General features: G+C 41.6%; 1 protein-coding gene across 1 annotated transcript; it reads left to right on the top strand.

Moving 5' to 3' along the window:
- The first annotated feature begins 10,462 nt into the window (after positions 1-10,462).
- KDR (kinase insert domain receptor) lies at positions 10,463-52,777 on the top strand. Its single transcript, XM_081087981.1, has 30 exons — positions 10,463-10,677; positions 14,201-14,294; positions 16,462-16,658; positions 19,498-19,628; positions 19,866-20,034; positions 20,631-20,770; positions 21,375-21,552; positions 23,147-23,261; positions 23,352-23,515; positions 25,095-25,251; positions 26,174-26,297; positions 26,805-26,913; positions 27,571-27,891; positions 30,028-30,174; positions 30,514-30,645; positions 32,945-33,051; positions 33,473-33,608; positions 33,977-34,081; positions 35,461-35,574; positions 36,130-36,218; positions 36,824-36,977; positions 38,889-38,986; positions 41,230-41,352; positions 41,508-41,619; positions 41,866-41,965; positions 42,376-42,481; positions 43,543-43,694; positions 48,529-48,628; positions 49,131-49,216; positions 50,933-52,777. The coding sequence occupies exons 1-30, from the start codon at positions 10,611-10,613 to the stop codon at positions 51,153-51,155; spliced, it is 4,050 nt and encodes a 1,349-aa protein (XP_080944107.1). The 5' UTR covers positions 10,463-10,610; the 3' UTR covers positions 51,156-52,777.
- Positions 52,778-72,089: the final 19,312 nt, after the last annotated feature.

Consider the following 72,089-nt stretch of genomic DNA (forward strand, 5'->3'; position numbering starts at 1 on the left):
GACAAGAAGTAGCTTTTTAGAGACTGTTTTGACCAGGAAGTGCATTTTATTGAGAGATGAACCAGCATCCGAGTCTGATCTAGAGGGTAGCTTTGGATTCATCCAGCTCTGGCTCAAATTCTGGCTCCACCCCATACAAGCTACAGGGTATTGGCCAAGTTACTTAAACTCTCTGAGCCTTAGTTTCTACATCTATTAAATGTGAGGATAATAATAGTACCTACTTTATAGATTGGTGGTGAAGATTAAGGGAGTCAGCACATGTAAAATGCTTACAACAGTGCTGGACACATGGTAACTCAATAAATGTTAGTTATTGTGATGGTAATACCAGTGGATGAAGGGGAAGTATGTCAAAGGAAGAATAACAATAAAAAACCCCACAAACTTGTCTTCAATTAACTGGAAGTTTAGAAAAAACAATTATGAAAACTATACTAAACCTGCTCTCTATTTCATGATATAATGAGGAAGAGAGACATATGTATCCAAATATATCTGATGTAAAGCAGGTTATCATCTACACCACAACAGATATTGGATAATGGGTTGTTGGAGTGTGAGGAATATAGTGGTCATCAGTTGGTTGTCTCTGTAATATCTGGTTTCCCTTATTTTCTACAAAAACCTTCAGATTTTTCTTTGAGAAATAGTGCCTTCCTCGTTGTAATGATGGGTTTTGATGTTATCCACCACACTCTTCGTTTCAGAAGTGGACTCTGATTAATCTTAACCTATTGGCATCATTCCCACCTGCTATATGGTCTTAATGTTTGTGTCTCCACCAAAGCCATATGTTGAAATCAAAGGTGATGGTCTTGGGCGGTGGAGCCTTTGGAAAAGGATTAGGTCATGAGGGCAAAAGGCCTCATGAATGGGGTTAGTGCTTTTATAAAAGAGACCCCACAGAGCTCCTAGTCCCTTCTGCCACGTGAGGATGCAGAAGTCTGCAGAAGAGGGCCCGAGCCTGACCGCTGGCACCCTCATCACAGGCTCCTAAGCTCCAGAAATGTGATAAATACACTTCTGTTGATTATCAGTCACCCAGTCTGTAGTACCTTATGATAGCAGCTGGAACAGACTAAGACACTGCCCCTGGTAATTGACGTAGGAATGAGCAAATGAGATGAAAAATGTGTGCTGAAGACAAAGAATCTTCCTCATTATTCCTCAAGAGCTTCTGGCAAAAATTTTTCTTTTTCTGAGGACAGTGTGGTATGAGGATGTACAGCCATTTGTTTTGTACTATGAGGAGAGCCTGAGGGCCGAGTTGAGAAAATCACAGAGAAAAATAGCAGGATGACACAATGATACTCTGACAAAACTAGCTGAGGCCAGCCCATAACTTACAGCAACACGATCTTGCGCATTTAAGCCAGCTTGAGTTGGTTTTTCAGTTGCTTAGAACCCAAGGAACCCTGACTATTTATCAGTGAGAGAGTAATTCAGATGGGCAGGGCAGGAGTGATAGGGAGGGAGGATACATCCTGGGGCCTGGTTTTAAAGGAAGGCCAGCCTCCTATAGGCAGATAGTGGAACAAAGTACATCCTGAACAAGAAGAACACATTGAGCATAAGCCTGAGACAAGAGAGTATAAAGTATTTTCTGTCAGTGGACAGTGGACCCTATATGGCTGGAATGTCGAGTTTGTATATGGAATACTGGAAGGTAAGCTGGAAAAACAGGAAATGGGCAAAGAAGAAAGCCTTTGAACACTGGCCTTAGGATTTGGGGCTTTATGCTGTGTGCAAATGCCAACTGTCAAAGATAAAAAATATATGAACCTTGTGTTTCAGAAAGATAACTTTGGCAGCAGAGTGATGGATGGACTGGAATATTCTAGGACAAAGGCAACATGGTCATGAATCAGGGCAGACTAGTAAATGGAAATAGGGAATGGATATGAGAGATGTAAATAATGTATACAAGATTGGATTTGAAAGGAAGGGAAAAGGCAGGGGAATAACACTGCAAGGTATGGAGCATAACTATCTAGCACAGCGGTTCTCAACCTGTGGGTCGCGACCCCTTTGGGGGTCGAACGACCCTTTCACAGGGGTCGCCTAAGACCATCGGAAAACACATATAATTACATATTGTTTTTGTGATTAATCACTATGCTTTAATTATGTTCAATTTGTAACAATGAAAATATATCCTGCATATCAGATATTTACATTACAATTCATAACAGTAACAAAATTACAGTTATGAAGTAGCAACGAAAATAATTTTATGGTTGGGGGTCACCACATGAGGAACTGTATTAAAGGGTTGCGGGAGGCATTAGGAAGATTGAGAACCACTGATCCAGAGGACTCTGCTTGAGAAGGCTGAAGGAGCCAGTGTAGGAAGGAAGAGACAGAGTTCAGTTTTGGACACTATGCACGTAAGAGATTGGTGGAACATACACATGGAGATGTCCAGGAAGGGCTGGAGATTAGAGTCTGGAGCTAAGGTAGGAAATCAGAACTGGAAAGCACAATTCTGCAAGTTATACCAACAAAGAAGATAGTTGAAGACACAAAGGGAAATGAGATCCCTGAGAAAGCCATGGAAGAAGACAAGGGATGATGACCAAGAATGGATTTAGAGATTCCCTGTGTCTAGGATTGAGCCACTGAAGTGCATTCTCTGGATAGATAGGCTGTACTGTCAAGCAGAGACCGAACTTCGAGTGGGGTTGGACAATGGGCTGGATGTTATGGAGACCCTGGGCAAGGTCAAGACTGAGAAGAAGTTATTGTACTTTTGGATAAAAGGTGAGGGATGACTTCTCTTTCAAGAAATTTTCTGATAAAGGAAAGGTAAAAGTAACAGACAACTAAGTAGCTTTAGGGAGAAGCAGGGACAAGGCTTCTTATGATAAGGAAGCGTGTTTTTTGTATACAATCCAAAGACCAATTTTATTGTTTAATATTTTCGATGTGTTGCTTTGTTACTGGACTCATTTTCTCCACATCTGGAACTTCTATTTATATTATGTGGTCAAATGCATGAAATGACTCCCTTCTGGCTTTTCATCTGTCTATAACCAGCCTGACCAATTTTTGGATGATTGTCAGTTAGATCTGAAATTGTATTTTTTTATTTTATTTATAAATTTCTCTCTGTGTGAGGTGTTCCTTAGTGAGTTGTTTCATTTGGCTTTATTATGTGCACCAAGGTAGTGAAGTATTAGAAATGAACGTGCAGAAACACTCCCAGAGAGAGTTTTTATTTGTGCCCCAGGGGTCTACTCACCAATGTTTTGGAAACTCTGGAGACTAAATTTATATACAAAAGACATAAAAGTTTTCCGTTGTCATTGACTAGCAATGCTGGCGAAGTAATATTACTAGAACACACTACCTTTATTCTGGAAAAATGTGGACAACACTGCAAACTAATACACCTGGGATGGAAGTGTATACATATCCTTCTGTGAGGGATGAGTGACTTGTAACGACTTGATTGGAAAAAAGAGCATTTTTATTTTTTCATTATTTGGTTCTGGAAAATTTGATAAGCTTTTAAGAGGGGAGATGGTATTAATTCATTAGAAAATGGTTACAATCTGCAAAAGGCACAGATGTGAAGTTCATTCAAGTCATACATTTATTATACAGTCCATGCAAATCTTATAAATGGTCTTTTTCTTTTTCTTCATTACTCAAAATCAAAAACAAAACTCCCATCACCACTGCTTAATATATTAAGAACTTCTCCACTCTGTTTGTGTATATATTGCTGTTGTATGGTTCTATTTATTCCAACAAGTTGCTCTCTATAAAGATAATTGTGATGGATACCCAAGAGGCATGTGATTTGGGGTGAGGGGTGGGGGAGAGTGAAGCAGAAGGAAAGAGCAGAAGAAAGGGAAATGACAAAAAGTGTTTGAAATTCATCAAAACATTGAGAGGTGAGTATGCACAGAGATTGTGTTAGGCACTGAGAACACAAAATAATTTTGATCTAATTACTACTTTTGAGGGAGAATCATTTATATAAACGCATGACTATATTATTGTCTATCATCTATCATATAAGTGTTTTGTGTATATAGAAAGAGGAAAGTTATTTCCCTGTTCTGTGAATAACAAAATAGCCCCTATTAATTTTTCTAGTAGCAAGTATAAATTTAGTACAGTTATGGATGTATTTATTAAATGACTATTATTTAAATGTCAATATGAAAATGATTATCTAAAGTACATGATACATGGATAGCACATATATTTTTATCCCTACAGTATCTTTGACAATAGGTCCATTTAATTAGACATATCATGATAAGTCTATAGGGTACAAAATACATTTTGCTAAGTAAGTATCATCAGCATGCATTTCACCACTCTTACTGTAACTTAACAACCACCTTCTAAACCAGTCGTGGGCAAACTACGGCCCACGGGCCGGATCCGGCCCATTTGAAATGAATAAAACTATTGAAAAAAAAGACCGTACCCTTTTATGTAATGATGTTTACTTTGAATTTATATTAGTTCACACAAACACTCCACCCATGCTTTTGTTCCAGCCCTCTGGTCCAGTTTAAGAACCCATTGTGGCCCTCAGGTCAAAAAGTTTGCCCACCCCTGTAAAAACCCAACTGTCCACACAGGTAAGATTTAATCTCTGTCTCTTTCTTCTTAAAGAGTATCAACTGAAGATAGCTGAATAAATAACTAAAATATATCACTTGGGAAGGGCATTAAATTAGTTATTGTAGAATGAATACAAATTTTTCAGGAGAATAAAGGACAAAAAAAAAATCCATGGCAGAAAAGAAATCCCCCAATGCACAAATGATTATGTGTATTAAAGCCATGGCTTTAAGATCAGTGGTTCAGGGGTCGGGTAGAAGGGGAGGGTCTAGTTACGTTGGATTCTTGGGGTGGGGGAAGGGGAGAACTAATGGCCTACATTTGTCCGGGAGAGATTCTCCTAAGTGACTTGGCCCTCCATCCACCCAGGAAAATGAAGGAGATTATCGCAGGGAGGCTGAGGAAGCCAGTGGCTCAATTCACTCAGCCTCATCCCTTGAAAAAGATCAGTTTCAGCAAGGACGGGTTTGTCTTGGATGTTTTGTACCTCTCTCTGTTAAGTCCTGATTCCACCACTTTCTAAATCTCCTCTTGTCCCACCCACCCCTCATGAGAATAATTATAGTATCTTCTTCATTGAGTCGCTGTGAACATTAAAATAAGGTAACCCAAGGAAAGTACCTGGCACATAAAATCTACTTCTTCTTCTTATTTTAAAAAGCAGAGAGTGTCTTGATTAATATCATGTCATTAACTAATGGTGAGAAAACTACATATTGTTTTAAAACAGATAAAACAACTTTTTTTTTGCACGACTTTTAGGAAGACAAAGGACCATTTATTAAAATTAAGAGTAATTTCTTGTCCTTACTCTCTTTTACCCTCACGGGATGCTATAGAATGGAGGGAAGAAGTGAAGCATTCAGAACAGTGTCTGCTCAATGAGTGGTGGCTGCTTTCATTATTTTCTGACATTCTTCTCAGGTGCTGTGTGAATTATTTAAATTTCCTGCATGCTTTCCACATTTAAAACTTGTTCTATTTATCCGTATGTAAGATATAACAAGAAACTACATGGGAGAGCTTGGGAGGGCATAAAGGCATACATATCTATAGTAACTGAGATTTTTCCTTTGCAGGTAGAAGTAATGAAGTTCTGTCTCATCTGTTTCACCAAAAAGATGGGGAGTTTGTTTTATTTTAATTTAATTATTTCTTGGCAGGGGGTTATATTTATTAGAATGTAAGACTTTAAGAATAAAACCAAAGCCTTAGCCAGTTTGGCTCAGTGGATAGAGCATTGGCCTGTGGACCACAGGTCCTGGGTTAGATTCTAGTCAAGGATACCTACCTCTTTGCAGGCTCCTCTCCTGCCTGGGCTCTGGTTGGGGCTCTTGCAGGAGGAACCAATCAATATGTTTTTCTCACATCGATATTTCTCTGTCTTTCCTCTCCCACTCTCCCTAAAATCAATGGAAAAATATCCTTGGGTGAGGATTAAAAAAAAAAAAAAGAATGAAACCAAATTCTGATAGATGTGTCAAAGGCAAGTGTGGCTTCTTGGTGACATAGCCTTCTTTACCTTGAACATACAAATACATTTTAAGTTAAAAATATGTCACATAGAGAGTAAAGCAAACGTGGGTGTGTAAGGAAGTAGGATAATGAGGGAGAAAGGGTATGCTCATAATCTCTTAACGCATGATAGTCATGAGTACACACCAGCTATGAAATCTAGTCCACCTCTGGCAAGGTAGTCACAGCTTCTGGTAAACATTGGAAACAAATTAAGTGAATAAACACAAGAAAGGAGAAAGTGTCAGACAAAAATGTAATCAACAAATGGCACTATCTGAAAATATAACAGCAGCTAGAAGACAGAGTTGATATTGATTTGGACTTTTTATTTGTAAAAGTAACACTTTCTTGCATTGACAAAATATTTTAGAAATATACAAAGTCAAAAGTGCAAGTTTCCATCCACCTGCCTCTCTGCTTTGACCATTTCGCAGAGGTAACGCCAAGACACTGACAATGGAAAAGTCAGTGGCAACACTTTGGTTAGACTTTCTTAAAACACAAAACTTTTTTTTATCATGGAAAAACATGTAAAAGTAGAGAGGATAGCAAAATGAATCCTATGTACCCATCATTCACCTTCCACAATTATTAACCTTTTGCTCATCTTCATATTTACTTTTTAAGATATGAAATCCAAAATACTAGTGATGGAACCAAATTACACAGAGTGTAATGTATGCAGTTTGCTTTGGTGATATGAACAATGTATATTGTGTGCATAAAACCCAAAGAAGTAGCTGGAGATACAGTAGTTGTGATGAAGTTAAATTTGTCCTGAATGGAGCTATTGTGAAGACTGCTCATTTATGCTCTCATTGTTTTCGCCGTGGTAACTTTAGTCCTAGTGCCTGGCACATAGGAGGTGCTCAAAGACTGTTGAATGAATGAGCCTTATTTGCAGTTTGGATCATGGCAGCATGATGGAGACCGTGCATTGTAATGCCTAACGTTTGCAGAATACTTCCTAATGGGTATGGGATGCTGACTATGTGCTGGGCATCTGTGCTTTCCAGATGTTAGGTCCTAGTCTAAGTGCCTTACATCATTTAATTGTTGCAAAACCCTACACAAAGATACTATCTATTATCATTTAAAAAATACTTAACTAATAAGTTACTCAAGACCACATGGACAGTAAGGGGTAAATCTGAGAGTCAAGCCCAGACAGTGTAGCCCCAGAGTCTGTGAACCTAGCACTATTCCTTGTTGTTTCGCCACAAATGTGTCTGAATACCATTTATGGGCACTTTGATAGGTGGTTGTCGTACCTGCACTGACCAATTAACTCATAAGATCACTCCTCTGCAGTGGTGCCCAATAATGGAAGGGTGTTGCACATGGAATAGACATTTAAAAACAGTAAATAACATACTTTGCCATCTTTCATGAATGCAAGGCATTTCTGAGTGTTGTGTGGGAGGGAATGTGGTAGACTGATTTCACTGAGACCCTGCCAAATTCTGGTCTTGCGGCCATCAAAGGCGCATCATTTCCTTCCAAGACTTCTAAAGGGGCTATTACCATGGCCTGCAGGTTCTGGTTTGCATTCAGAGGAGACACTATCTTCTTAAGTGAGATGTGGAAAAGGAAGTGTCATGCATTGTAAATAAGGCAGAGAGGGAAGAACTGTTTGGAGATAGAGATGGGGAAAAACTGCCTTCTGCAACTCATGTTTCATCTCCTCCCCCTTATCCAACTTTGCCAGAGCCCATCCTGTTTTCTTTGCTGAGTTTACTAGCAGGAAGCAAGGAGTTTCTCTAGGGATACTCCTGCCTCTAACAAATAACTCCAAGGTTAACTATTAGTCCATGCATATGATGGGGCACCATGGCACTATTAAAAAGAACAAGATGGAGCCCTGAGGATTGATGTAGAATGATCTCCAAGTTATATTTTAAAGTGAAAAAGCCAACGCTCAAACAGTATTAATACCCAGGCTACTCTTTGTGCATGGAGGAGGGTGATATAACTGTAGTGACACGTGCATAGAATTTGCTTGGGGAAAAAAGGAAGGTAGAAATGCTTGCCTCTGCCAAAGGAAGGGTTTCTCATTTATGGATAATAAAGAACATTATAAACTGATGAACAATAATAGATACAGAGGCAGAGCAGCATCGAACAGGCTGTCAAACTACAGCGGGAAGGCTGGGGAGGGTTGCGGCGGGGGTGGGGGTAAGAGATCAACCAAAGGACTTGTATGCATGCATATAAGCATAACCAATGGATACAAGATACTGGGGGTAGGGGAGGCCGGGGGAAGGTCAATGGGGAAAAAAAGGAAACATATGTACTACTCTTTGTAATACTTTAAGCAATAAAATAAAATAAAATAAAAAACCCATTTCACATTAAAATATTTTTAAACCAAATACATGCATTATGTTTCAGAATTAAAGTATTTCAATTGTTGCCCTAGCGGCCCCATGGTCGGCAAACTGCGTCTTGCAAGCCACATGCGGCTCTTTGGCCCCTTGAGTGTGGCTCTTCCTAAGCCTTAGGAGTGCCCTAATTAAGTTAATAACAATGTACCGAACTATATAGTTTAAGTTTAAAAAATTTGGCTCTCAAAAGAAATTTCAATCGTTGTACTGTTGATATTTGGCTCTGTTGACTAATGAGTCTGCCGACCACTGCCTAGCCAATTTGGCTCAGTGAATAGAGCGTTGGCCTGCAGACTGAAGGGTCCTGGGTTCGATTCTGGTCACAGTCACATGCCCGGGTTGTGGGCTTGATCCCCAGTAGGAGCGTGCAGGAGGCAGCCAATCAATGATTCTCTCTCATCACTGATGTTTCTCTCTCTCCCTCCCTCTCTGAAATCAATAAAAATATATTTTAAAAAAGGTATTTCAATTGTTAACCTGGTGTAAGTACAGAAAAAATTCTTTAAAATACTGGTAGTATAACAAAAGCAGCAGTTTACATTAATTGTGTATTTCAGGAGGAAGGGTTTGGACTAGATGTAGAAGTAATTTTTCCTCTTCATTTTCCTTTAGGATGGTCCTTTAAGTTGTCATTGAAAAGCACCTGAGAAGTAGGAGACAGGAATCTGGAAGATCCCCACTGAATGATGTTAGGAGATATCTGATATCATCCCCCCCCCCCCCCATGTGGGGAGAAACGGAGGGAAAAGAAGAAATAAATGTGTTCAGAAAGAAATCAGAGTTCTCCTCCCAAGCTCCACAAAGAGCCCACATATGTGGAGAGAGTTGTGGGGTTTGGTGCAGTGTTCTGGGTGCCCAGGGTCTGGGAGCTTCGGCTTCACTGCTTCTCCAGGGTATCTTGGCTGGAAGCTGTGCTCTGTAAAGGGGCCTGGCCTAAGGCCCAAGAGGAGGCACGCTAGGGGCCCCTGTGAGGAGCACCGAGAGCCCCACTGGCCGGCCGGGTGACCCTCACTCCCACTCCCGCGGTGGGTGTGCCAAAGCCCTGGGTACCTCCAGCTCTCTGGAGGCCTGAGGTAGGTTTTCGGTGAAAGCCAGATTGCAGGGGGGGGGGGGGAGGGGGGCATGTGTCTCAAATTTAAATGCGTTTGGGTGCTTGACAGGTAACTTTAAAACACATGAAGCCGCCAGGTAGAAGAGAAAATACCGGGAACTTTGGAGAACTGGGGGAGGGCATACTGTGACTATTTCAGATTCAGATTTGTAAACTACAGCTGTGCTGGCAGAGCAGCACACCGTACCGGCTGGAGTCCAGGCCAGTTTGCGATCCCCGGAGCCCCGGCCAGTTGGCGATCCTGCGTTTCAGCTGAGGACCCGGCTCTCCCCAGTTGCTTTAACCTGCTGCTGATCCCCAACCTGTCTCCCAGCCACTGAGGCTCGCGTGGCACGGAGGACCTTCCCAAACTTTGGCGCGCATCCTGAGGGCGCAGTGCCCCTCGCTGAGCTCCCAGTACTGCTCCCCAGCACCTCGGCGGTCCAGCAGCCGACTGAACCTCCGAGTGGCTCAGAACCTGTCAGCGGCCACATTTTATTTCTGCCAGAAACTGGGTTGTTGCGGCTGAGACGTCGGGGGACTCGGGCCAGGCGGGGTTCCGGGCCAAGTGAGAGATAGGGAGACGTAATGGGCGTTGGGAGCCGGGGACCCAGGAGCGGTACCGGGCTGAGGGGCGGGGCCGGCACAGGGCGGGGGGAGCCCTGCCCCGGGTCCCGCCCCGCCTCGCCCCGCCCCCGCGCTCTAGAGTTTCTGCCACAGGCTTTCTCTCGGCACTAGGTCCCGGGACCCCGGAGCGCAGGCCGTGCATCGTCGGGTTTCCTCTGCCCGCGCGCACAGCACCCGCGCGCTGCAGCAAGTCCGGAGTTGTCCCGCAGCCGGGACATCCTCTGCTACCGGCGCCCGCGGACGACCCTGCAGCCGAGGCCGGAGCCGAGGCACCCTCGCCCTGCGCACCCCGGGGTCCTGCCCTGCAGCGCGCGGTCCACCTCCACGCCCTCTTGGCGGGGCGGGCCGGGGGAGACAGGACCGGCGCCCCAATTCTGGGCACTGCGCCCGGCGCGGGGTGCGGGATGGAGAGCAAGGCGCTGCTGGCCGTCGCGCTGTGGCTCTGCGTGGAGACTCGGGCTGCCTTTGTGGGTAAGGAGCCCGCTCCCCAGGAGGAAGGCTGAGAGGCCGGGTGCGGGCGGGGAGATGGGGATGCGGAGAGGACGCGGAGGCCAGACCTCCCTGGGACCTTAGAGCTGGAGCGTTGAAAGTGACCGGACGCTTTATGTTCCTTCATTGACCAACGAGGCTCAGCGACGGGCCCACGATTCCCTAGCAAGTTGGTGGGCTCCTGAGCCCGGTTCCTTTTCCACGACTCTGGCCTCGGACAGGGGCCTCGGCTGGAGGGAGGAGGGGTGGGAAGGCGCCCGAGGCTGGCCGGCAGGAGATGCTCCCGCAGGCGCAGGCGGGGAAAGCGGTGGAAGGAGGGCCCCTGCTCGCACCATCCTCGCTCCCGCGCAGGGAAGGGGCCTTGCAGGGAGCACCTTGCGCTCAGCTCTGCCTCTCAAAGAGTCAAGCGGTGACGGGGGCTGCTCTTCCCTTTTGGCTCGAACTCGCTCACACACTCACTGTATGAGATGGGGGGGGGGGGGCAGGGAGGGGGGGCATTTTTCCCGTCTTGGTGCAGGACGCCGTTTTCCCCGCAGAGAGAAGGGAGGAAATTGGGGCTTGGACTCGGGACTTTGACAGGTTCCCAAAGTGTCTTCAAGTAACAGTCACTTCCTATGAAAAACAATTTCAGATCTTTTAAAGCGCTTTGGTCCTTGCGGTAAGCGCATGGTCACTAGTTCACGTTCTGCAAACTGGCTCTAGGGGACTTGATACCTAGATTACGCACACTCTCGCTCTCCCTGCCACCAAATATTTAGCTCCTTCCAGATTAGGAACACATATACTCTTGATGCAATAAATTCTCTTGCTTTTTTTCTTTCTTTCTTTCTCTCCCCACCCCTTGCCTCTATCTGTTTTCTGTAGCCACAGCTTACTGATTTCCAGATTTGCACTCTTTGGAGGGTGAGAAAGGGGACAGGGTGGAGAAAGGGGGTTGGGTGGCTGTGGAGAGAGATAACAAATAATTCAGGAAAAAATTCCTTATATAAAAAGAAAAGACTCAGGTTTTTGTTTTTTTAAAAGACATATAAAGTAACAGATCATTTGTCTATAGTTATTGATTTTTTAAAATGATTTGGTTCATCAGGGCCAGCTCCGCCATGGACACTCATATGTCCATGACAAGCCCTCCCTCTCCCCCTTTATTGGGAGAGAATGAAGGTCTGGAACATGTGGTTTGTTCTGTATCTCACAAAGAAGTGAGTTCCTTTTAAGCCTGGGGTGTTTCATAGTGTAGCAGTAGTCAACTGGTAATCGGGTTGCCCTGAATACAATGATGAGGTTGCCCTTTCAGAGTGTGTGAGTTGCTTAATTGGATTGGACTATAATTGGTGCCATCAAGTTCTAGAGACAGAGGCACTGTTGTTTTTCCTTCCTGTCTCTGGAAGGGTAACAGTGCACAAATTAATTAATTTTGGCTATGGGATTTGAACATAGAAGGGCTTTTTATTGAGCAGTAGCATATGTACTGCTTATAGTTATTTCTTTAGAACTTTCTGAAGAGTAGAACTCAAAATTGCCAATGAAGATGAATGAAGCTTAATAGAGAAAAAAATTGAGTGTTGGTCTACAGATATGAGTTGAACGTTATCATTACTGATAGCCTGGTTGCATAGTTTTTTGTTGTTGTTGTTGATGTGTCCCTAGGAAAGTATAGTGTTGTTTTGGCTTCCCATGAAAAGTACTTTAAAAATGTTTTTAACACAGGGAAGTACATCTAGCGTGTGAGATAATCTGTTGAAATAATTAATGAAGATCTTCAAGAATCTCTCATTTTGGTGGTGGGGTGAGCAGAGCTTAGTCTTTACTACCATTGTGTTTTCTCTCATATGCATGAGCCTAAATAACGGGCTCTTTTCCATTTGGATAATTGTGCAAATTATATTAAGTTACTGTTTTTGATATGTTTCTCAACCTAGTGTTTATTTATCCAAGTAAATTGTTTTCATTTTCCTTCTTAGACAAAGTGGGACTCCATTATTAGAAGGTTTTTCTTTTACTTTTAAACATTTTGCTTTATTGTTTGTCTTTCATAGTGTAAAGTGCTGTGCAAATTAACTGAACATGACCATCCAAGACCAACAGTTGTCCAAGAGTGACCATGTATGATTGAGTCACCTCATGTGCTTATTAAAATGCAGACTTGTAGGGCCAGGGACATTCTGACACAATGTAAAGTTCAACAAGCATTGTCTGAAACACAAGTTGGTACCAATGCCAAGTAGTTTATAAGATTTGTTGATATAAGTTGATTTTCAGATTTTTAAAGCTTTTTAAAATTATTTTTTAAGTATGTTACTTGTCAACAAATCTACAGTTATGTTAGCAACCTATTTTGCACATTTGGGTGAGTGTGTGAAAACATGTGTGATCAGTTGCTCATTTTGCCTGCAGCTATTCACATTGGGATCCATAGATTCAATGCATTGGATATTTGCACTGAATATTTGCTCATACTCTGTTTGCTCACACTCTCTCATATTTGCTTATACCCTCTTATTTGCCCAACGAGGTCAATGCCAGTTTAGGCCTAGAGGTCATTTGTACTTAGTTGATGTGAGTTAACAATCATATTAAGCTTGGGTACTTAGCAAGCATTGATCTCTTGTTAAGGTGGTGTTTTGAAGATCTGGATATTAGTTAAGACCATAGCATCATGGTCAGTTTTTTTTTTTTTCTGATACTCTTCCAAAATCTGGTAGCTGTTTGCATGTAGTTGACAGAGAACTCAGTTTTCTTACTGTGGAGTAACCTAACCCATGGTGAGGAATATATCCTATGGTATTTTTAAGTAAAGTCAGATTTCTTGTGTTCCAAACTCGGTTTCAGGAGGAACTCAGAACTTTGATTGTTAAGTTGAGATTCCCCAATTGCAATTCATTAACATTACACTTTTTCTAGTCCTATTCTCTGAGGAAAAGTATATTAATAGGCATATTATGTGACATTTTACTCAGTTTCTCTCAACTGGTTTTAATGTAGTCTTTCAACTTTGGCAGTTTAGTTACCAGAAATCTGACAAAGGAAAGTGAGACAAGGTCATGGATATTCCTACCCCCTTCAGGGTACAGATGAACTATATAGAAATCTCTCTAAGCAGTATTTGTTAATCAGCAATTTAGTTGAATGTGTGCATCCTATGTTTTATAAGAAATGTCAGTGGGTCCTTTCCTCAGGGAGTGAGATCATCAGATGAAGGTTCATTGGGTTTCAATGCCCCATATCCTTTTGTAAGACCTTGAAGTTGGCAATGCAGGAAAACAGGAACTCCACCCTAGCTCTATGAATTGCAGAACTGTTGTGTTGGTTTATGACCATCTGCCCATTCTTCCTGTTATGACACAGCTTGTGAACTTTTACTGGGAATGGTGAAAAGTAAATTCACAGTTTAATGAATTGCTGAAGAGGTCTTTTAAAGTTATGGAGTATGCATTGTTTATGGAAGGTGTTTCCTATTGGGCCTGACTCAGTGGCAACTACATTCATTAATTTAATTTGTTTCTAGGTTTGCCTAGTGTTTCTCTTGACCCACCCAGGCTCAGCATACAAAAAGACATCCTTACAATTATGGCTAATACAACTCTTCAGATTACTTGCAGGTAAGGATTGATTTTAGATATGTAGATAAGTATTTCCTGTATTAAGTAACTCATTATTGAGCAAAAAATAATTTCCATACAGCATAATTGTAATAGATTTATAGTGATTGTTTATAAGTAGTGAGGTTTCTAAGAAATGACATAATTATGAAAAAATGAGAAAGGTTTTCTCCCAAAAATTCTTCATTATTTTGCTGGCATATTTTCTGTTGCCCTCTGCCAACACATTCCCCCCAATAACTAGTATAGAACCAGGCATTATATAGTTGACACTCAATAAATATTGAATGAATAAATGAAGTTGAGGACTTACCCTTAAGGGATAGGGTTGAAGAAGTTTTGGGCCATATTTATAACACAGCTTGTGAGTGGCTCTTGGGCATCTTTTTAGCTCTTTTCAAGAACTTTATGTCATGATAAAATTCTGACTGTGGTTGCAATTTAATATTCAGCCATTAATATTACTGAGTACCTACTCTGCATAGGTAATGAACTTCATACTCTGGCTCAATATTCTGGAATGCCTCTCTTCTCACTTGCTAGCAAGAAGCCATACTATTATTGAGTTTTGTTAACCAGGAAAACAGGCCTCTATGACAAGAAGAAGAGGCCTTTAATTTTTGCCTTTTAGCCACTAACCCAGGAGGACAAGGAGAAGGCCCTGGGGTTCAATGTAGTGATTATGCAGAAGCTTGTGAAGAACAGTTTTGGCAGAATGATGGGTAGAGGCAATGTTGCCCTCTGAGAAGAGTGCTGGAGGTCCACCAACAACCTTGGGCAACTTATTGCCATTGTTTATGATTGCTGAATACCAAGTGTTCAACACAGTGACACGGATCTATTTTAAATTGCAGAGTGTAAAGGATACCCTAGTCCGTTATCAAGGGTAGGTCATCGATACCTGGGGGGAAAAATTACATTAACAGGTGCTGTTTCTCTAACTTTGCTATTTCAATACACATTTCTCACTAGATTTGCCTCTTACCCTCAGCAACAAAGAATATTTAAAATCCTCAAAAAAAATCATACTCCTTTTTAAAATTCCTAATAAACATTTCTTATGTTCTGAGAAAGCTATGAAGTTCCATGAATGTAACTGCAACTTCATGAAATTTCAAGTTCTTTGAAACAAGGATCAGTATGTAAACGTCTTCTTGACATTGACTATCCTCCTTGGAACTTTGTAGAGAAATGCTGCAATAAAAGTAATCTATGTTTTGCCGGGCTGCTGTGGCTCAGTGGTTGAGTGTTGACCTATCAGCCAAGAGGTCACAGTTTGATTCCCAGTCAGGGCACATGCCCCGGTTACAGGCTCCATCTCCATTAGAGGGCGTGCAGGAGGCAGCCGATCAATGATTCTCTCTCATCATTGATGTTAGCTCCTTCTCCCTCTCCCTTCCTCTCTCTGACATCAATAAAAACATGTTTTTAAAAAAGTAATCTATATCTTAATGTACTCCTTACAGGTCCTGCGAGGCTCTTAGACAGTTGACCCCTCCCTAACCTCACTTCTTACTCTCCTGCTCGCTCACTCTTATCTGGCCATTCTGGCTTCCTTATTATTCCCTTAACACTCCAGATATGTACCCACTCCAAGGTCTTTACATTTGTGTGCCCTCTGCCTAGAATACTGTTTCTTCTGATATTCATTTAGCCCACTTCATCAAGACTCTTCCCTCCAGAACTCTTCACTCTTTTCTTCGTATCATCTATATTTTGTTTGTAGTACTTTTCACCACTGTGTAAAGAATACATTTTAATTTTTTAAAAAATGTCTGCTATTTTGAGGTTTATTTACTTTTTTATTGCCTGTCTCCTCCAATGTGACTGAGATTCCATAATGGCATTGATTTTTGTCTGATTTTTTGTCTGATTTTCACGGCTGTATCTCCAGTTGGACGTATAGCACATACTTAATAAATATTTGTTGAATGAGTAAATTAATAAAAAAACTCAGGAATCCCTATAATTGATTTCTGAAGCTGAGTCTATGGCTTTTTTTTGGTTATTTGTTGAAATCACCTATCTTTGTCGGTAGAAGTCTGTGTGACTGTTGAGAAGTCTATATAAGTTTGAGAACCGGAACTTCTGTTGGTTTGTTTTTATTTAGAAACAGCTTTATAATGTGGCAGTTCACATTAATACTTCCCTGGAATTAATTTTTCAGGGGACAGAGGGACTTGGACTGGCTCTGGCCCAACAATCAGAGTGGCTCTGAGAAAAGAGTAGAAGTGACCGACTGCAGTGACGGCTTTTTCTGTAAGACGCTCACAATTCCAAAAGTGATCGGAAATGATACTGGAGCCTACAAGTGCTTCTACCAGGACACTGATGTGGCCTCGATTGTTTATGTCTACGTTCAAGGTAAGTGGTTAAAAGGAGTTCATTTCCCACATTGATTTGCCAGCTATAAGACACAATAGGCGCAAGAAAGAATCAGAGTACAACAAAAGGCTCGCCCTAAAGGCTCTTGGCCAACAGGAATATACAAAATTCTTCTCTCCCAAGGCTTCCTCTGAGCATAAGACTCATTGATTTGTTCTGGAGCTTGGGGCTCGGTTACATCACTTTCTCCAGTTAGTTTCGTTCTGACCTTTGTTTCTAAGGGAAATCTGTGTTCACAATTGGCTATGGAGGTTTATAAAAAGCCTTCTGATGTTTGAGAGAAAAAAACACACACCAGAAATACTTGAAAAGGAAGATTCAGTGTGAATTATGGAATGGTTTCTGTGGAGAGATAGGTTATCTACAGCAGTAAGAGATTTCCCCAAGAATGCACAGGGAAACAGCCAAGGAATCTGGCGCTCTTTTGTTCATAGGAACTTTTCCCTCTTAAACTTTATAGTAAATTATTCCCATACTTTGGTGCAAATGGAGATGCTGCCTCAAAGGGTCTTTGAGGACAGTGTTTCTCTCCTTTGTGTGGTCTGATATGGTGGGTGATATGCTACATCATTCTAGATTGACACCATGGTGGCCAATTAACACCCATGCAGGATAAAATACAATGTTACATGTATTCAGTATTTATAATATGAATTCTTTCTTTGCATTTCAAAACTCTTCTACTACCTGAATTTCCCTGTGAAAACCTGACTTAACTAATGAGATACTTATCATATAATTTGGAAGAATGTAAATATTATATAGTATTTTGCTTGGACGTACTAATTTTTTTTCAGTGTAGATGACTTTTATAGACATTTTATTTATACATTTGTACATCTCTTTAAATACCAGAGGACTTGAGGTAGGTGAAGATGGCATCAACTTTTTTTCCAGAAGCATCTTTTATAGCACAAGAATTTTGTCAGCTTGAAAAACGTATTTAGAATATATACACTTGCATTTTCATAATGCAGTTTAGTCGGTGCAATGGAAAAGTGGAGAACACATCAAAATAACATGTCCTCCTGGATTGTATAGTATTTGAGAATTATTTTTTTGTCCAGGTTAAGCATGACCCAAGGTAGAATTCTGTGCCTCCTTTCTGCAGAATGTGAAAGAGACAAAGCTCAGATCTTTGAGAATTTCTGGCTCCTTTTGATCCGGCAGTCTTGGGAGACCAGGCTTTCTCAGAAGATTGCGAGGATTTCCTGCTTTCAGCCTGTCTGGAAATAGACTACACGATGAACCTCTCCCATAATATCTCCTTATTTCCTTCTCCCTGGAGTCAGGAAACCTGGAGACATGTGAAAACGCATTTCATGAGTTTCAGTAAATATTTTATTTTGAGAGGATGGGTGGTTGTTTGGGTTTCTTTTGTTTATTTCCCTTTTCATGGGATATTGAAATACAATTGATTTACCGAATAGCTTTAGTCTGACGTCAAGGGGTTAATTTAGTTTCCAAAGGCTTCTGTAAGCAAGCTCTATAACATTTCCTACCATATGGATGAATGGTAGGCAATGTTAAGAAGTAGCAAGCCCTAGCACTGTTTATTTGTATGTTGCTCATCTTTTGTATATCATCAAATTCGGCTTCCTGTTGACGAGGTAAGCTGTTCGAGATCGTGGTCATGAAGCTTAACAATGGGAAAGAAAATGCTGGACAGCCCTTTAATGTCCCCTCTGGTCTCCACCTTACTTCCCTAGTCTTCTGACCCCATTCCCTCCAGCAATGGATGGAGCCAGGAAGTGGGCCCCGGCCTGGCAAGATAATGGCTATGGCATGTGGTGGGCTGGATTGGCTGCCTTTCTGTGCTTTCCAGCTGGGAAGGAAATCTGATTTCTGCTGTTGAGAGAATTAGTTGCCTTTGTCCCCTTTGGTTTAATTAACTCTTTCTTCCCTTGGACCAACCATCTTGAAGAGCTTTGACAATGCTAAGTCAGGTGTGTGGGGCATAGCAGCTTGAACGATTATCTTTCCGAGGGTTCAGGCATGATTTCACTCCACATCAACTCTATCTCAGGGGAACAGAGGAGTTTCCCACCAGCGTATGAACATTGTATGAACAATGTTTGAACGGCATTAAAATCTCTTTTATTTTCTTCTCACTCTTTGCTATGGCGGCTTTTCAAGTTTTGTCATTGAAGATATTAATGACTGCTGAATCTTAAACTAGATGCAATAATTATTAAACATTATTTTATAAAGAATCTCGCACTGAGTCTTCACAATTTTAAAATACCCATATAAAACAATTCAAAAATTATTAATTATTTCTTGCTTATTTTAAACTTCCTTTGGGATCTGTTCATTTATTTTCATGGCATTTACATTATTTGCCTAAAGAAAGAGAGCATGAATTTTTTTTTAACATCAATAAAACTCAGTAGGTAAAGTGTAAAGATTTAAATTTACTTTAAAATTTATATATGAAAAATGTAATGTATATGAAAAATCTATATGTGAATATGAAAATGCATATGAAAAGTGAAGAAGTATGCTCATTCCTTTTGAAAACATTGTAATGATTGGTCTATTTAAATGTGGAGCCTATAAAATATATTATTCTTATTGATGATCCTTGTGAAAGGAGTCAATTCCATTCTGTGATTTTTCTTTCAGATTTTTCACACACACACACACACACACACCCCCTTCTTGCAGAATACCCTTGGAGCCAGATATGTACCAGCAGATTGACCTGTGGATTCCTTCCCCTAGTGTGAATGTCAATTCCAATCCTTCTCAGAACCTGAAAGATAACCAACTTTTCCAGTAAATTCCATTAAGTAAACAGAATTAAATTTTCTTTTAGATTACAGATCTCCATTTATTGCTTCTGTTAGCGACCAACATGGAGTTGTGTACATCATGGAGAACAAAAACAAAACTGTGGTGATTCCATGTCTTGGGTCCGTTTCAAACCTCAATGTGTCACTTTGTGCAGTAAGTTACATCTTCAGTCTTCTCTTCTGTTGTCATAATCTTAAACTACTAAGATGGGTAGCTTGTTTATACTATAACATCAAGAATGATATTTAAAGATCTTATAGGAAGGGTCAAAATGACAATAAAGAAAACCAATTTGTATTCTTAAATTGTCAATTTTTTAGTGATCATTTTACATGATTTTGCTTTTGGATAACACTTGATTAAATATTTGATATTTCTCTTTCTACCCAGAGATATCCAGAAAAGAGGTTTGTTCCTGATGGTAATAGAATTTCCTGGGACAGTAAGAAAGGCTTTACTATTCCCAGCTACATGATCAGCTATGCAGGCATGGTCTTCTGTGAAGCAAAAATTAATGATGAAAGTTACCAGTCTATTATGTACATAGTTGTGGTTGTAGGTAAGAGAATAGTTTCTTTCTATATCATTATTGTCACACACAAAGATTGGCTTCCTGTATTAACATCCTGGAGATTTAGGTATAGAGTGAAAGACAGGGATTTGAAAAATATATTAACTCAAGACACAGTATTGGGCAACTCATTAATATCTACTCTTTTTAAAAAAAAATCAAATAAACCCATGTGCAATCAAGGTTTTCTCTTTTCTTGCCAAGACCAAGGATGAAAAAGAATACTATTAACTGAAGCATATTTTATGGAAAATTTAATGTTCAGAGCATTGCTTGGCATCTATTATTTTAATTATACCTATTTTATGGAAAGTTCAGCAATTTACTAAAGCTGGCCCCATTGGCCATTTACTTAAATTTTACTACTTTTCTCTCCACTGGGCTCCAACATCTTTGAGATCCCTGAACGTTTGCTTTGTAAATCTCTACTGGCCATTTTTCTGAGAGCTCCCAAATATTGGTGAAACCCTCAGGGAAAGATGATGTGACACATGTTAATGTTGCATCATTTGGGGGAAAGCTTGTGCCAACTCATAGATTTGTTTTCCCTCTCACTTTCTGTTTTTTCAATTTACTTGCTCCAGGGTCAAAGATTTATGATGTAGTTCTGAGCCCCGCTCACAAAGTCGAGCTGTCTGTTGGAGAGAAGCTTGTTTTAAATTGTACAGCAAGAACTGAACTAAATGTGGGGATTGACTTCAACTGGGAATACCCTTCTTTGAAGGTAACACTAACAATTTAAAGCCAGCTCTCTAAATACTTTGCTAATCAGCTCCAATAGCATTGGCTGGAGAGAGATAGGGACCTCTCTAGCCAGATAAAATGTAAATATCTTCACACACACACACACTTTAAGAGAATTGCAGAACAGACAACATTAATGGAAAAGAAGATGCAATGCCAAGAATTCTCTGTCCCACTCTGCTACCATCAGGCTCTGAAGATTAGTTTTCTCTGGATGATCCCATCTTCCCAGGTTGCTTTATTTCTCTGTTCTGCAAAGTCTTTGATCTGTTTTCCCTTTAAGAGAATTTCTCTCTTCAAGAGGTGGCATGAGACACACTTCTCCTTAAACAGTGATCCTATTTGCCTGTTTCTGCAGTTCATACCCATCTCATTCCCACTATGTGAGGTTTTAAAAATCCTTTTTCATTCGGTTCCACTTATTTCTCCTGAAACCAAATATATTTGTTGTCTACATATATTAAAAGTTCTGAAATCTCTATTATTAGCATTAAGTAATGTCCACCAAGAGCCAAGACTTGATGTTCTGGGTATCTAGAATCTACTGGGTAATGTTATCCTGGACTTAGCAAACTGTTTTACAGCATCAGCATAAGAAACTTGTGAACCGGGACCTAAAAACCCAGTCTGGGAGTGACATGAAGAAATTTCTGAGCACCTTGACTATAGATGGTGTAACCCGGAGTGACCAAGGGTGGTACACCTGTGAGGCTTCCAGTGGGCTGATGGCCAAGAGGAACAGCACATTCGTCACGGTCCACGGTAAGCTAAGATCTCCTTTGGAATTACGCTGTGCTTTGGAATGTGACATAATTTAAATAAATTCAGATCAGGTAGTGAACCTTATTTTGATCATTCAGAAGATACTAGACGCCTGATGCACGAAATTCGTGCAAGAGTAGGACTTCCTTCCCCTGGCTGCTGGCACCAGCTTCCCTCTGGCACCCGGGACCCGGGCTTCCCTCACAGCCCCAGCTTCATCTGGAAGGTCGCCGGAAGGATGTCCGGTCTAATTAGTATATTACGCTTTTATTATTATAGATTTCTGAACTCTTGCTAGGGAGGCCACATGACCTGGAGGCCAAGAGCATAGCTTGGATTCAAAATCCCAACTTTAATGGTGAGATGAGCCAATAGATGATTAAAGCTCACTAAATAGTACTTGTTGTAGTTGTTGTTGGTGCTATTATTACTATAATATGCAGAATGTTATTATCTAAGATAGTTAGATTTTCATTTTATTGCAAGGCTGAGAGTCCCACTTGAGTAAGCATGGGCTTTGCAGTTGGAAAAATCTGGATTGAATTACTTTCTGTGGGGCTTTGAGCAAATAACTTAATTTCTCTTTCACTCACATAAATGTCTCAGTTTAGATGATAATTTATGTGGCACCCAAATTATGAGCCTTGGTAAGGATTTGGGGTTTTATAATATGGGAATGCATAGCAGGGTTGTAAGCAGGGAGAGAGACATGTTCTGGCTTATGTTTTTATAGGATTATTATCTTTTTTTATATGGAATACTTTAAGGAAGTAAGGGAGGAAGTTGAGAGACCAGTTAGGAGGCTAATCACAATAATCCAGTTGACAGATGGTGGGCGGCTTAAAAAAAAGTGGCAGAGGTAGAAGTAGTGAGAAGTGATCTGATTTTGGATATATTTTTGAAGTTAGAGCCAATAGGATCTGCCTATTAATTCGTTAGCTGTGGGGGCGTAAGAGAAAAAGAATGGAAGATGACCTTTGAGTTTTTTTCATGAACAACTGAGTGAGTGGTGATTTTACTCATTCATTGATGGAGGAGTAAGATTAGGGGAAACAGGATTGGGTGTGTTCATTTGAAGATGCCCATAAACATCCAAAAGGAGATATATAACATATAAACCTGGAACCAGAAAAGTCAGGGCGAGAGACAAACATTTAGGAGGATGTAAATGGACCTTTTACCTGAGACTAGAGGAAGGTGTTGATAAAGAGAAGAGGTCTGAGGATGAGTCCTGGGGCATGTGGTGGGGTGTGTATAGGGTGTGATGGGAGCAGAGGAGAAGGAGCACCCAAGTGCTTGGGGAACTTAGAGAAAGCTTCACAGAGGAAACATTGCTTGAATTGAGACCTGAGCAATTGGTAGGCTTGCAGAGTACATTGGGGCGGGGGGGGGGGGGGTGGCGGGGAGAATCAAAGGCAAAACTTGAACGTGTGGGAGGGGCTAGAATGTGACTTCCAGCAGGATAGTATGGGCAGTCTCTGAACTTAGACCCCCAAGGCCTTTGACTCTTCACTTGAAATGAAATAATAAACCCAACGACCTCTTACAATAAGTTGACATTTATGAGAATAATTCTCTTTTTTTTTTCTTTCAGAAAAACCTTTTGTCGCTTTTAGTAGTGGCATGGAGTCTCTGGTGGAAGTCACGGTGGGAGACCGGGTCCGAATCCCTGTGAAGTACCTTGGTTACCCTCCGCCAGAAATAAAATGGTAACTCTCGAAAATAAACGCAAAGCATTGCTACACATGAAAGTCGATGCGAGATTGTATAATTCCTGTTTCCCCCCCTCTCCCACATAGGTATAAAAATGGAAGACCCATTGAGTCCAATCACACAATCAAAGTGGGGCATGTATTGACGATTATGGAAGTGAGTGAAAAGGATACAGGAAATTACACTGTTATCCTTACCAATCCCATTTCAAAGGAGAAACAGAGCCACATGGTATCTCTGGTTGTGAATGGTGAGTCCATCCAGTTTTCCTTTTCTGCCCAGAATTTATTATGAAGTGTATGGTTATGTTTTCCTATTCCTTTGTCACCTGCTGCTTCACTCACATCCTGAGTGGGCTCCTATGTATAAAAACAACCCAGAGCAGTGGCATTGACATGAGGTAGAGGAGAGTGTGCTCTGGACATGTTTGTGAATGAACTGCTTGGTGGTCAAATGCAAGGTTAAAGTAGAGGGTATCCTCAATGGCTAAATGCTGAGAATGCCTGCGGGGACAGTTGACAAACCTCAGCTGCACCACTTTTGCACCTGTCTCGTGGACTTGTGCACCTGGCATTGCCAACATGTAAGACTCTTCTTGAATTTTGTGGGAAGCTTTCAGTTTGACATTGAAGTTGATGTGCCAGTCATGCTCAGGGAGGAAAACACTGTTGGCTGGTGGAAGCTTTTCAAAATTTTTTTAAAACAGGAGTCCAGGATCTGACTCTGAGGCTATAAAGGGAAGATATAGAGCAGGGGTCCTCAAACTTTTTAAACAGGGGGCCAGTTCTCTGTCCCTCAGACTGTTGGAGGGCCGGACTATAGCTTTTAAAAAAAACTATGAACAAATTCCTATGCACACTGCACATATCTTATTTTGAAGTAAAAAAACCAAAACGGGAACAAATACAGTATTTGTATTTGCATGTGGCCCGCGGGCCGTAGTTTGAGGACCCCTGATATAGAGTGTTTTATTTAAGGATGATTTGAACTTTATTTTTTTCAAACTGAAATATATAAATAAATGTTCTGTGTCAGGGGGAAAAGGGGTGTCATGGTCAAGTAAGTGTGGGAGATGCTAAGTTGATATAAAACTTTATTGCAGGACTTCTCAGGGCTTTTAATATGCAAATATATTGCCATTCTCCAAGGGGAGAGACTTAGAATTTTCAAGGTTTAACAAACGTATTTGACCAAAGCATCCCTCCCCAGTAAATCCATTAATACCTTGCTCCAAACACCGTCTATGGGAAATGCTTCTCTGTTGTAATTCTTTGGCAGGCATAGTAACACTTCAGGATCTTCTCCTATGACATTAAGGTGCTTCCCATATATCCTGACACCTCCCCATGTGTCTGTTGAGGTTGGCTCTATTTCTTTGCGGGGACATCAGCTTCAGGGAGGTAACAGTTTCCAGGAAGTCCCTTAGAAGCCACTTGGGAGTAGAAGATTGAGGAGTGGAGAGAAGTTGGAAAGCTGATAAGTAAGGGAGAAGGAAATGAATAAGAAAAAAAAGATATAAAAATGGACAGCGGATAATCCCATCTCATTAATTCATGAACTCGCTTAACATATGACTTGCTCTAGCATTTACCCTATTATATAAAATCAGTATAAACAAGAAGTGTTATTGTTGTTAGTGGTAGCAGGAGTAGTAGTAGTACTATCACTAGAAGTCATGTTTCCTGTGTCTAAGTCTAGATATTCTTTGAAAAACGAAATGGGGGCAAAATCATCTGCTTTGAAAAATGTAGGCTTTTATTGCCAAAAGCGTCAACTTTTCATACTGTAATGCCAATTGACAATTCAAAAGTGGTTTTTCTTATCTCTAGTCCCACCCCAGATTGGTGAGAAATCTTTGCTCTCTCCTGTGGACTCTTACAAATATGGCACCACCCAAACGTTGACGTGCACGGTCTACGCGGTTCCTCCCCTGAGTCACATCCTCTGGTATTGGCAGCTGGAGGAGGAGTGCACCTACAACCCCAGGTGAGCAGAGCCACACCCTCTTTCTTTCTGCCCTCTGGCATTTCTTATAGCCCGGCTCCGCCATGACTCCAGCCTAAGCCGAGAAGGCTGTCTCTAATAAGAAAGCTGGCCCTCAGGTGGTGCTCTTAATCTCCATCCATCTTTCTGGGTCTTGGGTTTTAGCAGTCTTTCTGTGGAGTATCCTGCCTTGACATTAGCTAGCTTTTTCTCCATAGGTCAGCCCTGATGTATACCTCTCCAAATGCAGGCTCTTGGCTCACTTTGCTAATTGCCAGTCTTTGGTTTTTCTCCTTATTCCAATTAACCGGTGAATACCACTTCTCTCCTTATCCGGCAGAAGGTTCATCTCCAGGAAGTGCTGCTGGAGTCAGGGAGCATTAGACCTTGCTGCAGCCAGCCTCAGAGGCTCGGGCCCAGCTTATCAGGTTCTAACACAAGTCCAGACATCCTTAGGAAAAAAAAAAAACACACAAAAAACCCCCACCACAACAGTCACCTACACCACCCTAAGCAGTTCACTTCCTGTTGTTGTTTTTGAGATGGCCACTACTAGATTCTGCCTCAGATGCTGACCATTTCCTACACAAAGGCCACAGTCCCACAGAGATTACTCTAAGAAGCCCAATGGTTTCTTAGTTTCCTTTGAACTAAATTAACTTGAATTGTCTTGTCGATCCAATTTATGAATGGAGGTTTGTTCCCAGAATAGCTGCTTCCCTCCTGTATCCTGAATGGATTTACCTGGAACCTCTTCCCTGGTTGCTGAGGCCTATTTTTAATTGGCATCAAGTCTTGTAACCAGGCAGGGTACATTGAAAGTTATTTCTAAGAACGTAATAGCCCAAGTCTGACTCCTTTCCTTACTGTTGACGTGCATTAAAGAAAAATGTAATCATTATATGATCTGTTATCTCTCTTACAGTCAAGCTGTCTTAATGACAAATCCATACACCTGTAAAAAGTGGAGAAACGTGGAGGATTTCCAGGGAGGAAACAAAATTGAAGTAAACAAAAATCAGTTTGCCCAAATTGAAGGAAAAAACAAAGTGAGTTTGAAGTTCTTTAATTTGCAAATATGTCTCTCTCTCTCTCTTTTTTATGGAAGGCTGGCATGGAAGCAGGGTATAATAATATGTGAGGAATATTGGAGAATGATAATCAAATAAATCGGATGATAAAACACTAGCATATTAAGTCAGCTTGGAAACACCATTGACTTTTAGAAGCACCACTGACCTATTAATAGCTTAGAGTAAGATAAGACACAAATGCCATTCAATCTAATCATCTGTTATAAGGTGATTCTGGTTTTACAAGTATGAAAATGAGAAAATATGTTATATTAAAGCACAAGGTTCCCCAAGCCCATTTTGTGTACTGTGTGAGCTAAGCCAACATAATATACTTGCATGCATTTGTGAGTGGTCAGTGTAGTAGAATGAATGCAGTAGGCAGGTCACAGTGGTTATGGGGTGGCTTAATTTTTTAGTCTGAATGCATGTGCATAAACAGAGCCTCCATTGTTTATGGCCTGGGATTTGTTTTTCTCACAGACTGTAAGTACCCTTGTCATCCAGTCGGCAAATGTGTCAGCTTTGTACAAATGTGAAGCGGTCAACAAAGCCGGGAGAGGAGAGAGGATCATCTCCTTTCATGTGACCAGTAAGTGCTGCTCTCCAAGGGGTGGGCTGGATCTCCCGCCAGGTGGGTGCTAAGCTGTCTGATACTCTGTAGCCCTTGCTATTCCTGGGAGTAGCATGGCGTTTAGGAAGAGGACTTGGACTGATAACTGATGCTCTGGTTTATAAATTGAAACTGCTCAGGTACATCCAACTTTCCTGGAGAGATCATGGTTTCACACAGGCTTATAATCACAGGTCCTGCATCATATTTATGTCTCCGTCATCAGAGTCCAGCACAGTGCTCGGCTTGTTGGGGTTCAACCAATACTCGTGGGCTTGCTGCTGACGTGTTGACAAGGTTGGGTTTTCTGGAGGAAATTGTAATGACATAGGAACAGTGGCCTCTAAATGCTGCTGATTTTGTCTGTTCATCTGGGTTTTATGGCCAAGCTGTAGCTGATATTTGATAAATATTCGTAAAATTTTATTTACATTTCCAAATAACCCATTTTTGTAAAATAATATTATTTTGGACCTGACTTGTCCATTTTGGCTAGTCTCCGTGTATTACGTTGTGTGGGATTGCTAGAGCTTCACTTATCTTGGCGCTGTACAGCACGTCTGAAGGCAACAGGAAGATCATAGGGGGCCTCCCCAGTTGAATCATCACCTTCTAACCACGGGTTTTACATTTCAGAGGGTCCTGTAATCACTCTGAAGCCTGATACCCAGCCAACCGAGCAGGAGAACGTGTCTTTGTGGTGCAGCGCAGACAGAGCTACATTTGAGAACCTGACATGGTACAAACTTGGCCCACAGGCTCTGCCCACACCTATTTGCAAGAACTTGGATGCCCTTTGGAAAATGAATGCCACCATGTTTTCTAATGGCACAAGTGACATTTTGATCATGGAGTTCCAGAATGCATCCTTGCAGGACCAAGGAGACTACGTCTGCTTTGCTCAGGACAGGAAGACCAAGAAACGGCATTGCGTGGTCAGGCAGCTCACAGTCCTAGGTAAGGAGGCAGCTCTGATCTTCTGGAGGCTGTTGAAATGCCTTAAATGTAGTGATGTGAGAAACTGAGTGAAGACTCCTGCCCTCTAGGAACTTATAAAGTCAACTGGTGCATATTTATCTTATTTACTGAAAGTCCTTGAGGCAAAAAGACAAATAATGGTGAAGTGATGGGTTAAAAGGAGAAAATATCTTGGTTCTTTCCAACCCTAAAGGTGCAATAACTCACTAGTATCTGCTAGGGATTAGCCTGACCCAGGCAAACTTCTGCCATATTCTTGGGCACTCATTTATGTAGTAGGCACAGATTTATGAAATTTCCAGTATGAGCTAGGAGGATGCCAGAAGGTCACAGTGGTGAACAGGTGGACAAGATGAGAACACAACCAACCACCAGGCAGCCATATACAGTGAGGGCTCTGTGTCTGTGAGGACAGGAATTGTTTTCTGTTTTACTCCTTGCTATGCTGCAGTCATTGAACATTGTGGCACATGCTAGGTTCTCAGCAAGGTACCTGCTACATGAACAGTGCAATGGTGGGGTCGTTTAGGATCTGTGAGAGCCTGTGAGAGTGGTGCTGCACTCAGTGCCTATACCTCTGTGTCATCCATGTGGTCCTGAGTAGTTCAAGGTCCCTGAGATAATAATTTTGGTGAGCAGATAGCTTTGTGAATTCTCCATGAAGCTCCTCTCTAAATCTCATCTAACCTTAGGCCTTGCACAAATTCTGTGCAGCCATGGCTCTGTCTCTGGGGACATCAGGCAAATTTGGCCAGTTTCTCTTCATGTCATCTCCCTCCATTTTCTCCTCTCTGTAGTGTCCCTTCCCAGATTCTAAGATGCATGTGCTCTGGTTTTTGTTGTGTGTTTTTTTAATTGTTAGAAAGAGCAATAACTTCCCAAGTAAACTAATCTATACCAATGTTTTAGAGGAATAATATCTTCAGAGGCCTTGGCATATTTTAAGAGGTATCTTTAGACAGACATTAGGAGGTGTTTAGCTAGTGTTAAGTCTTAGGTGTCAAAAAAGAGATATTTTTTCGGTGAATCATCCTAGGGCTCTTCAAAACACATCACACACCATATTTTCTGTTCACCTTCGTAACTGGTCTGGTTTTAAGCTACTGGAAGAATTTAGAAAGAGATGGGAAAGTGGTTCCTGGCCTTGCCACGCCCAGGAAATGGTGCTCACAATGAGCTGGTTTGCTTCCCTAAGGACTCCCACCTTGTTTCCCAAAAGGTATTCTTAGAAATTGACTAGAAGTCAGGAAATTGGCTTAAACCCCAGTGTAGTTCACTGTTGAGGTAATCTCATTTTGCTAAATCTTGAAATAGATTCTTTCAGTGAGATTCCTTCCGATATTTAATTGGTTTGAATAAGATATTTCCATAGCACTTTGGTGATTTATAGGAAAAGGGTAACTCTAAAGTTTTTCTGTATATGCAAACAAATACCCTTGGGCTTACTTTTCTTTGAATCTTTGACTTTCCTTACGGTATTGGTGTTTTGTTTGTGTTTTAGTGGGAATAGCAATGGACCAGACTTTTAGGTGCATCAGATTCTATGAGTTCACCTTTTTCCTAAGTTATAAAGACTTGGGAAAGTTGTTTAACCCCCTGAATCACAGTTATTTCAGCTATAAAATATAGCTAATACTACTATCCTGTTCATCATAGGACTGAGAGTAAACAACAGAAATAGTATAAACGAGTTTGTACCAAATAAATACAAGGCACTCTTTGTTTGTTGCATTATACTGAAGCTTTGCAATTTCCAAAAGAAGCATGGCAGAATTTTAGGGTGTCACCAGCTAGAACTTTTCTGGGAGGGAAACCATGTCTGATTAGAGGAAAAATCCACAAAGGCACAACCTTTATCCTGTGAAGTGATTACCAGCTTGAATCACTAATATGAATGTTCAAAGAGATGCAGTAACCTGTCTGAACAGTCCTGATTTATTGATTCATTTCACTTTACTCAGTGACCAAAGGTATTGGTATCACCCTCTGTGTGTTTTCAGCTTAGTAAATCAACAGTGTACTGTTTACTAAGTTTAAATGGTAGCACAGTTTACTGATACTCAAACCATTTCAAAAGTTATACCTAAATGTTCTATTTTCTCTCTGTGTGCAAAGAGCGCATGGCACCCATGATGACAGCAAACCTGGAGAATCAGACGACAAGTATTGGTGAAACCATCGAAGTTTCCTGCCCAGTGTCTGGGAATCCCCCTCCACAGGTTTCCTGGTTTAAAGATAATGAGACGCTCGTGGAAGACTCAGGTGAATAGAACATGTCTATCTCTCCTTGGCTAGAGAATTTTCCTGGAGATGTTGTCCAAAATCCATATTATGTTTTATAGTTTGTTTGAGGTAGAAAAAGACAACAATCTAAGTGTCCATGGTCTGGCTCATTTCATAGACTCGGAATCACAGTATTCAGAGCCTTCTTGAATTCTTCTGGAAGCCAGGTGTGATGAGTCAGCAGTTGATGCTGTGGATTCTTTCGAGTTAGATAATAGCCAAGATAAAGGGCAGCATTTATATTTTAAATTTTTTTTCCTGAAAAAACTCCACTAGACCACATCATAAATAAAAGCCATAATTTTCTTCCTCTCTTAGGGATCGTACTGAAAGATGGGAACCGGAACCTAACTATCCGAAGGGTGAGGAAGGAGGATGAAGGCTTCTACACCTGCCAGGCATGCAATGTTCTTGGATGTGCAAAAGTGGAGGCATTTTTCATAATAGAAGGTCAGTGGAACTTCATAGACACATCAGATGGTTTTAAAAAATTAGTTTATGTCTTATACTCATACACTTTGGGCGGGAAGATTATAGTTGATTTTTAAATATTCTTTGTAGTCTGTAAATTTTCTATTATAAGTATTTATTATTTTAATCAGGCAACATAATTACTGTTATTTTCATTTTGTTTGTATCACATTTCTGTCCCTTCAGTTCTCACGGTGGAAAAATTCTTAGCCAGGCAGGTAGAATATCCACCTTTCCCTGATTCTTTTTTTATTTGAATGGCTCAGTGAAACTGTTATGAAATTATACTTCTATATTTATTGAGAAAATCATTAGAATTACTGCCTAGTCATGAAAATAAATGCTATCCAAATAGTCACAAATATGTTCATAGTTTTCATTGGACTAAAAGCAATTAAGATTCATTTGTGAACAATAGACCATTGCTTTTCTGAAATGAAACATTTGGGGTTCTTATCTGAACTTGAAAGGAAACTTGTCTGTGTATGCAGGAATGATGTGAAATCTGGCATTTTCTCAGATGGGAAAGGTAATTTGTGCAGACTATTTTATCTTCAGGAGTGTATTCCTCTTTTTTTTGTTAATAACCATCAGAGGGACAATGAAAGCATATTATGCGGGTGAAGGAATGGTATGCAAGGGGAAGAAAAAAGGGTGGTGACAGGTGGAGGAACTGATGGATTTTTATGAACTCATCCTACCTTGTCTCTCAAAGTCCAAATTATAGTCCCTTTAATCTATCAAATCTCTGTTGCCAAGTATTGCATCTCAGTACCTTGACTTGTTTTCAAATCTCTAGGCTTAATACCATTTCATAAATTGCACTTGCAAGTAAAGATTTCAAGTGCGTGAAATAGAGATTTCAAGTGACATGGTGGTTTTATCACCTCCTGAGTGCTTCATGTTTGGGGGAAATTCTAATGGAGACGTCCATTTCTATCCTTTGCTCTGCCTCACCTCGGTTAGCTGTTTGTGGCTGGTTACCAATAGCTAAGTAGATAACATTGGCATAGGGATTAGATTTACTTCTCAAGGAAGATACCAAGGAAAATACTAAGAAAGGAAGAGATAAATGTTTAATTTTCCTGCTAAGTTCCCAAATGTTATTATGGGAATATTAATACACAAACTTATATTGACAATTGAATCTTTGAACTTTTTACCATGTATAAATGAGCTTTTAAATCTCTAAGTTTAAATAGAGAATTACTTGAGGACATCCACCAGGGAAACACAATCTACTCCCAAGCATCCTTTGTGCTCACCTCTCAACTGGTAACTCTTACTTTGCTAACTAATTAATTACTTGTCTTTCTGCCTTCTTGAGGCTGCCTGGGCCACTCACAGCTTGTGGCCGGTTTGATGCAAGCTGCCCTCATCCACTGGGGCTCGAAGTGATAATTGCTTCCTTATCACCTCTTTGCTAATCACTCTTAGCAGAAAGCATCCTGGGCTCAATTTCTCCCACTCGGAGCTGTCCTCGGGAGCGATGGGCTTCTGCAGCTTTCCTTGTCCACCGTTAGGTTTTCTCTTCTCCTTCCTTTCCTGAGAGCTTTCTTTAAATATCTATTTTTTTTTATTTTTTAGTTACAGTTTACATACAATATTGTATTAGTTTCAGATGTATAGCACAGTGATTAGACATTGATATAACTTATAAAGTGACACCATTCCTCGTTATTACAACGTTATTGACTATATTCCCTAAGCTGTACTTTACATCCTGTGACTGCTTTTATAACTGACAATTTGTATGTCTTAATCTTTTCTCCCTTTTACCCATTTTCACCAACCTCCTCCCATCTGGCAAACATCAAAATGTTCTCTATGAGTTTGTTTCTGTTTTGTTTGTTCGTTGTTAGTCCTCAAAACTATACAGATCAAAACATAGATTATCAGAGTAAAACCAGACATTTACTTTCCCCCATTAGAAGTACTTTTCTTCTCTATAGAACATGATCTCTTTTTTTTTTTTCCCATCAAAGTCTTCTCTTCTTTCAAACACTTTCTATGGCTGTCTTTGAAGACATTGCTATTTCTACCCTTAATTACTTTAGAATTTTATTGTTGGAAGTTTTCATGAGCAAAGTTTAACAAACTTTAAATTATCCATTAATAATAGGATAAACTCCATCCAAGTTAGAGGTGTGTGACTTTTTATTCAGGATTTTTCCATGTTGGTAAGCTTGAGATCTTGCTTTAGTGTTGAGCTTTGTCATCTTATATCAAAATATATGAGTTTCCAACTGTTGATGCTCATTCAATTATGTCTTTCCAGGTGCCCAGGAAAAGACCAATTTGGAAGTCATTATTCTAGTAGGCACTGCTGTGATTGCCATGTTCTTCTGGCTACTTCTTGTCATCGTTCTACGGACTGTTAAGCGGGTAACAAAATAGTTTCTCTTCCATCCCATGCATGTTGGTTTTCATGATGAATGAAAGCTGACTAGGGCTCTTCGAGTTGTTTCTTCCCATTGTTTTGGCTAATGGGCACAGTTTATTTCAATATAATAATATCTTGCCCTCTTTCTTTTGGCTGAACCACTGGGCTTTAATTGATAGAAACCACTAGAGGAGAAAAGGGCTTGGACTGTCTAGTGTAATTAAAATTTAATAACTTAATTCTGAGCTTATTTGGGAGTTGAGGGGACACTGGAAACAGGATTATAATAGGACTACTCCCAAACTCCATGAGTGTTATTTAAAAATTAGACATCAGGAATGGGGCTTCTATCAAAACAATAACAAGCACACTAAACAACAGCCAAACAGGGTGTGTGTGACTTAAAGGAGTAATGATTTCCAGGCCAATGGAGGGGAGCTGAAGACAGGCTATTTGTCCATCGTCATGGATCCAGATGAACTCCCCTTGGATGAACACTGTGAACGCCTGCCTTATGATGCCAGCAAATGGGAATTCCCCAGAGACCGGCTGAAACTAGGTATGCTTTCAAGTTATATTAATTTAATACTGGATTTATTAAGCCATCTCGTCTTTCTTTAGGATGGTGACAAATCTAGTCTTTGCAAATGTTGGATTCTAATTCAGAAATATTCATTTCATTGCTTGAATTTGAATAATTACCCTTTTAGTCACTTAAAAGTAGCGTCCCTTATAATCATCTAAAGCAGGACATTTAGAGAGTGAAGGGGGTAAATACTGAATAATTAAGCAGGACAAGGAGTAAACTGGACTGTTCATGTTAAACTGGAATGTATGGTCACTGTACCTAGTTGGAATTTCTGCATATCACTTGAGTGGTGTAATAGCCCAGATCTGTTTTATTGTTGCTGTCACTGTTGACTGTAGGTAAGCCTCTTGGACGTGGTGCCTTTGGCCAAGTCATTGAAGCGGATGCCTTTGGAATCGACAAGACAGCAACTTGCAAGACAGTGGCCGTCAAAATGTTGAAAGGTAAAAGCAAAATTATATGGTGATGAAACCCTCTATCTGTTTCTTCTGGTCTTTACACATGATGGAAAGGCTTGTATCAGCGACTCTGTGGTTAGGTGGACCCACTAGCCAAGCATGCAGTCAACTTATATACCTTTGTGAAAACTGGAAATAAAGTTCCCCTTTTATAGCTTCATGCCAGGGTACATGGCCAGGGAGGCAAAGTTAGGGATGAGTTTCAGCAACGCCCCCTCCCTACCTTGTCTGGGAGTCCTTGTGCAAGACACAGCTTGCACAACTGTAATGAGTGAATGACCTGGCCGGGGGGGGGGGGGGGGGGTGGGGGGGGTGGGGGGTGGGCATTGGGAAACACCTTGGTTACATAAAAATTGTTTCTTACTTTATTATGGTGCTTTAGTAAGATAATTATAGACCATCACAACATGAAAATAAATTTGATATAATAAATAAACAGTAGAGTACAAAAACAGCATGCTCCCTAGAATTGTAATATGTTAAATATTTCACATATACAAGATAATATAAAAAATAAGGATGGTGTGCTAGGATAAAAGGATTATGGGTGATACTTAAAAATTTAACAACTTTGTGAATAATTGTTAATCCTAATAGTAATGGAAGTCAGATCTTGCTATTTTAATTTGGGGAGGTGATGCATATAAAACCCTTTGCTCCAGTTGTGATGTGCTTTTATTGATGGAGATGATGCTACCTACCCTTGTCAATAGGTCTTGATGGCATTTCAAAGCCATCTCTCTCCTTTTGCCTGTTCTCTCTCGTGGCCAAAGGGATATGTCATTTTGAGGTAGCTTATCAGGACCTGAGGTGTGGACCATGTCTGTGAATTACAGGGAAGTGTACCGGTTGGTGCTGGATCAAACTTACAGTCTTAGCCTCATCAGCTTCGTGTGCCAACTGGCCTTGCCAGCTGGCCCTTGTTAAGTTTCCTGCTCAGCAAAGATTGGCGGGAACTTCGGCATGGCCCCGAACACATGAGGATATTTAATCCATGGTATTGCTTCCTTACGAGGAAGCACGAAATAATCAGGCCCCAAGAAGCATAGTAAACCTGGTAAATGAAAATCCAATTTTACAAAAGAATAAAATCTGGGCACAATTCCATTTGCAGATGTATTCTCCACTTTTGCAAAAGAGTCCACAATGGGTTCCTTTAAATATCAAACATTCTGAGTGCACGTAAAGGAAGATTTTGATTTGGAATTAGAAAATGTAATTTATACTTGACTTCCAGGGGAATGCACTAGTTTGCAAATAGGGCTACAGTTGTATCATCACTGGAGGGAAAGCGGCAAAGCTTCATCAGTCTTCCCAAGGCAGTGGCCACACTCCTGATTTCCCTCTTCCCCCTGTATTTGTAGAGGGAGCAACACACAGTGAACACCGAGCCCTCATGTCTGAACTCAAGATCCTCATTCATATTGGCCATCATCTCAATGTGGTCAATCTTCTGGGCGCCTGTACCAAGCCAGGAGGTGAGTCTCTGTGGATGGCTCTGGTTGCCCGGTTTGGGCATATGCATCTCTGCTGGTCTTTGAGGGAAACTCTTGTGGCCTTGATTTCCTTAACTTCGGATACTTTGCCAGATTTTCAGATACATATAAATATATTTCATGGAGGGTAAGTGGGCACTATAAATAATTCTGGATCTTCCTATGAATTAAAAAATGTCACATCACTATAATGCAGTTTGCCACGTGTGCAATAGGTGTTCAGATAAGAAAAATAAACTTCCCCTGCAAATTAAAAATAAAGGACCTTAACAGTAGTTTCTCCTAAAATGGAGGCATCTTAGGTGATTGTATAGAAAAGCAAGCGGGTGGGTTTTTATTTTTTATTTTAGTCTATCTTGTGGAATTGCCTTTTGGAAAAAGCAAAGCTACAATATAAAGGGATTATGACCAGCTGATTCCTATCATCCTATCCCCAGTGAAAGGTTGTAGCATTGCTCTGGTATTTTCTGATTCAAAAATATATTAAACACTTAGTGAGAAATATTTTCCTTTCTTGACATTCTGTGCTGTCCACAGGCCCACTCATGGTGATTGTGGAATTCTGCAAGTTTGGGAACCTATCAACTTACTTAAGGAGCAAGAGAAATGAATTTGTCCCCTACAAGGTATGTCATTTCCTAACTCAACTTTGGCTACATTGTAAAATGGAGGAAAATTCAGAGTGGTACAGATTCAATTTTTTGTTAAAATTCTGTGAAAAACTTGTGAGGAATCTTCTTGAATTACCTCTTGTGTGTTGTAATCTCCTCTTTTACCTTCTGGGGCCTGTAATCTTCTCATGTTTTATTTTTGTGACTTTAATCTACTGACCCATTATAGATGGGGCCTGAAGAAGAGAGAAGGTGGGCGTAGTTACGGATAGGGACAGCTCTGGATTAGTCTCTCTCTCCCCTATTTGACCCTGGTGAGTGGAAATCGCTCTGTAAAGAGCACTCTAATATTAGAAGTGTGTCTGAGTGAAACTTGAAATAAGGCATTTAGCTCTGTGAGCTAAAAAAAAAAAAAAAAAAAAAGGGAGCTAGACTTTGTGGAAGAAAATCTATTATGTAGAACACTTGTCTAAAATTTTAGCCTGGAGACTTCCTAATCTTGACATTGATGTCATTCCGGTCTGCTTTTTAATAGTTACAATTGTTTCCAAAGCTTACTACATTTTAGAGATCCATTTTGTAGTCAAGGAGTTTGTTCACGTGTGTGTGTGTTTTTACAGACCAAAGGGACACGATTCCGTCCAGGAAAAGAATACGTTGGGGAAATAACCATGGATCCTAAACGCCGCTTGGACAGTATCACCAGCAGCCAGAGCTCAGCCAGCTCTGGATTTGTTGAGGAGAAATCCCTCAGTGATGTGGAGGAGGAGGAAGGTACCTGCCATTGCTTTCTCCACACTTCACTCATGCTCTTGTAGGAACAGACAAGGTGACAGGGTGTAACGAGAGATTTTGCCAAGGGAAAAGTCCAACACTACCCAATATTTGAATTTCTAGACTGGCTCCATTTAGTCTCCGAAAGGTGAAGTGTGGAAGTCTAAATAAGCAGCAGGTTAGGCTGTAAAACAAAGCCTGGCTAGCCTGAGAAATCTCAAACCCCAGGAGAACTGAGCTATGGGCAACTGTCAAACCAATGCTCTTAAAATATTGGCAGGAGAGACTCAGAGCTGTGTTCTAGAAGGGCAAAGGAGGCTCTCTGGTGGCTGATGAGCCTCCCTGTTGCCCAAAGCAGTTCAGCCCCACACTGATTACTTCACCAGCACAGCAGAAGTTCAGGTAGTTATACCCAACCTTCTCCAAGGCAGTGTAGGGGCCATCTGTTGTTTCTACACCACCCTACCTGGCTTGTCAATTCTTCCTTTCATCCACACTTCCTCAGAGGAGTCTTGGTAAATACACCTTTCTTTACCCAGTTATGCTTCCTGGGATAACGTAGGGCTCTTTTTGAGTGGTGCTGTGTTCCCAGCTGAACTTCCAGGATTTCTTCCGACTCCAGGACACACCATATATCCGCTTTCCTCAGAAGGAGCAGAGGGAGCTCCATGGATATAGAGATAGGGCTTCCCAACATCTGCCTCCTCTTGAGGCATGAGCTCTAAGTAATCTAATCATGAAATAGTGGGAGACACTCACTATTTCCCTTGACCTGAGGCCATGGGTAGTACTGAAATCCAACTTCTTTCCCTTAGAAGCCTGGCAGGCAGTGTGAGGCAGTGAGGCTAGAAGGTGGTCTAGAAGAGTATGGGAAGGTTGTCTAGACCTCACGTAACCAGACCCACCCTGAGTGGAGCCATCTCTGCCCTATCCTTCTCTCTCACAACATGGTAGCCAGTGAGTGAGCTGGAAACCCAAGGGACTGAGGTAGTAAGTTGGAGTAGAAGGAGTGTAGGATTCCCCTCCATTTCTTCATTTGGAAAATGAAGGGTTTTCACTAATTATTCACAGACAGCTCTCTGGGTCTAAGTATAAAAAGTCATTTGAAAAAATGGTTTGAAGCCCTTTTAATACTTACAAGGTTATTACAGTTGACTTTTCATTTACTTTGGTAATTGTCTCCAGGAAAGTAGCCATGTCTTATCTTATCTGATGAAAGTTAAGAGATGTTGAAACACCCATTAATGTCTTAGTGTTTATTTGTACCAGTTGCACGGATGTAAATACCACCAATTTACGTAAACTTGTCATTTCTCTTCACATTCGCATTATCTCTCATTCATATCCTTGAAGGAAGAAAGCATCCTTGTAGGCCAGGTTTATTGTGTTTACAGTACTTTCTCATATTAAAGTGAGAGAAGTAAATATATTTCTGGTATTTTTAGTTATCCGTTGTAGATTATAATTTGACCTTTGTTCTTTGTCCCAGGACAAAGCCTGGAGAGAAAAGATTCAGTGACCCTGAATATTGTTGTTTTATTTTTAGAGTTCTTGATATGAAACTATTGTTTACCCCTCTGGGTACATGAAAAAAACAACAGTTTAGAACAGTACATTTGAAAAAGTCCTCTTTCACCCTGTTATCTGCACCAATTTCACCTCTATTCTGTCTCCTGGATTTGCTGGTTCAATTTGGCTGAAATGGAAAAACTGTTTTTGCTAAAGGGTATGATGAAGGGTAATAATACTGGTGTTCAGCAAATTTACAGAAGATAGAGGCATTTTCTTTCTTCTTGTATTTCCCGAAATTTAACTCCTAAGTTATAAAATGAAGATTATTACTCTAACAAACTTATAAACAAATAGCTTCTGGTGGAAATACTGATCTCTGTCTCCTGCACCTTCTGGCAGTTTCTGAAGATCTGTACAAGAACTTCCTGACCTTGGAGCACCTCATCTGTTACAGCTTCCAGGTGGCTAAGGGCATGGAGTTTCTGGCATCTCGGAAGGTAAGATAGCTCAAGGGGAAACAGTGCCTCTTCAGTTCATAGATTTGGAAATAAGACCTCCAGTGCCAGGCATTGGTGTTTGTTATGGACTGTAATTCATTCACTACTCCTGGGATCATTAAGAGACTCTATTGCAGAGGCCCCTTTTTATGCTTTTTAAGGGGATATAGAGATTTCACAAAATTAATTTATGTGATTTTTGAGCCTCTGATTATTGAGCATCTCCAAAGGGCAAGCAGTCTTCTAAGCACTAAGGATACTGTCTGAGCAAGCAGGCAAAACTTCCTACCTTCATGGAGTTTGCATTCTCACGGGTAGAGCAAACAGTAAATATCAACAGGTAAAATACATAGCAGGTCAGATGGGAGTAAGTGCTGTGGGGAAGAATAAGCAGGGAAGGTTATGGAGTACGCAGGAGTGGCATACTATGTGCACATGCTCCTATGTTTGTGTACACCAATTTCAAACAAAGTGGCCAAGGGAGGTTTTATAAGTATATGACACGTGAGCAATGACCTGGAAGAGGTGAGGGACTGAGCCTTGCAGATATGTTTATTTTTAATTTATTTTACATTCATCACCATCCATCAAGAAGTATTTGTTAGTGGTATAATTAGAAACCAGGAAGGACAGGCTTCAGATGAGAGAGATTAAAAGAGCTAAAATTAGAAAAGTAGGCCAAACAAAGGCTGAGGTGGGACGTGACAAGTTACAAATATTCCAAAAGTTGTAAACACCAAGGAGGGAGCAAGGTTGGCTGAAGTCACCTCTCTGGCAAAAGGTACAATGGCTGGTTTGACATTAAAAAAAAAAAAAAAATCAAATTAAGTGTCAAGAAAAATTGTTGGTTGGCAAAATGCATTTGCTGCTGCAGCCTCCTGGGGGAAGAAAGACGAAGTTTTGGGGTTTTTTGGTTTGTTTATTTGCTTTTTGTTTTTTCTAAATTAGAGTAAACTTCCTAATCCACTTATTTTTCTGAAATGTAAAGGTCATGACAGCTTTCGGAGCTTCAGGATCTCAGCTATGTCTGCGGGGAGCTCTTGTCTTCCCTCCCACAGGGAAGGCAGAGGAGCGGGATCTTACAGGATTTTCCCAAAGACGAAGGCCCTTTGCCCTTCTGATTTTTTAAAATTACCTTTTTTAGGGCAAGAGCCTGCCATTTAGTCAGGGCTCCTTTCAGGGACTGGGCAGGGAATGGGGAGGAGGGAGGTCCCTTAGCTTCCCTTGCATCTACCCAGTGATTCATTGAATATCACTTGGTTGTTGGGCTAAAAAAAGGAAGCTCTTAGGTTGGAAAGAAAGTAGGAAGGGCTGTCTGTTTTTTGGAATCTCCTGTTGCTCAGGCATCTAGACGATGTGTTTTTAAATATGCCTCATTCAGAGGGAAGAACTACACTGACGTGAGGTGTGAGGTGCAGGGTGGCCAGTAACACGTGTGCACTGGCCTAAGAATTCGCATCTACGCCTTTTATTCACTTAAAAATGTTCCCCTTGACTCTGATTCTCTCACAAATTGACCAGGTGGAGCTAAAGCCGCTCAGGAGTAGGAAGTTAGATGAAGTTGGGGGGATATAGAGAAGGGAGAAACGGGAGCGGAAAAGAATAGAAGGAAAGCCGAGGAAGGTTGGTTTTCCTTTTCAGTGCACCCGAGAATCAACCTGGCTAGTGAGAAGCTGGCATTGCTTCTGTGGGCCTTTATGATAACCCTACACTTTGAAAACAGGATGAGCCCCACTGGGAGCTGTTTATCAGCGCCAGTGCAGCTTCAGTTACATATGGAATGGGGAAACCAACAAAGGCACCCAACCAGTGAGAGCCCCTTGTTTCTGGTTTCCGTGCATTCATTCAAAATAAACCCCATTCTGGGGCGTCCCTTAGAATAACATGTCTCAACCATATATGGAGCCGGACAAAAGGGATGTGTGGATGTGACCAGAAACACATTCTTAATTGTGTCCAAGAGAAGTCTATTTATGACTCCCTCATCATACTATAACTTAATTATTTAACTCCAAAATCTGGGGCTGTTTATGGAATAAGCAGATGTGCATCTCAACGAACCTCAGACTTTCCCCCTGAAGTGTTGATAAAAGATATTAACCTGGTGCTTGTTAATCAGTTGCTTTTCTGATGTGGGTGGTTTTTTTTTTTTTTTGGTGTTTTTTTTTAAAGCATGAGGTCACAACAGATGTAGAAAAGATCAGCTGTGCTGAAATCTAAAGCACACACGATTCTTTTTGCAGTGTATCCACAGGGACCTGGCGGCACGGAATATCCTCTTGTCGGAGAAGAACGTGGTTAAAATCTGTGACTTTGGCTTGGCCCGGGATATTTACAAAGACCCTGATTATGTCAGAAAAGGAGATGTAAGTTTCAAAGATGAACCTAGTGGCCTGTTAATCTGCAGAATTCAGACTCCTCTTTGCAAACTTCAGGACCTGTGTTCAGGAGGAAAGGAAGTATTTTTCCTTTATGAAACTTGCTAAGTTGGGATCTGATTCCTTGCCTTCTACCCGCTTAGGCACGCCTCCCTTTGAAATGGATGGCCCCAGAAACAATCTTTGACAGAGTGTACACGATTCAGAGTGACGTGTGGTCCTTTGGTGTCTTGCTCTGGGAAATATTTTCCTTAGGTAAGTCACTTCTCTTGGTCCTTCCACCCAGACTCCAAATAAAATGATAAATCAGTGGCCCGCAATCACCTTTCCCTGTCTTATATTCAACCTTTATTGGGTGAAACTTACTCGCAAGCTTTGTGTTGTAAAATCTTTAAAAAAGGAAGAAAAAATATATAGGTGATCAGTAGTTCAAGAAGCAGGTTCGGGGCTTTCTATAAGAGAAAATCGAATAACAAACATCCCATTCCTGTCTTATTCTAGGTGCTTCTCCATATCCTGGAGTAAAGATTGATGAGGAATTTTGCAGGCGATTGAAAGAAGGCACTAGAATGAGGGCCCCTGATTATACCACACCAGAAATGTAAGACTTTAAAAGTATCCTTTGATTCTCTTTCTTTTTTCACAAAATCTCCCTGCCCAGAAGACATTATATGTACCTCTTCATGGCCCAGTTTGTGTCCTACTTCTTTCTTGAGGTCCCTCCTTGAAAATCTCAAGCACAAAGCTATCCCTTCTTGAAATGACAGCATGATATATATATATACCATTCAATTAGTTTTTTTAAAAAATTATATCTTGATCTGTAATTTTCCTTTCTGTACACATCTGATGCTCCAAGTGTAGGGGAGCACCAAGTGTCTTTTGTATCCCTATTGAGCATCCTGGCTCCTGGTAGACTCTTTGTAACTGTTTACTTATTCAAGTGCTTTTTTTCAGCATCAGATCAGGAGGAAAGAGGCAGTTAATAACATCAGTGTTTTGCTTTTCTAGGTACCAGACCATGCTTGACTGCTGGCATGGGGAGCCCAATCAGAGACCCACTTTTTCAGAGCTGGTGGAACATTTGGGAAATCTGTTACAGGCTAATGCTCAGCAGGTTTGTGACCTCCATCCAATAAACTTCTTTAAAGAGTACTTTGGTGTCTAGGACTTCTCTACTGCCTAGACCTTGTCATGGCCACCATGCTGTATTCTCAGCCACTGAATAAGAAGCTATATTCTTTTCAGCTTCTAGTCCTAATTCATATCCTGGGAGCAGACCACTCTTATTCCTACCAATGCATCTTTTTAAGCCTTCAGATGCTCTTCTAAAGTAACAACAACAACAAATTTGTAAAGTTAATGTAAAGAATATCAACAATGGGTGGAATTTCAAGGAATTTTTAATATATTCTGCAGGCAAACACACATAGCTTTATTTTTCCCCCAGTAAAAGTCCAAGGCCTCCATAACTTCCATAGGAGGATTTTAGACTTGTAGCCTTTACCACTAGAAAGCTAATCTGCAGTCAACACCTCTTACTACAATGAATGGAAGCCAATTTCCTCCTGCTTTTCTTTTGAACAGCTGGGGGACAGTGGATCAAATCTGTCTTTATCATGACCCTTTCAAACATTTAAAGGTATCATCTTGCCCTTTATTTCTTTTTTTTTGATGAAATAATGTTAAATTGTGCAACCTTTGCTTTTAGAAGACCTGTTTTCCTGCACATTTTTTGCTTTTCTCTAGACCGAGATCAGTTTTTCCATTGCCTTGGAATGTAGAGGCTAAAATTGGACAACATGCCCTTTAAAGGTCCTGGCCTGTGTGGGTAGGGCTTTGTGAACAAATGATTTCTCAGCTCTGCGGGGCCCTGCGTGTTCTATTGCTGCATCTGTGCCCACAGCCTGCTTGGTCTCATTGTGGCCACGGTGCTCTGTGTCCCCTTACCCATCTGCGTAGTCATGAGCTCCTTGCATCTACTTTCATGTGCACATCCCTTTCAAGTGCCCTTTTGTTTTGACAAGACATTTTTAATGTTGTCTTAAAGGTTTACATTTCCGACATGAAGGCAACAGACCCCATAACCAAGAAGCTCCCTCGGCCTTTGTTTTTTTCATGAAAAGGCCCTGGGAGGACTGCAGCCATAACAATAGCACTCTGTGTTTATTGTTTCAGGATGGCAAAGACTACATTGTCCTTCCGATATCGGAGACTTTGAGCATGGAAGAGGATTCTGGACTCTCTCTGCCCACCTCACCTGTTTCCTGTATGGAGGAAGAGGAAGCGTGTGACCCCAAATTCCATTATGACAACACAGCAGGAATCAGGTACTATATATGGCCAAACTCCCCTGTTTATGGGAGGGGGGGTGGTGCTTCAAGGTCACCTTGGGGAGGGGGTGGAAGGAAGACATTTCATAAAGCTGCTGCGTCCCCCTTCCACATTAAACCGTAGCCCTGAGGCTAATAGAAAGAGAAGTGCTCCTTGAAGAGGGCCCGGTAGGTGTGTTTCCGCCCATCTGTAGCCCACATTGCTGCTGTAGCTCTTCCTTTTCAGAATTGTAAGCCCTGCAGCTGCAAATAGCTGGAATGCCACAGTTTGTTAATCTCCAGAAAGAGAGACCAATTTTACAAAGACATCTGTATTTAAATTATCCCCATGTACTCTTTTATTAATGTGAATTAAATGGCTCAGGAAAGACTCAGGAAGGAGGAGTTCTGTGCCTATATGAAAACACACTTGTGCCTCTGGGGCAAGGATGCAGTGTGCCAGGGGGATGTGCCCTGAATTAGACCGGACAGCACATCTTCAGAAACCCCTCCCAAGTCTGATTTTCAGGGTTTTATTTGCATAATGAGACTTCTGGGCTTATTTAAAACACGTGCACTGCAGTCCCACCCTGATTTGTAAAGGGGTTCCGAAGGCAGCTTTCTTTTTTCTGTCTCCCAGCACCTGTGCATGAGGAAAAAGTTGATATGGTTTTCTACATTCTGATATGAAAATTGCCCTTTACTAAGCCTGGGACTACTTCCCTTTGCCTTGTTTCTTCTCTCACCACTTTGGGTGTTTTCCTCCTGCAACTGGACCCGCTGACAGCATGGGCCCAAGCTGCCCTGGTGCTGTGCTGTGGCTAAGGGAGGGACGCAGGCCTTGGAGCCCTTGGCCAGGTTGCCACATAGAAGATGAGGAGGCACCTGGACAGTTTGTGCCATGGAATCGCACTGGGCAGCGGAAACCCTGTTGAGAGAGAAGAAAGCTTAGAGGGGTTGGAGGCCAACAAGTGAACCGCCCATTCCTTTTTGTCAAGGACTCTTGGCAGTTTTCAAACAGCTTTTCCTTCTATTTTCTGATTTTACACACGTGATAACTCTCAGTGTTAGGCAAGGTAGAAACTGGTACCTTTTTTTGATGTAGATATTGAATGTGAGGCTCAGAGGGATTACCTGGAGGAATACAATATTGTGATTCAAGATCCAGATAGAAGTGGCGTGGACGCCCAGGTCAGCCCCTTAGCAGCTGTGTGCCCTGGGGCAGATCTTCACTGGGGCTGAGGCCAGATCCCTGGTGTTTGAAAACGATTGTTTTGAGAATTAACCATATAACGTATTTCCAAGGGAATACACTTGCACTTAGGGAGCACTCCATAAATTATAGTTCTTACGTGAGCTGCTTAAAATCACATCCCCAGGATGAATCCAGTTTCTCTGATATCGAACGCAGTGCCGCTTTCTCCCTCACCAAAGAGGGGCTGTCAGAGAGAACGAGCAATGGAATGAACGCCTACAGTTCCACTCCCGAGTTTTTAAAAAAAGTCCTAGTTCAAGTTCAGCTGGCCTTCTGGTGTGGTAATTATTCCCGCAACACTGTTGCCTTCTCGTTGATCGGAAAGCCATTTGATCCCGAAGTCTGTTCCTTAGGTTTTCTGCGACCAGGTGGAATGAGGACCAAGGCGGCAGCATCTTGGCTGGCGTGGGCGCTTTGCATATGGTGCTGAGAGCGGATGAAGTCATGTTTGTGTAATGGAAGTGCCAAACGCGGTGCAGGATCTGAGACAGGGCTGCTAACATTTATCCCCAGAAGCGTGGACACATGTGACATCACACTCCAAGCACAGGCCTGGCTTCTATTTTCTGCCTGTGATTTTTGAATTGGCCTTTCCAGTTCAGTTTCTCTTTTATCCAGCCATAATTTGAAAAATAAAATGGAAATTGGAATCTTTTGTCTGCATGCCCTCCCAACCGCCTCCACCTCTTCTCCTTTTATAAAAATAAGACTCCATGGTCACATTTTAATCATTTGGGTTCAAAGAGAGGCGGAATGGAGGCATCTGCACACGGCACACTTCATTTTGTGCTTCTGCTTCCCTGGGGAGAGAGAGCCGAGGCGGGGGTACCTCTCAGCGGACTTGTTTCCTCCTCTCCCAAATTTCCAGTCAAGTAGAAAAGCTGAGGAGTCTTTCTCACTTGCTTCCTCCCTCTACTTTTCAATTCCATTGCATTATAAGCAGAGCTGGACAGAGGCATCATTGTGGGAGCCAACCTCATGATTTGCTGCCTGGTTAAAAATATGTGTTCAGCATTTATTTAGAGAGAGGCTGAGAGGTGTGCGGGGGAAGGGTGGGGAGGAAGGACCACCGGTGGCTAGACTTAGCTTTGTCTCTCGTTTCCCCTGCGGATCAGCTCTGGCCCCGAGTTTGCATGCTTCTTGCAAGAAAACACATATTAATTGCACTCATCTTTCTTTGAAGGCAGTTTGGAGACCATCTGCGGTTGCTCCATCATTTCCCCTGGTAGTTTCACGTCCCACTCCAAGCAGCTTATCAAAGATTTCTTTTCAGTTCTCTCACAGAGAAAGGTTTTGGCACACAGCATCTTCTTCATTTTGGTTAATTGCTGGTGATGACTAAATGTTCCTTGAAGATTGATGCTTGGGACAGTCTGCTAGCTAGAGGTTTCTGAATTTGGCTCTGATTTTAGACAGCTTGAAGCAAAACTGTCTTTTTTCCATCTTTTGTCTATCTTATACCCCACAGACCCCTTCTCCCACCAAGTCTCATTACACAGTCTGGCTACACATGGGAGAGAGCAGTGCTGTGCACATACTAGGTGCTTAATAAAACCCTGAACAATCAATCATATGCACTGCTCTCTTCTTTTTCCTTCCTGGTACTTTTCCAAGGGAGTTAACGGAGAGCAGGGTAAAACAAAACAAAACAAAAAAGCCAACAAAAACAACAACAACAACAAAATACACCACCTCCATGGGCTTTAGTGTCTAATACCTAAGTGTGAATCCCAGTTCTAGCCATTTCTTCCCTGAGCCTTAGCTGCCTGTCCACATGGGAAATAACACACACACACACACACACACACACACACACAACCTGTTTTGTAGTTTTGGGAGGAGAAAATGCAGCAATATCCATGAAAATGCCTTTTTAACTGTGAAGGGCCATCAACTTTTGGAGTTACTGGGCTCAGAAGTCAAGGAGCCGCCCTTTCTAAGGAAGCGGCGTTATTGCCCAAGGTCACCAATTTTAGTTGATTCTGCATCCTGAATATCTCTTGAAGCTGTCCACTTCTCCCAGTCCTGTAAGCGTCACCTTTCTTTAGGCTCCTCTTCTTTCTCCCAGATGAGTGGGGTTGCCCCCTCATTGGTGTCACTGGCTCTGGTCTTACCCTCCTCAACCCTAGAGAGAGGTGCGTTTGTGAAGATGCCACGTGACAATGGTTGGGGAGCATCTAGCACAGTGCCTGGCACATGAAGGGATTCCTGAATGAGCGAGTGAATGAATGGTTGACTATGCTTCCAATAGTTTTGAGCAACTGCCACTTTTCGGGACTGAGCTTAGGAGAATGGGACTTTTTCTGTCTCCATGTATATCATGTCTTGTTTCTTGTGGAGTTTCCTGAGTGAGGATGTCACTGTGAACTTCACTGGCTCCTCTCTAGGAGGAAGAACCAGCCTCCTGGGGCAGGAGAGGGAAACTCGGTTTCAATTCTCTTCCTTTGCCCCAAGCGAGTCCTCACTCCACTCATTCACAGAAAACATAAGGAAACACAAGTTAGTACATCCAGAAGGTTGCCTATGGTGGAAAGCACGCTAGGAAAAGAGTGAAGAGTGAATTTGTTGTCCCTCCCTGCGAAAAGGGCTCTCCTGCTCACCACTCAGGTTGTTAGTGATGTTAAACGGATGGCTCAGACTCACCCAAAGTCACAAGGCAGGGAAGGAGCACCCCCTGGACACGGGAGATATTGTCTGACAAGTCCCAGTCTTTGGGCTCCTGAGGGAAACTGGCACCCTTTTGAATACAAAGGAGGAAAAGAAGCTTTGGTTAATAAACCATCATTCTTTCTAAGAACACTTACCATGTACCATTATTTACCACCTCATTCATCCTCCTTATTCATCTTTCTGATTGATGGAGGGAAGGCTATGGCCAATACATTTTAAAGATGAAGCAACAGAGGCATAGAAATATTTATGACGTTCCCAAGTTTGTGTAGACTTTGAAATAGATAAAATATCTCGTGACTCTTGTATCACGGCCCTTTCCTAAGACCAGCAGCTCTGAGGGCTGGAAATAGGGGACAGTGAGACTCAGCCTGCCCCTGTCTACACATGAAGCTGCTATTATATGTAGACAGAGGTGATTATCTTCCGATCCTGCTGGGTTCAGCATCCTATAGTGACATCTCAAGGCGTTTCCCTTACCCATCTTCCATTGGATGTTTGCTCTGTAGACATTATCTAGAAACATTTTCCTAGGACATGGCCAGAAAGCTGTGAAACACTCTCTCATATGGCGAGAACTCAGTGGAGCAGTTGCATGCAACGAGGAAGCCAAGCAGAAGGCAGTCAATCACTTAATTTGCTGCTGTTGTCTTTAGGCCAGCCCTGGACCTCAGAAGTATAATTCAAAGGAACAGGGGCGCATCTGAGCCCCTCAGTGAGATTATACTTTTAAATGGACTTTCACAGGAAATTAAGCCTTTAAATGTGTGCTAGCAGAGAAAGATTTTGTTTTGTTTTTCTTTTCCAAAGGATGTTTTGAAGGTCACGGTTAAACTTGTGGTTGAAAGATAATGAATTTAGGTATCACTTATGGTATCTGTAGCCAAATATACCACCACTAAAATATAAATATTTGTTCTTTTACAGTCAGTATCTGCAGAACAGTAAGCGAAAGAGCCGGCCTGTGAGTGTAAAAACATTTGAAGACATCCCATTGGAAGAACCAGTAGTAAAAGTAATCCCAGATGTAAGTACATCTTTTAAAAATAGTCTTAGAAAGAATACAAAGGACGAAACATTAGCTAAATAAATATTAGCCTAAGCATGAGAGTCTTGGAAGCTCATTATAAGGCTTTCCTTGAGGGTCTGTGTCATGGGTCACTACTGAAATGAAACTTAGCCCCCCTTGCTTTTTCTATAAGTAAAGCTCCCGGTTCAAGGTTCAAGATAGTCCACCTTCATGCCCAGTTACAGTCAACTGTAAATAGCATCACTGAAAAAGAGGGATGGAAATGGGCCCCTCAGCTTCTTTTTCCTAAATTCTTCTCCTTTTCCCGGTCTGGGTCTACATCTAGGATGCAGTTGCTCCCTCTTTCAGCTTGCAAAGTTTCTGGCTATGACACCTTTACCTCCTTCTGCAGAACATTGGAACATGTTGTCTGATAAATGGGTTAAGAAATCAGTTTAAGTAAGTGGGAGGTCAGTGTACACACTCAATCAACTGTGGCATCTCATTGTCTTTTAAAAAGGACAACCAAACGGACAGTGGCATGGTTCTTGCATCAGAAGAGCTGAAAACCTTGGAAGACAGAAACAAATTAGCTCCGTCTTTTAGGTAAGGTTCAGCCAAATAGAAATGACAAATTTCAACAGGAATTGTAGGCAGGAGCCTAGAACTTTCAATGTAGGTGCAGAGTTTTCACGTTTTGTGTCTTTGTTGGTTGGGAAAATTTGCATCAACCTAAATAAGAATTTAAACAAATAAAACAATTAAAATAGGTGGTAAGTCTAAAAAAGAATTTGAAATAAATTAGAGGATTTTTAGAAGATTTGTCTGGTACTGGCTAAATGACAAAGAGGCCATTATTAAAATCTTGTGGACTCTGAAGAATTTTCAAACCTGTATATAAATGGTGCATCTGTTCTTAAGAAGCGTGACATATAAATAAGATAATATCAATTTGTTTAAGATACTTAACTATTATTGGCTGAGTTTGCCTACATAATTTCGGGAAAAATACTAACTTTTGTTTTGAATATCCTTTTCTCTATATAGTTCCCTAGGAACTTGTAGTTGTTTTACATAGATGTGCCTAACAGATAAATGAAAATCTATATTTAAAAGAATAATAGGCTGCAGAGTAGTTATTTATTTGCTAGTAGTTATTTATTTCTCATTCTAAGAAAGAGTAGAGAAGATTTTTATCTATTTATAATCTGTTGTATAAAATGGGAACACCCCTGGGTTATTGAGTGATGTTCATGTTGAAAAAAAACCACACATTAAAATGTGCAATTGTGCTATTTTGTTTGCCTTAAGGCCAAGGTAAGAAATTGTGAGAGCCAATCATGTTTTATTCACTGATTCAAAATATATTTATTCAGCAATAACTATGTGCCAGTTACCATGCCATTGCCTGAGACACTAAACTTATTTTACTGGGATTGGATTGAAAGAAAAAATTGCATTTCTAGTGATTTGAAATCACTCTTATGCCATATACGAGCACGGAGTTAATAAAATCCATTTCGCAACTTTTAACGAGAATAATTTGGTAAAGCACTTATTGAGGGGAAAACCCACACCTCAGAATGGCTTGAGAAATGTAAATCTTGACATTTTAGGTCAACACAGCCTACACGGCTCAGCTTTGACATAATTATCATCTGTCATGATCCCACACCATTGAAAACATTCTCTTCATGCTGCTGAGTGATTGAGGTCCTCAGTCCTTCCAAAGAATGTGATTTTGATGAGTGAAAAAGCAGTTTCTGACATGTCTGGCTTGATTTCACACACACACACACACACACACACACACACACACACACACACACACACACTTCAAGTTATTAAAGTTTAATGCTGCTCGAGAACTCTATTGACACCATACACATGCCTTGTAATTCCCTAGTTGACAGTGTGGGGAAAGCACAAGTGGACTTTCAGAACATCCCAATTTCCTTTTATATCATGAAAGAGCCCCTTTGGTTCCTATCATTGTATACAAACCTGTCACTCCACAAGGCCATAAAAATGCTCCATTGGTTGGAGCCTTTGCATAAGTCAGGAGACTGCCTTTCATCTCATCTCAGGCTTGAAAGATTCGGACCTGAATAAGAGGACTTATCTGCAAGGACAAATTCATGCTAGTACTGAAAATAGACAATGTCTGAGGAAACCTGATACGTTGATTAATAAGTGGGAGAGATAGGGGCTGGTGTCTCCAGGGAGATTACAGCCCACATAGGGATGGTAATGGGGTTTGGGGAAGAAGCCAAAGAACTGCCTTCTCTCTGCCAACTTATACAGCTGCCATTTTTTCCACAGTGGACTGATGCCCAGCAAAAGCAAGGAGTCCGTGGCATCTGAAGGCTCCAACCAGACCAGTGGCTACCAGTCTGGGTATCACTCAGATGACACGGACACCACCGTGTACTCCAGCGAGGAGGCAGAACTTTTAAAGCTGATGGAGATTGGACCGCAGGCTGGCAGTACAGCCCAGACTCTCCAGCCCAACTCTGGGACCGCACTGAGCACTCCTCCTGTTTAAAAGGAGGCACCCAAATCCCCTACTCCTGGAAATCACATGCGAGGTGCTGCTCAGATTTTCAAGTGTTGTTCTTTCCACCACCAGGAAGTAGCTACATTTGATTTTCATTTTTTTTAAAAGGACCTCAGACTGCAGGGAGCCAGCCCTTAGGCATTTCCTGACAAGATGCCTGTGACCCAAGAATGTGTTGTGTCTTCTCCCAGTGTTGACCCTATTCTCTTTTTCATTCATTTAAAAAACATGTATGATGCTCCGTGTTGTGGGTCTCCCCAGGTTATAACAGGAGAAGTTCAAGAAATGGCTTCGTCCTCCAAGAAGTAGCAATACCTGGGGAGTTGACACCTCTGTAAAACAAGAGCTGATCCAGGCAGTGGAAGTGCTTTTGGTGTTGAAGATGGGACAGACCATTAGGGTTGAGGCCATCTGAGAAGCTTTGTTTAGGATGTGGGTCCTGAGCCAAGTGTTACATGTGGGGTTTGGACTGATAGAAAGGAAGATGTCGGCTTGCTTTGAGAGCCTACTGGAGCCTGAAAATGCATTGTGTTGGCTCTGGTGGAGGTGAGCATGGGGTCTGCAAGGGAATGTAAAGGCTTCAGATGAACTTACTGGTTTTAGAAGGTTGCGTGCTCTTCCCAGTTGGGCTCAATGAGAGTTCCTTGTGCTGTTTCCGACTCCTAATGAGAGTTCCTTCCGGACTCTTACGTGTCTCTTGGCCAAGCCCCAGGAAGGAAATGATGCAGCTCTGGCTCCTTGTCTCCCAGGCTGATCCTTTATTCAGACACCACAAAGGAAGGACATTCAGAAGAGGCCCCCTGTCGTGTTGAAGAATTCTGACTGTACAGACCAGCTTCGGGTTTCTTCTGGATGAATACCCACATACTGTCCCGACGTGATACGCCTGAGCCTGAATGCAGCAGGTTCAATGTCAAGCTGTGCTGTCAAGGCCTCAGAAAGGAGTTTACCCTTCTGTTCCTCTCTCCCCCCGCCCCTCCCGTTCACCCCGACTAGTCAGTGTTTCAGTAATTTGGCCTCTACACCCTAGTCAACACTAATTTGGTTTGTTCACTCTCTGAATAATTATTAGTCAGATTTCAAAATTATTTTATAGCCAAAGTTATAACACCTATTGTATTGTGTAGACTTTTAATATGTAAAGCTATTTCTACTGGTTTCTGCCCTTGTTAAAAAACAAAATGTATTTTTCATTTGGTACCATAGTGTGAGATGCTGGGAACCATGACTCTAAAACATGCTATGGCACATATATTTATAGTCTGTTTATGTAGAAACAAATGTAATATATTAAAACCTTATATTATATATAGGGAACTTTGTACTATTCACATTTTGTATCAGTGTATGTAGCATAACAAAGGTCATAATGCTTTCAGCAATTGATGCCATTTTATATATATATAAAAAAGACACCGAAAAACTTGAAGGAATCCATTTGCAAGGTTGACTGTATCTATCATTTCTCTCACTTCTGAAATGAAGAAGGGGAATCAGACCTAATTATTATGTGGTGGTTTTTCATTTTTACTTGTTCCCTTATTCTTCTTATAAAGGATATTTTCATAAAATGTTTATATACTTTATAAACCAATAAATGTATTCTTAGTAAAAACATACAATGTTATAATATTATCCTAACTATTTTGAGGCCACATACTTCTTCCTGACCCTCCCTCTTCTTCCTCAGGACACAGAAAACTCACGCACATAAGTGCTCTCATTGTATTCCAAGTACTTTTGGGAATCTGAAAATATGGACTGGGAGATATATGTGCTGAGTTCTCTAACAGTATTTGTGGCCAACCATGAAAATCAGAGGGTGAGAGGCCCCGAGATAGGTGGCCAGACCCAAGCAGTGCAGGGAAGCATGGGGCATATGGATAGTGTTCCATAATATTTTACTCTAGACTTACAGTATCAGAACATCAGATCCAATGATGTCATTTCCAATGATTAATTTTGCCTGAATTCAGTAAGTGGAATTACCTAACAAGTCATTGACATTAATAAGTATCCCTATTCTTTGTAATACAAGATTTTATACAAGATTTTTATACAATGTTTATATAGTCAAATATGCCTATCTTTCTAAAATGGTTTCTAGGTTTTTTAATCTTACTGAAGGTTTTCCTAATTCTAAAATAACCCCAAATTCTAAATTTTTATTTTTTTTACATTTAAATCATTTGGGATTTATTTTTATATATGGAGTGAGATAGGGGTCTAGCTTTGTTTTCTTAAAGCAGTTGTCAACAATGGCAGCACCATTTATTAAATACTAGAGGCCCAGTGCACGAAATTCATGCACAGGGGGCAGGGGGTCCCTCACCCGGCCTGCACCCTCTCACAATCTGGGACCCCTTGGGGGATGTCTGACTGCCGGTTTAGGCCTGAGGATTGGGCCTAAACCGGCAGTCAGACATCCCTCTTGCAGTCCAGGACTTCTGGCTTCTAACCGCTCGCCTGCCTTCCTGCCTTCCTGATCACCCCTAACCACTCGCCTGCCTGTTTGATTGCCCCTAACCACTCTGCCTGCCTGCTTGCCTGATCGCCCCTAATCATCTCTGCCTCAGCCCCTGCTGCCACAGCTTCATCAGGAAGGATGTCCAGAATGACGTCTGGAAGGTTGTTCGGCTGTCCAGTCTAATTAGCATATTATGCTTTTATTATTATAGATTCCTCTTTCCCCTCCAACCCCCAGGGTTGGGAAAATATATATTGCAGCACTTTTCAACCCTATCATCTCCCTGAGACATTCTGCACAACTTTATGGTTAAGAGGGTGGCTATGTATGTGTGGTTCCTGGGCACAGCACTTACAGATTGGGCCGTTGTCTGGGGTTAGTGGATTGGGGTCTTCTGACAGATGTTGTGAAACTGTAGGTCAGGCCTGGCCTCTCCTTTTGCGTTATTACAGTGTCATCCAGTAAGCGAATAGGAGAAGAGCCTAGGTTATTTAAGATAGAGGAGGCCACCGAGAAAAACAGAATTTTCTTCATTTTAGGAAAAAGAGATTTTGTTTCTCATGAGCGGCCCCTGGCACTGTTTCCAATGCCAGGAATTTGGATGCAGTTAAAACTTCACACTTTATAAAGAAGTACTTCCAGCACCTCGGGCAGAATGATTAGGAGGTGATGTTTGGCCTTCTCCTTCCTCTCTCTTCTCTCTTCCACGCCCCTTGCTCTTAGCTCCTTTTCTCTCCTCATTCACCCCATGTGTTAAGAGAACTTTGTGACTTTCGTATGTGTTTCCTGCATGGTCCTATTTTCAAAGCTTTAATTGTGTTTTAGATGAGGCCAGGACTGTCTCCCCTTGGCTCCTGCCCTCTCTCCTCTCTCCCTTTACTTGCTCTGTTCCTTTCTCTCCTCTCAAACTCCTCTGTCCCTTCACCTTCTGTTTCTCTCTTTGCACTGTTCTACTCCTCCACAACCTCCACCCTCACCTCCACCCCCAACAGCCCTTCTCAACCACATCAACAGGGAAAATGAGAGTTGTAGGAGACTTAAGTCCGTTACTCCTGGACTAGGCTTTCCTATTAATGCACATTTTTTTTGGTCCTCTTCAGTGAGAGGAAAGAAGAAAAGTAAAAATCTCAAAGCCACAACTTTGTAGTTAACGGAACCCAATTTCCCTGTCTCCTTTAGCTTGTCTTTCTTTCTGCCTCTTACTCAGATAAGGTTCACCAAGATGATAAAATGCAGGTAAAGCCTGAAAGCTAAAGCCTTGAAACAGTGGTTTCCATACATCTCTCCACATCTGCATGCTCTTCTCCCTTAATGGCAGTAGAAGCCACGGCCATGCCCTCCTGGGTGTGTAGTGAGCAGGGCTCAAGCGGGGGTTCTCATCTCTTCTTACAAAATTGCATTTGCTACATGAATCTCTTCCATGTCAGGGCTTAGACATAAGTGAAAATCTAGGCAGTCTTCGTGAAAGCAATTTTAAGTCCCCTTTCTTTTTTTGGGGGGAGGAGGGGTTACAGAATGATCTTAGGTGAGTAATTTACTTTATTTTGAATGAAGAGAAGTAGAGGAATCTGGGAAGAGCAACCCAGAAAGAAGTTTAACAGCCAAGTTGGCCTGACATTCTGGAGGGAAAGCCGTAGGACATACAAGCCCAGCAGAGGTCTGGTTCAGAGATAAGGATGCTGAGTTAGGAAAAAAGTTCCCTAAGAAAAAGGAAGACCACTGATAAGACAAGCGTTACAGTAAACTGTGATTAATATCAAGTGAATGTTAGTGAGAAGACCTCTAATTGTACCGTTCTTCACAATACAACACAAGGCCTTTATATAACTGCTAGACACCTGTACAGCAGCATTAAATTCAGCAGCGTCACTCATTTAGTTAGTTAGTTTGTTTAAAAATGAAAGAATAGAAATATATGGTTTAGTTGTTTATTTTGGCCCCACCCATTAGTAAGTCCAGGTACTTGAGAACCTGTGCTCAGTGTACTTACCTGTAGCTGGTGACAGCGAACCCTCCTACCTTTATTGTTTGACACTCTCAGCGTTTAGATACATTGCAAAAGGAAAATGGCAGGAAATAAGAAAACTGGACTTGGCTCTAGTTTCGACCCATTCTTTGCTCTGCGTGTGCTGTCCCTTTTTCAGAAAGTAACATTTTGGGGGAATAAATTCAGAAAAGTGGGTTGAGTTCTTTAGTATTGAATGTACTCTCACGGTTGGACTCTCGGCCCCTGCGCAGCTCACAGGATATGGGTGTGGAATGACTCACCAAGAGCCCTCTGAACTGCTGCTCCGAGGAGAGATTTAATGGGAGCCTGGCGCTGTGCTGTGTGGGTGATCTCTTTAAGCTGAAATGACTTATCCTGACAAAGGGGATCGAAAACATTCCACTCATTGCCACAGAGAGAACGTAAATGGAAATGAAAATCCAGATGCAAAGGAGAGAATTCAAGCTGGATATACAGTGACTAAAAACACCCCACATTCATCCCCCAGGTTAACAAGAAAATTAGCAGACAGGATCCTGCAGCACATATTGGGAAAAGCAAGACCTTCCATAGAACCAAGTGTCAAAGACTCAGCCCTGAATAGCAAACTTTAAGTGAGTAATATTTTGTTTGTTTGTTGTTTGTTTATGTTTAATTCTACTTACAAAATGCTTACAATGTGCCAAATACTCTTTTGAAAAACGTACTAATATTAACTCAGTTAATTAATAGGCACCCTAGCTCTAACTGGTTTGGCTCAATGGATAGAGCATCGGCCTGCGGCCTCAAGAGTCCCAGGTTCGATTCCGGTCAAGGGCATGTACCTTGGTTGCGGGCACATACCCAGTAGGGGGTGTGCAGGAGGCAGCTGATCGATGTTTCTAACTCTCTATCCCTCTCCCTTCCTCCCGTCTTCTCTGTAAAAATCAATAAAATATATTTTTTTTAAAAATAGGCACCCTAAAGCAAGATGTAGGCAGCACAGTACACCAAGCCAGAGAAGGATACATAAAAGAATCCTCACTGATGGTTTTCACAAGTGTTTGTTAGGCATTTACTATGTGCCAGGCACCTGGTCAAAACTATTTCCTTAGCTACACGGGTTAAGGGTTACCAACAGAACTCTGGAGAAGAAAAACGCCAATTTTATTTCAGAACTCTCTGCATATTCTTATCATCTTATCAATGATTGAGCATAGTTCTCATTATTGACTCATTCTTTATTCAATCATTCTTGAATAAAGATCTGAGTTCAAGAACCCTTCTAGATATTGTAATACATAGATTCTACCATGTCGGCACTTAATCTCACTTTAGGGTCAGGATGCAAGTAAGAAGCCATCTCACAGAAGGTTGAGGAAATTAGCTTCTTTTTGTCTGGCTTGCCTTATGTGGCAAAGCAAGATGTAAAGCAAGATGAGATTCTGATAGTGCTCCAGAAGAATTCCATGTTGGCACATGTTGTATGGCAACACAGAAGGAATCTTTGGTTTTATGATAAATAACATAGTGTCATCCTTGACTTACTAGTCTACATTTGAAACTTTTCCAGTGGCTGCAAATCCAAAGCATAGAAAGAATAAATTCCATCATTGCCATTAGTTTTACAAGGAATTCTTTAGTTGGGATTGGTTTGCATAATGACTTCTTCTTGGTCATTTTAAAATGTTACCATGTGCCATGCAACATTTCTCCAACACATCCTTTTCACAAATCAAAGTGTGATCCTATGTAAACCACCTGGAGAATCTTTTAAGCAGACTGTACTTCAAATCAATAGAAATGAATTTCCTTTTAGTTCAATCATCGTGGATAAATCATGATATATTGCTTTGCTTTCCCTCCCTCCCCTGTCTGATATGGTTGGAAAATTGCCTTGAGGGCCTGTCATGAAGAGAGAAAAAGATCCTCATTCTTCTCTTATCCCCGTACTCATCAGTGAACTTCAGTGTTTTGCTCAACTTTTATTCTTGTGGTCTTTTGCACTGGAGGACAGCTTATTGCTTCTTTCACTGAGTAGCAAGACAAGAGGATATCATGCCAGAAACCATCTCTGAGTCAGGCCTTACAGAATTTGTTAATAATTTTCACTTTAAAAAGGTGTCAATGAGTATTAATTTTGGATGACATATATTAGCACAGGCTTAATCACAACATAATGAAGTTTTTCGATAAATATATATTATGAATTTAACTTTCATTATGTTTCTATATTTCATGGTGATAGACATTGCAAGAAGCTCTATAATCACTGATACCTGAGCAGCTTGAAGGGCAGAGAACCAATAATCATCTACTATATTCCAGGCATTGAGCTATGCACTCCTCAGATATTATCTCATTAAACTGGAGATAATATATGAAGACTGCATAGTTTAAGCTGAAACTTACTGCTCTCCCTAGTCCATTAAGTTTAAAGACTTGTGTAAGGATTCTCTTAGCATCACAAACAAAGTGCTGGATGGCATGTGACTGGGAAGAATATGGTGTGATACAGTCCAGATTCAGAAAGAGCTCACATGTGCATTGCTGCTAGGGTCGCAAATTGGTGCAACCACTATGGAAAATGGTATGGAGTTTCTCTAAAAAACTAAAAATAAAACTACATATGGCCCACCAATCTCAATTCTAGGTATCCATCAGTAGACAACAAAAACAGTAATTTGAAGATATATGCACCCCTATGTTCATTTCAGCATCTGCACAATAGCCAAGCAACCTGTGTCCATAGGTAAATAACTAGATAAAAAAATATGTAATACAGCCCAGACATCTGTAGGGAGCATGCACCACCCGAGTGAGCTCCCACACCAGGCTTTCTCACCAGCCCTCGGACCCAGCATCCTAGGATCCAGCTCCAAGACCCCGCAGTGAGTGCAAGCTAGGGAGAAACCTGTGCCCCATCACCACCCTGGACCCCAGAATCATGCTGTGAGTCTGACCCGGAGCCACCCAGCACCCACTCCACCCCAAGCCCTGGGACCTGCTGCCAGGGCAACCTGGAGCAACCCAGAGTATGCCCCATTCTGGGAGAGCACAGACTGTGTGACCCAGAGCAACCGGTGCCCACTCCACCCTGGCCCACTTGACAGCCCTACCAAGCCAGCAATGCAAGAAATGCTAAAGTGACTGTTGTAAAAAGAAGAAATAGAAAGGGTAAAAGGAACACAGGCATAAAGAATAAAAATGGATACAAACAAGTACCTATTAATAATAACCTTAAACATAAATGGACTAAATGCTCCAATCAAAAGTCATAGAGTGGCTGAATGGATAAGAAAACATGACCCATCTGTATGCTGTCTACAAGAGACCCACCTCAGAACAAAGGACTCACACAGACTGAAAGTGAAGGGATGGAAAAAGATTTTTCAGGCAAATAGAAATGAAAAAAAGCTGGGGTAGCAATACTTATATCTGACAAAATAGACCCCAAAGTGAAGGCCCTGATGAGATAAGGACGGCCACTTCATAATACTAAAGGGATTGATACAACAGGAGGATATAACTCTGGTAAACATATATGCACCCAATGCAGGAGCATCCAAATACATTGAAAAACAAAAAACTTCTGGAAGATATCAAGGAAGAGATCAACAGCAATACAATCATAGTAGGAGATTTTAATACTAATTGACATCACTGGATAAATCCTTCAGACAAAAAATCAGCAAAGGAACAGAAATTCTTAACAATTCACTAGATCAGTTGTACTTAATCAACATCTTCAGAACATTTCACCCCAAAGCTACAGAATATACATTCTTCTCAAGTGCACATGGAACATTTAAAAAAATAGACCACATATTGAGACACAGGCAAAGTCTCTCCAAATTCAAGAAGATAGAAATCATATCAAGCATCTTCTCAGATCACAATGGCATAATATTAGAAATAAATTACAATAAAAACAAGCATACAAATTCAAACACTTTGAGGCTAAATAGCATGTTATTAAACAACTAGTGGCCCAGTGCATGAAATTCATGCATGGGTTGGGGGTTGTCCCTCAGCCCAGCCTGCACCCTCTCTAATCTGGGACACCTCAAGGGATGTCCGACTGCTGGTTTAGGATAGGCCTAAACCAGCAGTCGGACATCCCTCTTGCAATCCAGGACTGCTGGCTCTTAACCGTTCACCTGACTGCCTGCCTGATCGCCCCTAACCACTCTACCTACCAGCCTGCTCACCCTCAACTGCCCCCCACCAGCCTTCTCATCCCCAACTGCCCCCCCTTACTGGCCTGATTGCCCCCAACTTCCCCCCCCCAACTGCACCCCCTTGCCAGCCTGGTCGCCCCTCACTACCCCCTCAGCTGGCCTGGTCGCCCCTCACTGCCCCCCTGCTGCCCTGGTTGCTCCACACAGCCTGCTGTTCAGTCATTTGGTCATCCCTCACTAACACCCCTGCCGGCCTGGTAGCCCCATGCAGCCTGCTGTTCAGTTATTTGGTCGTCCCTCACTAACCCCCCATGCCAGCCTTGTCATCCCACTCAGCCTATTCGGTCATCCGTTCGGTTGTTTCAGATATGACGGCCCCTGGCTCTTTATAGTATATATAGATAATGAACTCACAGAAAGAGAAACAAACAAACAAAAAAACAATCCCATTTACCATTGCACCAAAAAAAATTAACATACCTAGGAATAAACTTAACTAAGGAGGTAAAAGACCTGTACTCAGAAAACTACAGGACATTGAAAAAAGAGATAGAGGAAGACATAAGCAAATGGAAGAATATACCATGTTCATGGATTGGTAGAATCAACATCATTAAAATGTCCATACTACCCAAAGCAATCTATAGATTTAACGCAGTCCCCATTAAAATATCAATGGCATATTTCACAGACCTAGAACAAATGCTCCAAAAATTCATATGGAATAAAAAAAGACCCTGAATAGCCTCAGCAATCTTGAGCAAGAAGAACAAAGTTGGAGGAATCACAATACCAGATATCAAGCTATATTACAAAGCCACTGTTCTCAAAACTGTCTAGTACTGGCACAAGCACAGACATATGGACCAATGGAACAGAACAAAGAACCCAGAAATTGACCCAAGTCATTATGCTCAATTAATATTTGACAAAAGAGGCAACAGCATACAATGGAGTCAAGACAGTCTCCTCAATAAATGGTGTTGAAAAAATTGGACAAATACATGCAAAAAAAAATGAAACTAGACCACTAATTTACACCATACACAAAAATAAACTCAAAAGGGATAAAGGACTTAAACATAAGACGGGAGACCATAAAAATATTAGAGGAATCCACATGCAGCAAAATCTCAGACATATATCATAGCAATATCTTTACTGATACAGCTCCTAGTACAATGGAAACTAAGGAGAAAATAAACAAATGAGCCTTAAACAGAAGACAGGAAACCATAAAAATCTTAGAAGAATCCATAGGCAGCAAAATATCAGACATATGTCGTAGTGATATCTTTACCAATATAGCTCCTAGGGCAATGGAAACTAAGGAGAAAATAAACAAATGGGACTACATCAAAATAAAAAGCTTCTTCACAGCAAAAGAAACCATCAACAAAACAACAAGCAAGCCCACTGCATGGGAGAACATATTTGCCAATGTTATATCCCATAAGTGCCTAATCTCCAAAATTTATAGGGAACTCATACATCTTAACAAAAGGAAGATAAACAATCGAATAAAAAAATGGGCAAAGGAGTTAGACACTTTTCAAAAGTGGGCATACAAAAGGCCAAGAGACATATGAAAACATGCTCAAAGTCACTAATCATGTGAGAGATGCAAATCAAAATGACAATGAGATACCATCTCACATCTGTTAGAATGCTACTATCAACAAATCTACAAACGACAAGTGCTGGTGAGGATGTGGAGAAACAAAGGAAACCTCTTGTACTGCTGGTGGGAATGCTGGCTGGTGCAGCCACTGTGGAAAACAGTATGGAGTTTCCTCAAAAACTTAAAAATAGAACTCCCATTTGACCCAGTAAACCCACTTCTAGGAATATATCCCAAGAAATCATAAACACCAATCATAAAGGACATACACACACCTATTTTCATAGCATAACAATTTGCAATAGCTGAGATTTGGAAACAGCCTAAGTGCCCATCAGCAGATGAGTGGATTAAAAAATAGTGGTACATCTACACAATGGAATACTAAGTTTCTGTACAAAAGAAAGAACTCTTACCATTTGCAACAGCATGGATGGACCCGGAGAGCATTATGTTAAGCGAAACAAGCCATTCAAAGAAAAATATCACATGATCTCACTCATTTTTGGAATATAATGAGCAACATAAACTGATTAACAAAAATAGATCCAGAGACAGAGAAGCAGCGAACAGACAGACAAACTTCAGAGGGAAAGCAGGGGAGGAGGTGGGAAAGAGATCAACCAAAAGGACTTGTATGCGTGCATATAAGCATAACCAATGGGCACAGACACTACAGGGGTGAGGGCATGTGCTGAGGGGTGGGGTGGCTGGGAAAAAGGAGACATATGTAGTACTTTAAACAATAAAGAATTAAAAGAAAAAGTGATACACACACACACACACACTCACACACACATGAGGAATATTACTCAGCCATAAAAAAGAATGAAATGTTGCCATTTGGAACAGTATGGATGAACCGAGAGGTTATTATGCTAAGTCAGACAGAGAAGGATAAATACTGTATTATTTCACTTCTTTGTGAAATCTAAAAAACAATCAAACACAATAAAACAGAAACTGACTCATAGATACTGAGAATGAACTGATGGTGGCCAGACAGGATGGGGTATGAGAGAATGGGGGGAGAGGAATAAGTACAAACTTCCAGTTATAAAGTAAATAAGTCACAGGGTTGGAATGTATAGCACAGGGAATATAGTCAATAGTATTGTAATAACTTTGTACAGTAACAGATGGTTAATAGATTATCATGGTAATCACTTTTCAAGGCACATAAATGTTGTACACCTGAAACCCATATAATGTTGTATGTCAACTATACCTTAATTTAAAAAAAAAAAGAAAGAAAGAGCTCCCTGATCAGGATTCAAAGTTTGACTCAAATTAATTTGATTTCTCTGCACAAATTTTGGGATGGGGCACGATGGCTTTAGCAATGGCTTCAAACTAACAAATAAGTGTTTGCCAAGATAAATTAGGAAATGACCAATTTGCCAAAAATCAGTTTGTCAAATGATCAGTTTGCCCAATGAATAACATCAAATTAAATTCATCAGTAAACCCAAATTGTTAAGAATTATTTATAAACTTTACAATTTGTATTGACATTTTCTGTGTAATTATAATGAACTGATTCTCCATCTGTCTTCCAAGCAGAATTTTATGATATGTTCATTTTTCAAGAGATTTAAATCTCTCATGAATATATTTAACCACTGTCAATGATTCATTCAAATTCATAAATTTCAGCATAAGATTATATTATATATTTGCCATTAACATGGAAATTCCACACCAATCACATCAATATGAAATGTTGGTTTTTTTTCTTACCAATTGCTAGAAATGTAAAATTAAGGCTTACTTGCCATTTGAGGCATTGTTAAAATCACATTCAAAAGAATAAACTCAGAAGTGTCTGGAGCAATTCCATTATACTAAGAATGTTAGCTCCATCAAGACAGGAATTTTTGTCTATTTCGTTCACCCTTAATTTCCAGTGCCTAAGACAGTGCCTGACAATAGTAGGCACTCAATATTTCTGGAATGCAACAATAAAATTGGCCACTTGGCAAACAGAATTTCAGCCAATTGCCTCTCAGCAAGTTGATTTTTGGCATTTTAGCCTGCTCTCCTATGCACCAGCAAGAGCACAAAAACTCAGGGGCTTTTGTTGACTGTGTTTTCAGGGTATTTTCCAAAGAGGTGAGGGAAATTTTAAGTTTTGTAACAAGATAAATATGTGGAGATCAAGGGGAAGGAAGATGTCCCATTGTTTCCAAGGTGGTCAGACCCACTTGAATTCTGTCACTCCATTCTTGTAACCACATTTAAAAGATAACTTGACAAACAGCAGCATACCAGGAGGGGGGTGACCAGATGGTCTTACAGAAAGAATGGTTGGGAAACTGGGATAGGCTAGAGAAGATTTAAGGCATATGCCAAATAAATGAAGAGGCTTCCATGGAAAGTACTGTTCTCTTCTGTCTTCCCAAAAGGCAAATTAGGCCAATAGATAGAAACCATGAGAGTGGCAGACTCTGGATCATCTGATTCTGAATCAGGTTCTCTTTTCTTTGTGACCCATGGATTCCTCCTTCCCTAGAGTAAGCAGAGATTGTTCTGTCAGGTTGTAGGAGAGGAGTTAAGAAGTTGAAAGGAGCTAAGGAAACAGAGCACCAGTTGGACCAGGTCGTCTCCAAGTTCCCTTTCATCCCAGCATATTAGAGATGGAGAAGTAGGTTCTTGAGTAAGACATACCCATGTCTGGATCCATGTTTGGAGCTGTGTGATCATGTGGAACTTACTTGACTTCTCTGAGCCTCAGTTTCCACATTCATAAGGTTGAAGGATTACTTTAATGGATGTAAATTGCTTAGTACAATGCCTGGGACAGTGCACTCAACAAATGCCTTATCTGTTATCATTATGAATCAATTAAAAGGAATGTACTATGTTTTTTCTTTTTTCAAGAGGTAATAACCAAGGTTTCAGTCTCAAATAGTTAAAGTAGGTGCTTCTAAATGCTCACCAAGTTCTTCTGAGGGCAGGGAAATTACTTTTTTGTTTTCAGAATAGCTGCTTCCACAGATGACGCCCAAATGTATACACAACACTTCAGTCTTTGCTGTGGACTCCAGACTTCTGCTTTGTTCAGGGGTCTGGGCGGAATGGAGACAGGAAGAGGCTCTGAGACACAGGGACCAAGGAGCTGGAGTCCAGGCTGGGTTAAGCAGGGAAGTTCCTCCTTGAGTCACAGGCTGCAAAGCTACAGCAGGGCCCTCTGGCTCTAGGGCTTCTCACACCGGAGACATTTCCTGTTCTTTGCACTCTCTCCCACAACCCCTTGCCCCCCCCCCCCCCCCCGCCCCCCAAGGAGTTTCTTAAGACAAGGTCTTTAACTGAATTGTTAGAACCCAAGGGAAGGAGTGTGTTTAGTGTCTGCTGAAGCTGAGAATCTCCCTGGCCTTGAGAAAATTGTTTCTCCTGCTGGGGCCTACTTTGCCATCAGAGCAAAAGGAAGCCATAGCATTTACTTGTTTCCTCCAGAGTTGGAGGCTGTAGCTAGCTAAGTGTTGCTACCGAAAGAGTTGTGGAAAAAGCAAAAACTTCCCTTTGACTTGGGATAAGGCGCCCCATAATGCCCTGGGATTTGCACACTCAAGCTCCACGCTGCATGGAGATCAACACAGGAAGTCCTGGTCACCTGGGAGGAGGAGATGATGTGGGTCGTCCTGTGCAGGCTCAGCCTTTGGCAGGTTTATGGAGGATGGAAGGCAGGGGACACCTCCTCCCTTGGCTTTGGCCTCTTGGCTGGATCAGGTTGGAGCTTGCTTCAGCCTGCAGACTGATTAGGTCCCAGACTTTCCCGGGGTCATCTGGAAACGCACAGGCCCTCTAACATATGGCCTGATAAGGATCTCCCTCTCAGAGATAAGGCACTGTTTAAGGGGACCCGAGGAAGCCCGATTTTGTTTCCGTAGAGCTGCACAATGTAAAGTGTAATCCCTACACAGATGTAATTAGCTGCTAAACATATTAAGTCGTGAGGAAGGGGTGCTCTGCCAGCCCATAAATTACTGTGAATTTGCCCCAGGGGAACCGAGGGCAGGTATCTTTTCCTGCCAGATCATTAGCTGGGCCATGATGATGGATCAAGAGGCTGAGCTTATGGTAGTTTCAGCAGCCCCTGGGCTCCACAGGAAGAAGGACCTTTGTGGGAAGCCGCAGTCGTAAATGACCAAAGGCCCGTGGGCCTTTTGTTTCCCTCCATCTGAGGGGCCAACAGAGTGGTCTCTGAGAAAGGCTTTGAAGAAGTCACATCAAGGCTTGAGACGGCAACCAGCTCACTTAGTGTTCTCTGCTAACACAGGGTTTGGCACGGGGGTAAGTTGCCAGGTGATGTTGGTGAAGGCAGAGTGGCCCTCCCAAACTGCCAGGTGGGTGCCTGGCAAGGCATTGAAGCTGAGTCTGTCAGAAGGAAGGAGACTCTAAGTCTCATTTCTGGCCAAGTCACTACTAAATGGCCCTCACCTTATGTGCCAGTGGCACCTCCATATTCCTTTCATTGAATTAATATAAATAATAATAACAGCAACACTAATAATCAATAATTATTAAGAGCTTACTCCTTGCTTGGCAGAGTACTTACTACAGTTATATTAGTATATCTATTATCTAATGTATGTCTCATAATGTATGTCTATGAGCTAGGTACTATTATCACCAGTTTACAGATGAGAAAACTAAAGTTTAGGCAGATTAATTTATTTGTACAAAATTATAGTTAATGAGTAGTGGATCCAGATTTTAATCCCAGAAGCTAATTCAAGAGCTTAAACTCATGGCAAATACTTTAGGGCTCATTAGAAACATCTCTCCATAAGTCTTGTGGAGAAATCTTCCATTCCTGACCCCAAAGATCAACCAAAAGTAAAGTGTAGTAGATGAATATGTTGGCAGAGCCTATAACAATATGCTCTTTTGTATCTTCTCTCGTTGTCTGCCTGGTCTAGCCTGATCTTCAGAAATTCATTTGGGCTGCTCTGTCGTAGCTGACTTCATGTTGTTTGGGAACTTTTTTGGTGAAAGAACAAAGCAATCGGTGAACAGCATCTGTGATCATGCCTTTGAGTGTCTTCAAATTTTACAGAGACAGGGCTTTTCAGGCAAAACACCAACAGTTGGGGTGGGATGCTGGGGAAACTGCTGCAGTTAAAATTTGGGTGTGTTTTTTAGAGACCTAAGCTGTTTTTCTTTTTCCTTTTTGATTTTTTTTAAATTAGAGTTAAAACTTAATATTATTTTATATATTTCAGGTGTACCACATAATGGTTAGACATTTATATAATTTATGAAGTGATCCCCCCATCAGTTTAGTACCTACCTGGCACCATACCTAGTTATTACAATATTACTGACTATCTCCCCTATGCTGTACTGTAAATCTTCATGATTATTCTGTAATTACCAATTTGTACTTCATTTAAAAATATGTTTTTATTGGCTTTAGAGAGAGAGGAAGAGAGAGGAAGAGAGAGAGTGAAGCATCAGTCGGTTGACCGGTGACCTTTCAGTGCATGGGAGTATGCTCAACCAACTAAGGCACACCAGCCAGGGCCCAATTTGTGCTTCTTAAGCCCTTCAACCTTCTCACCCAGCTTCCTCAACCGCCTTACCATCTGACAACCATCAATTTGTTCTATGTACCTATGAGTCTGTTTCTATTTTGGTTGCTTGTTTATTTTGTTCTTTAGATTGCCCATGTAAGTGAAATTATATGATATTTGTCTTCCTCTGTCTGACTTATTTCACTTAGCATAATACCCTCTATAGCCATCTATGTTGTCACAAATGGCAAGATTTTATTCTTTCTATGGCTGAGTAATATTCATATATATATATATATATATATATATATATATATATAAAATCTTCTTTTAATCTTCTTTATCCAATTGTCTATGGATGGGCACTTAGGTTGCTTTCATATTGTGGCTATTATAAATAATGCTGCAATGAACATGAAAAAAATTCATATAATTTATTACCAAAAGAAAAAACAAACAATCCAATTTTAAAAAATGGGCAGAGAACCTGAATAGACATTTCTCCAAAGAGGACGTATAGATAGATGGCCAATAGACATATGAAAAAATGCTCAACATCACTAATCATTGGAGAAATGCAATTTAAACACACAATGAGATATCACCTCACACCTGTCAGAATGGCTATCATCAATAAATTAACTACCCTAGCCTGTTTGGCTCAGTGGATAGAGCATCGGCCTGGGGACCAAAGGGTCCCAGGTTTGATTCTGGACAAGGGCACATACCTCGGTTGCAGGCCCCTCCCTGGCTTAGGCCCTAGTTGGGGCTCTTGCAGGAGGCAACCAATCGATGTGTTTCTCTCACATGGATGTTTCTCTCTGTTTTTCCCTCTCTCTTTCACTCTCCCTAAAAATCAGTGGAAAAATATCCTTGGGCGAGGATAAATGAAATAAAGTGAAATAATATAAAATAACCAACAAGTGTTGCTGAGGATGTGGAGAAAAGGGAACCCTTGCACATTGTTGGTGGGATTGCAAATTGGTGCAGCCACTATGGAAAACAGTATGGAGATTTCTCAAAAAATTAAAAATAGGACTATGTTATAAGACCCAGCAATTCCACTTCTGAGTACTTATCCAAGGAAATACAAAACACTAATCTGAGAAGATATATGCACTCCTGTGTTCAAATTTAGGTTTTTTTAGGCAAAATCTAGAGTCTCTTTCCTTAGAACTGGCCAGCTAGCAATATAATAATCAGGCTCTCTGGAGTTAGTGTGCCCCCGCAGGATAAGATGCTTAAGGGTGAGGGGCTGGCATACTACGCTTGTGGGAGTTGCCATTCTCTTTCTCTTCTTGTCTCCTCTATGCATCTTCCAATCAGAATACTTGAACTCGGAAAATGTCTGATCTGAGACTCCAGTTTGCATTCACTGCAGAGGCACATTGCCATGTGCCTGCTTAGTGATGCAGCTGCTCTCTTTCAGATGCCGGTTGGATCTTTGATCCACTGACTTGTGATGGGAACTTTCTAGAGACTGAATCACTCTCAGTGGAAGCTTTAATGACTTTTCTTCAATGATAAGAGATTCTCCCACCAGGCACTTAATTAAAAGTGAGTCCCAGGCCACTACTGACTTCGGCAACCTGCTGGGGTTCTCATTCTACAGTCTTCCTGGGGCCCTGCCCTCTAACGTGTTGAAGGGAACACAGTGTGACTCCCATGAGCATTCAGTGCACCGGATGACAGAGTTTGTGCAATAAACTTCAGATGGCAAGAAAGGAAGTGGCTTTGTGGCCAGCAAGGACCAGGTGGGACTGGAGTCAAGAGTGACCAGGTCAGCCAGGCTATGCTGAGACAAAAACACAGCTTACTCCGTATCTTATCAATAGCCATTTTGTGTGATTTAAGACAGCCCAGTATGCCATTTTTTAAAAAGTGTGTGTGGGTGGAGTGGGGCAGGCATGGACAGAAATCTAAGCGCTGTGGTAACTCACTTCCAGAGTCCCCAGGAGATAACGTCCCACCAGCAGCTGTGTGGGGGCACTTAGGGTAGCCTTGCCCTAAGACAAAATAATAATCACAAGGCGATCTTTACATTTTCTGATAAAGCTCTCCCTCTCGCTTACCGGCAGGAGCTGATGAACATCACATTGGAGTTAAGGGCTAAAAGCAGCAGGGAGTGTTGAGATAAACCACTGCAATTATTAACTCACTTGCTGTTTAATGGCACGGAAACCATCAGTAGTGGGGTGGGCCTGACGGGTTCCCACAGTGATCCTGCCATCTTGCGGGCCTGGCTTGTTCTGTTTTATTGGCAGCCAGCAGCTTGTGCTCATTGTACAGCCATCTCCATGAAAGGTGCAGAGTTGGGCCCCCTCAGACTACTTTGCTTCCAACACCTGGTGAAATGGAGTGGGGGGCCAGTTTGAAAGTTGTCATTCTTCTTTGGGGCTCTCTGATATTTTTCCCCACCTTTTATCCCATGAGATTCCTGTGTCAAGCCCCCTCCCCTAATGTACCCATCCACTGCTCAGACATGGTGCTTGTGAAGTCTGTGTTAAAGATTTCATTTCCCAGAGCTTGTGGAACTCTTTTAAGCAGGTGCTATTTATAACAGCCTCCTTGCTGAGGGTGATTTTACAAATATACTTGCATGAACCAAACTCTTTGAAGCTCCCTGGCAGTTGATGAAAATGGAATATGTGAAGATGCTAGAGCCCTGTACTTTCCACAATCTACCAACCAAACACGTAAGATATTCAGACATTGTATTCGCTTGGTAGTCACACCTAAACTCAGCAGTTACTAACTTTCAGTGAAACTGCCATGTTAAAGGTAAGGCTCACAAAATTCTTTTTGAAAGCATAAAATAAACTTTTTATGAAATGATTGAGGAGGTTCATTCACATGCTTGATCCTTAACGTATTATGAATTTGCAAAGTCACATGAAACAGGCTTTGGGTGGGTTTTGTTAGGTCCCCAAGAAACAGCTATCACTAATGGTGAACTTCCATCTCAAGAGGAACCTCTGTGAGAAAGCCCTAAAGCAAATGCCTGCCTGGAAGGTTTAAGGAAAGCAGCACTGGGAATGGCCATAAACGTGTCTCTATCAGCCAAAACACGTGCAGATGGGTATGTTCCTGAAGATCCTGACTTTACCTTAAAATAACATGGGGGTCAGTTTTTTACATCTTCTTAGAAACTCAGATACACAGTGAAAGTTAAGAACCACTGGTTTAAACAGTAAGAAGGTTAATAACCTCACACACGACAGGAAGTGGAGAGAGAGAGAGTGGGCTTTGGCAGCTCTGTGATGCCACTAGGCATCCAGGTAGTTTCCATCTCTCTGCTTTTCCAACCTCAGGACAGTTTCAGTATTTTATGCAGGAAGCAAGATACCGCCGTTGGTGCAGACTTGATGACAGATGGAAGAAAGAAAAGGCCGAACCTCTCAATAGCAAGCAACTGATCACCGGAAGCCCATACCCCAGACTTCACCAGATGGCTCAGTGCTCAGAGTTGGCCCATTTCTGAATCAGTCACCGGAAAGGAGAATAGGATAATCCTTGGATCAATCAGTAACCCCCTTGGAAATGCGGGTAGGATGGCCAAAGCCCATGGCTTTGCCACGAAGCACACGACTGTGTTCCTGAAGAAACCAAGGTTTGGCAGGAAGGAAATGAAGTATGGGTGAGGCAGGCCACTCAGTTGCTCACCAGAGTACCAGTCACTGTGAGTGATGTGGTGACCGGCAATGACACATTTGGTTTTATTTTTCTTTTTATTGCTTTTCTTTTCAGATCACAACAGTATATGTTCTTTATGCAAAAATTTTTAAGTTTAGGAAATTAAAATCACTCATTACTTTCTACCTAATAATAATATTATTTGGCTTTAACTATATATATCTATATATCTATATATCTATATATCTATATATCTCTATCTCTATCTCTATCTCTATATCTATATATCTGTATCTATATCTGTATCTATATCTATATCTATATCTATCTATATCTATATCTATATCTACATCTAAAGAGGAAATATGCAAATTAGGCTGGGACACCATAATGGGTCATGACCAGACAGGAGGAGTTTGCACGTGCAGGTGAGGCCCAGAGCAGAGAAGGAGACAGAGATGGGGGTGACGATGAGCTGCCGCACCCCAGCTCAGGCCAGCCACCAGAGCCGGAGCGGACACAGACAGGAACAGGGGAGCCGGCCCGCAGCCTCTGCAGCCGAGCGCAGGCCCGGAGAGGAGACTGCAGGTCTGTCTCCCACGGAAGCAGCGGGGGTCCCTCGGGCCTCCCGCAGAATTGGTGCGGGTCCCTCCTGGCTCCTGTGGAAGTGGTGCGGCTCCCTCCCTCCCGGCTCCCATGGGCACCAATGGCTCACTTCTGCCTCCCACAGAGGCTGCATGGCTCCCGTGGAAGCGACGTGGCTCCTGGCAGCGCACTGCGGTTCCCGCCAGCTCCCAGAAAGCGGCAGGTGGCCTACTGCATGCAATATCATGCGATGGGCTACTAGTATATATATATATTCTAGTAATATAATCAGATACTATTTTTAACAGCCTCCTTTCTAACAGTAATTTCATAAATATACTGGCATAAAAATTCTTATCCTATCTAATAAAAGAGTAATATGCAAATTGACCATCACTCCAACACACAAGATGGCTGCCCCCATGTGGGAACAAGATGGCCGCCACAAGATGGCTGGCAGAGGAGGGCAGTTGTGGGCAATCAGGCCAGCAGGGGAGGGCCGTTGTGGGCAATCAGGACAGCAGGGAGGGCAGTTGGGAGGAACCAGGCCTGAAAGAGAGGGCAGTTGGGGGCAATCAGGCTGGCAGGCGAGTGGTTGGGAACCAGCAGTCCTGGATTGTGAAAAGGATGTCTGATCCACCGGGATTGGGCCTAAATGGGCAGTTGGACATCCCCCGAGGGGTCCCAGATTGGAGACAGTGCAGGGTGGGCTGAGGGACACACACCCCCGTGCACAAATTTCATGCACCAGGTCTATAGTATCCTATATAATAAAAGAGAAACATGGTAACTAGCTGTACCTCCACTACCCTTCCCATTGGCTAATCAAGGCGATATGCAAATTAACTGGCAGCCAAGATGGGAGCCGGCAGCCAGGCAGCTTGAAGCGAACATGAGGCTTGCTTGCTTCAGTGACGGAGGACTCCAAAGTTCCCCACCTGCCGCTGCTGGCC

This window comes from Myotis nattereri, assembly GCF_964212035.1.
Source record: "Myotis nattereri genome assembly, chromosome: 1".
Classification (NCBI taxonomy): Eukaryota; Metazoa; Chordata; class Mammalia; order Chiroptera; family Vespertilionidae; genus Myotis; species Myotis nattereri.

Coding starts and splice junctions, on each gene's coding strand:
- KDR (XM_081087981.1), top strand. CDS start 10,611: ATGGAGAGCAAGGCGCTGCTGGCCGTCGCGCTGTGGCTCTGCGTGGAG. Junction 26,914..27,570: donor CATCTCCTTTCATGTGACCA/GTAAGTGCTGCT, acceptor TTTACATTTCAG/AGGGTCCTGTAATCACTCTG. Junction 48,629..49,130: donor TAGTAAAAGTAATCCCAGAT/GTAAGTACATCT, acceptor TCTTTTAAAAAG/GACAACCAAACGGACAGTGG.